The sequence below is a fragment of the Microcebus murinus genome, chromosome X (genome assembly GCF_040939455.1).
Source record: "Microcebus murinus isolate Inina chromosome X, M.murinus_Inina_mat1.0, whole genome shotgun sequence".
NCBI classification, from domain to species: domain Eukaryota; kingdom Metazoa; phylum Chordata; class Mammalia; order Primates; family Cheirogaleidae; genus Microcebus; species Microcebus murinus.
The window spans coordinates 75440418-75512506 of record NC_134136.1 but is presented as its reverse complement, the minus strand read 5'-3'; the positions used below and the strand labels follow the sequence as shown (position 1 = coordinate 75512506).

Here is a 72089-nt window from a genome sequence, read left to right as displayed (position 1 = left end):
GCCTCCAGGGCGGAAAACAGGGATGCCAGACTCTGTGCGAGCCCCCTTCTGGGGAGTGCGGAGGTACCTCATGCCTTTAATCTCACCAACTTTCTTCCCGTGATTCACGCCGGACCCTAGACTCCGCCCTCTGCTGACGTCACAACTCCCCTCGGACCAAAGCCCTCCCCTCCCTGCGACCCCGAAGACAGAAGCCACGACGCACCACATCTGGCCACCCTGCCCAGGGTCCAGGTCTCCCTGTGTACTGGAGAGTAAGGTACACACTGTCTTCCCTCTGTGTCTTCCCCTTGACCCCGGCGGGGCCTGGGCCCCCATCCCCTGTTGACCAGCGTCCTCACCCCTCAGATTCCCGAGGCTGAATTCGGGAGGTGTCTCAAGGTGAAATTTGTTCTGGGGCCTCCCGGGGTCACAGCAGGGGCAGGGGCGATTCTATGCGGCCCACCATTCTCCCTCAGCATCTCACCTTGACTCCTAACACAGCCTTGGCCCTCTCCTCTCCGCCGACGTGAAGTCCGCCCCTCAGACCAACAGCCTCGCCTCTGTCAGGCCCCCAGGCGGAAGTCGGTGGACGTCACCTCCGGGCCCCATACCCGGGGCTTCCCAGGGATGACAGCAAGGGTGGAATGGGATTGGTGGTGGGAGGCCTCAGTCTCCCTCAGGGTCCCGCCCCTGATGCCTGGCAGAGCCGGGGCCCCGCCCTCTCGGGACCTGCCAGGGCCTCGGGTCTCACGAGGCTCTGATCTATTTCTTTATAATTCCAGTTCTTCTGCTCATGACTGTTATATACATGTGACTGCTGGTAGTATCTGTTTATGCTTGCAAAAATACGTATGTCATTATTGTGTAATTTTTTAATTCATTTTCAAAAAGTGAAATTTTATTTTTTTATTTCAATAGATTTAGACGGTAAAAGTGTTTTTTGTTTGTTTTTTTTTTTTTTGATGTATGGGTGAACTGTACAGCTGTGAACTCAGGAATTTTAGTGTACCCATCAGCTGAAGTGTGTAAATTGTGCTCAATTGGTAATTTTTGATCCCTCACCCCATCCCCTTTTGAGTCTCCAAAGTCTATTATACCACTCTGCATGACAATGGTATACCCATTGCTTAGCTCCCACTTGAAAATGAGTACGTGTGTTATTTCTTTTTGCACTCTTGAGTTACTTCATTTAGGATAGTGTGTTCCAGTTCCATTCTAGTTGCTGTGCTGCAAAAGAAATTATTTCATTCTTTTATATGGCTGAGTGGCATTCCTTGGTGTGTGTGTGTGTGTGCGCATATGTATGTATATATTTCTCTCTGTGTGTGTATACACACACACACATATATATGTATATATATATGTATATATATATATATATATATATATCAATATCACATTGTCTTTATCCATGCCTCAGTTGATGGGCACTTAGGTTGATTCCATTGATTTCATACCTATACAATTGTGAATCGTGCTCTGATAAACACATGCGTGGATGTGTATTTTTGATAAAATGACTTAATTCCCCTTGGGTACATAAAACTGTTGGTTCTTTTAGGAATCTCCTTATTGTTTACCATAGAGTTTGTACTAATTTACATTTCCACCAAGAATATATAAGCAGGCCGGGCGCGGTGGCTCACGCCTGTAATCCTAGCACTCTGGGAGGCCGAGGCGGGCAGATTGCTCGAGGTCAGGAGTTCGAAACCAATCTGAGCAAGAGTGAGACCCCCCTCTCTACTATAAATTTAAAAAACGAAATTAATTGGCCAACTAATATATAGAGAAAAAATCTGCCGGGCATGGTGGCGCATGCCTGTAGTCCCAGCTACTCGGGAGGCTGAGGCAGCAGGATTGCTTGAGCCCAGGAGTTTGAGGTTGCTGTGAGCTAGGCTGACGCCAGGGCACTCACTCTAGCCTGGGCAACAGAGCGAGACACTGTCTCAAAACAACAACAACAACAACAAAAAGAATTTAAAAAAAAGAATATATAAGCATTCACTTTTCACCACATCCATGGCAACATCTGTTTTGTTTGTTTTGTTTTACTTTTTAATAATGGCCATTCTGACGGCGTAAGGTGGTATCTCATTGTGGTTCAAAGTTGCATTTCCCTGATGATTAGTGATGTTGAGCATTTTTTCATCTTTCTTGGCCACTTGTTTCTCTTCTTTGGAAGAACATCTGTTCATGTCTTTTGCCCACTTTTTAACAGGGCCATTTGTTTTTTTCTTGCTTATTTATTTGAGTTCCTTGTCAATTCTGGATATTAGTCATTTGTCAGATACATAATTTGCAAATATTTTTTCACTTTCACTTTCTATTTGCTGTATTGCTTATTTATTTGCTGTGCAGATGCTTTTTAGCTTAAGTCCCATTTATTTCTTCTTGGTTTTGTGGTATTTGCTTTTGGGATCTTAGTCACAAATTCTTTGTCTAGGCCAAGGTCCAGAAGAGTTATTCCTAAGCTTTCTTCTAGAAAGTTCTTCCTGATTAAAGCGTATGACATTGTAAATTTCCAAAAACTTACTCATTTTCTTTAGATTTTCCAGTTTGTGTGTATATGGTTGTTTGGAGTAGTCTTGGATGATCTCTTATATTTCTGTGCTATCAGTTGTGATGTCTCTTTTTTCACTTCTGATTGATCTTATTTCAGTTCTCTCTATTCTCTTCTTGGTCATTCTAGCCAGTGTTGTGTCAATTTGGTTTATCTTTTTATAGAACCAACTTTTTGTTGCATTGATCCTTTGTAGTGTTTTTTGTTGTTGTTTCCATTTTATTTAGTTCTGCTCTGATCTTTTTTATTCCTTACCTTCTCCTAGCTTTGAGTTTATTTTTTGAGTTCCCTGTGGTTTGACATTAAGTTCTTAATTTGTGATCTCTCAGTTTTGTTTTTCTTTTTTTTTTTTTTTATGTAGTCAGTTAGTGCTATGGACTTCCCTCTTAGCACATCTTTTTCTGCAAGATCCCAGCGATTTAGGTAGCTCCTGTTGCCATTATCATTCAATTCAATTGTTTGTGTTTTTAACCTCCACCTTGATTTCATCATCAACCCGAAGCTCATTCAGGAGCAGGTTGTTTAATTTCCACATATATGTGTAGTTTTGAGACTTCTTATTGAAATTGATTCCTGGTTTTTAATCCAGTGTGTTCTGACAAGAAATATGGTATAATTTTGATTTTTTAAAAATTTGCTGTGACTTGTTTCGTGGCCTAACATACATCGTCTATCTTTGAAGATGTGCCATGTACAGATGAGAAGAATATATATTCTAGAGTGCGGAGATAGAATATTCTGTAAATGTCTCTTAGGTCTATTTGTTCGAGAGTCCCATGTAAGTCCAGTGTTTCTTTGTTGATTATCTGCCTTGATGATCTGTCTAGTTTTGTTAGTGACATGTTGAAGTCCCCCGCTATGATAAACTTGCTGTTTATTTCCTTTCTTAGGTCGAGTAGTATTGCTTTTATGAATCTAACAGCTCCAGTGTTAGGTGTGTATATATTTAGGATTGTTACAACTTCTTGTTGAATTGATTCCTTTATCAATGTGTAATGACGGTCTTGGCTTTTTAAATTTTTTTTTTAATGCGGTTCACGTAAAGTCCATTTTATCTAATTTTAAAATAGCTATTCCTGCTCACTTCTGGTTTCCATTTGTGTGGAATATTTTTTCTCCTCTGTTACCTTGAATTTGTGGCTCATTTATGAGTTAAGTGGGTTTCTTGGAGACAGCAGATATTTTATTTTTAATCCATTCCACCAATCAGCATATTGTAAGTGGAACATTTGGAAGGTTTACGTTCAATGTCAATATTGATATGTTAGACACTGTCCCAGAAATCATGTTTATTTGTACCTACTTGCTTTTTATTCTCCCTTGTCTTACTGTTTTATAAGAGCTGTGAGTTTTTACTTTAGCGTGTTTTTGCACAGGTGAGTATCGACTGTTCTTTTCGCTGTGTGGAGCACTTTTAAGCATTTCTTATAGGAGGTTGTAATGGTGAAAAATTCCCTAAGTGTTTGCTAGACTGGGAGAGAGTTTATTTCTCCTTCGTTTATGAAATTTAGTTTTGCCAGATACAAAATTATTGGCTGACAGTTAGTTTGCTTCAGAAGATTAAAGATGAGACCCCAGTCTCTTCTGGCTTGTAAGATTTCTGCTGAGAAGTCTGCAGTTAGTCTGATGGAGTTTCCTTTGTAAATTAGTTGATGCTTTCATCTCACAGCTTTTAGGATTTTCTCTTTCACTTTGACTTTGGCCAGACTGATGTTGATGTGCCTGGGTTATTTCCTATTTGCAGTGAGTCTTCCAGGAGTCCATTGACCTTTTGGTATCTTGAAGTCTAAACCTTGTAGCAAGTCCAGGGACGTTTTCCTCCATTATTCCCTTAAATAGGTTTTCCATGCTTTTTGCTCTTTCTTCTTCTCTCTTGGGAATACCTATGATTTTCATGGTTGGGAGTTTTACATAATCCCATATTTCTCGATATCTTCTTTTCATTTCTCTTGATTTTCTTTCATTTTGAATAACTGCGTTAATTCAAAAGCCTTGTGTTCAAGCTTGGAAAATGCTTTCTTCTGCTTTTTCTACTCTATTGTTAAGAATTTCCACTATATTTTCAAATTCCCTAAATAAGTCTTTCATTTTCAGATATTTTGTTATTTTTTTATATCAGCATATTATGGGGTTACAAATGTTTAGGTTACATGTATTGCCTTTGCCCCACACAAATCACATCTTTAAGCATGTCCATCCCCCAGAAGGTGTGCACTGCAACCATTAGCTATGAATGTACCCCGCCCCCACCCCCGCTCACCTGCCCAACACCCAGTGAATGTTACTACTCTATGTGCACATAAGTATTGATCAATTAATACCAGTTTGATGGTGAGTAGATGTGGTGCTTGTTTTTCCATTCTTGTGATACTTCACTAAGTAGAAAGTGTTCCAGCTCTATCCAGGATAATACAAGAGGTGCTAGATCACCATTGTTTATTGTGGCTGAGTAGAACTCCATGCCATACATATACCACATTTTATTAATCCACTCATGTATTGATGGGCACTTGGGATATTTCCACATCTTTGCAATTATGAATTGTGCTGGTATAAACATTGAAGTGCAGATGTGGAAAGTAATATGGAGATATCTCAAACAACTAAAAGTAGAACTGCTATTTGACCCAGCCTTCCTATTACTGGGCATCTATGCAAAGGATAAAAAGATATTCTGGGTTTTTTTTTCTTTTTTTTTTTTTAATATCTACCTCATTAGTGAATTTTTCATTGGCATCCTGATGTTTGTTTGTTTGTTTGTTTGTTTGTGTTTGTTTTCAGCTTTCTTGTCGATCCCACTGAGCTTGCTTGCAATCCATATTTTGAATTCCACATCTGACATTTCTAAAAATTTCCTTTTGGTTAGAATCCATTCCTGCAAAGCTAGTGTGATCCTTTGGGGGAGTTTCAAAAGGGCCTGCTTTTTCATATTTCCAGAGTTCTTATGCTGGTTCCTTCTCATCTGGAATCACTTTCCTCAGCTGAAAACAAATAACTTTGTGATTCACCTTTTCTCTTCTGCTGGGAATGCTGTGTGTTGCTCAGTATAGGGAGGGACAGGTACACTACCTTTCAGCTCCTGCAGATAGGTGCCCACTATGGTGTTGCTGGCAATTTGGGTCAGCTAGACCTTAGACCCCTAGGAGAATGGTCAGGTGCCAACGGTGGTGGACTAGGTCAGGCAATCTCCAGTTCCCGGGCACCTGGATAACATTCCTGAGTCCTGGGGGACCAGATTGACACCAGGCTGAGAAACTTTTCCTCAAGCATCCCTGGGTTCAGGTGCTGGTTGTGATAGTGATGGGTGAGGTGATCTCCTGCTGCAGAAAAATGCTCGAGCAGAAGAAGGGTGGGCAGGGTGGATGCACTGTGAGCCTGTGACAGAAGGGGTGGGCCCCTATTTATGAGATTGGTAGTAGCAGGTAGCTGTGGGAGGCACAAGCTGCTGATACCTCCCTCTCTCAGTGGTGGAAGCAGTCTTTGTCCTCCAGTGCGCAAAAGTGCCCAGAGTCCCAGCTCCCACCCTGACCCAGCTGAAGCAGAGGGGGTAGAGCCAGCTCAACCCGCTGTGTCGTTGTGTGAAGGGCCCCCAGACTGGCTGTGGGCTGTGGCTAAAATGCTGCAGCAGAGGTGAACGTGTGCTTGTGCCAGAGTCTTGCCTCCAGAGATGGTAGGCTCCTCCCCAAAGAGACAGGAAGCTCAGGGGGAGGGCTGCTAGCCCCACCCTCCCTCAGTGGAGGTGGTAGCTTTTGTCTTGGGACATACTACAGCATGTGCTGCCACTTTTTAGAAGGAAAGGAGTGAGCTCCAAGCTCTGTAGAATCCTGGGTGTGATAGGCCCTCTGTCAGAGGTGAGGCAGCTGCTCACAAGTGCCCTGGCTTAATCGTCCCCTGTGGACCCCTTGCCCATAGCAGATGGACACAGCCATAGCTGTGGGGGAGGTGAGGAGGATAAGGCCCCAAATGGTGGGGAGCTGATGCCCTGGTCCCCATGGTCCTATGTGACCCTCTGGTGTGCTACACTCTCATCTCAGCTGGAAGCAGCCTGTCCTGAATGCCCATCCTCTGGGAGACCCTCAGTTTCTCCGTGACCCACTGGTCCTCCAAGGGTACTGCAGTCTGTGTGGGTGCTGGGGGGTGTTGGCTGTGGATCCAGCAGGGTAGAGACCCAGAGGCTAGATTCTTGTTGAGCCAGCTGTAAAAACACTGCCTGTCTGTGAAGAGAAGGAAATGAACCCCAGCCTGTGTGCATAAACCGGACTCGGTGAGCACAGTCCTGTTTGGGGTGGGAAGAGGGACGGACTCCAGAGGCCTTAGCCAGGGCAAGAGGCTGGATTTGGAGGCTGATGGGAAGGACAGAGTTGAGGACGGTTCAGGAATGTTGGGTTCACATTGCCTAGTGCTCTGTGCTTGTGTTGGGTTTCCATTTTTGTCCTTTTTAAAGATATTCATGACCCTCCAAAGATTTCTTGCATCCCTTCAATTTTCACAAATTTCCCCAGACTTTATTTTGAGCAATTTTGGATTTATAGGAAAACTTCCAAGCTGGCACAGAGAGTGCCCACATACCCCACACACAGTTCCCCGTTATTGATATCGAACATCAGTATGGTACGTGCATTGCGATTAAGGAGCTAATATTGAGAATTATTAACTAAGGTTCACACTTTATTCAGATTGCCTGTTTTTAATGTCTGATGGCCTTTTCTGCTGTTCCAGGATCCCATGCAGGATACGACAGTACATTCAGTTGCCACGTCTTCTTAGGCTGCTCTGGGCTGTGACCGTTTCTCAGAAGTTCCTTGTTTTGATGACCTTGATGGTTTTGAGGAGGACTGTTCAGGTATATTGTAGGATGCCCCTCAGTTGGGATCTGTCTGATGCTTTTCTCATGATTAGACTGAGGTTATTATGGGTTTGGGGGAGGAAGACCACGGAAGTGATGTGCCCCTCTCATCAGGTAATAATATCAAGGGAACCAATAATGAACTTGACTTACCACCGTCGACGCTGACCTCGATCATCTGGCTGAGGTAGTGTCCGTCAGATTTCTACACTGTAAATCCACTCTCTGAGTTCCCCTTTCCACACCGTACTTGAGGAAGGATGTCACTGTGCTCAGACCACACCGAAGGAGTGGTGAGTTGTGCCTCACCTTCTTGAGGGAGGAGTATCCACTTAAATTAGTTTGAATTCTTGTCCAAGTTAAGTTTGTCCATTCTCATTTACTCATTTATCCACTTCTCTCAGTTTGGAATCAAGGATATTTGTTTTATTCTTTTCATTATAACCCAATACTGTTTTATTTAACTTGTTGCTCTAACTGTTTCAACTTTGGCCATTGGGGCGTCCTCTCCATTAGCTCCTATGTCTCTTTGACATACCCTTGAAGTGTTTGTGTGTGTTTGTGTGTGTGTGTGTGTGTGTGTGTGTGTGTGTGTGTTCATGTGCGTCTTACTACGTCCTTACTTTCCAGTACGACAAGGTGTTCCAGGCTCATTTGCATATTTCCTGTCCTAGAATCACCCATTTGTTTTTGGATCCCTGGTTCCTTTTCTTGCAGAATGTTTTTAGAAACCAAGATCTGTGTGCCAGGGGTGCTCATGGCTACTGGGGTGTTATTGCTCCTAGACCCTGTCAGCTGATAGAAAAATAAATATATGCACTTGTACTACCCCCTGTGTGCAGCACATATTTATAAATATTTCTATGTGTAACCACGCATGTCTACATTAGGCTAAACATCTGTTCATACTGAAGACCCTCCTCATTACATGTGCCTCCTCCCCTTGCCTCTAAGTAAACTCCCACTTCAACCCTGAGAAAGCTGCCTCCCAGCATTCACTGTTCATTTTCATACTTATTCACTTCAGGTATACCTGAATAGCAGTATCAGAATTGTTAACTTGGTGGTTGTTAACTTCATGGCAGAATTGTTGGTCAGCAGCCTTATGAGCAAGCATGTGATGGCTGTGTAGTTCCCTGTGCCTTTAGTCTTACAGACTCTACTCACTTCCAAAGCTACTTAGGTCAGCACCTTTTCCCTCATCCATCCACTGAGGTTGTTTCATACTTTTGTAGTGCATTTAGATTCCTCTGGCAGACTCCGTTTCTTCCTGGCATTCCTCTGACTTCCTGCATGATTTTTTAATTAATTAATTAATTTTTTTTTTTTTTAAGACCGAATGTCACTCTGTCACCCCGGTGAGAGTGCAGTGGCATCATCACAGCTCACTGCAACCTCAACGTCCTGGGCTCTAGTGATCCTCCTGCCTCGGCCTCCCGAGTAGCTGGGAGTATAGTTGTGCAGTAGCTAAGTTTTCCATTTTTAGTAGAGATAGGTTCTCACCCTTGCTCATGCTGGTCTCGAACCTCTGAGCTCAAGCAACCCTCCTGCCTCGGCCTCCCAGAGTGCTAGGATTACAAGTGTGAGCCACTGTGCCCTGCCTCTGCATGATATTTTTAAATGTGTGTTTTAAATGTGCATGCATTAAGGTTCACCCTTTGTTCTGTAAAGGTCAGTGGGCTTTGACAAATGCACAATATCAGGTATCCACAATTACAGTGCCATTCAGAATCCTTTCACGGACCTAAAAAATTGCCTGCCCTCATCTACTCAACCCTTCTTCCCTTGCCCATGAAGCCCTGTCAATCACTGATCCTTTTATTATCTCTATACTTTAGCCTTCTGCAGAATGTCATAGAACTGGAATGGTACAGTATATAGCCTTTCAGAATGACGTCATTAATCTCAGTCTCCTTTCTTTTTTCTTGGTCAGTCCAGCTAAAGGTGGGTCGATGTCTTTGACATTTTCAAAGAACAAATTTTGGTTGCATCCATTTCCTCTACTGTATTTTGTTCTATTTCATTTATTCCTTGTCTGTTATTTCCTTCTTTGTGCTTGTTTTGCATTGGTTTGCTCTTTCTAGTTTCTAAATGATGAAAGTTAGGTTATTGATTCGAGAGCTTTCTGCTTTTTTAAGTAGGCGTGTACAGTCCCTATTTCTCAGTGCTGCCGCTGCCGCATCCCATAACTGTTGTTAGGTTGCATTTTTGTTTCTGTTCCTTTCAAAGAATTTTCTAGTTTCTCTTGTGCTCACTCCTCTGACCCGTTGGTTACTGTTATGCACTGAACTCCTAGTGCCCAGTACCTCAGGATGTGAGTGTATTTGGAGAGAGGGCCTTTAAAGAGGTAATGAAGTTTAAATGAGGTCCTTAATCCAATCTGACTGGTGTCCTCATCAACACAGGAGTTTAGGACACATAAAAAGAGACAGCACGGGTGCGTATGCACAGAGGGACGGCCACCATGAGAAGAGGCAGCAAGGGGACAGCCCCTGCAAGCCAAGGAGAGAGGCCTCAGGAGAAAGCAAGCCTACTGGCACCTCAGTCTTAAGAGTTCCCGCCTCCACAAGTGTGAGAAAATAAGTTTCTGATGTTGAAGCTACCCCATCAGTAGTATTTTCTGTGGCAGCCCTAGCAAACTAATTCAATTATTCAGGAATGTGTTGTATAATTTCTGTATTTTTGCAAATTCCCCACATTTCCTTCTGTTATTGGTTTCCAGTTTCATTCCCTTTTGGTCAGAGAGCATACGTCGTATGCGTTCAATCCTTCTGAATCCTTTAAAGTTTACTGAGAGGTGTTGTACGGTGTAACAGATGGAGAAAGAAACATACCCTGGAGAAAGTTCCATGTACGCTTGAGAAGAACATGGATTCTGTTGTTGTTGGGTGGAGTGTTGTATAGATGTCTGTTAGGCCGAGTTGTTTTATTGTGTTGTTCGAGTCTTCTATTCCTGTACTGGTCTTCTGTCTCGTTGTTCTGCCCAGTATTGAAAACGAGGTGAATCTGTCTGCTAGGGCTGCCCTAAGAAAGGACCACAGACTGGGTAGCTTAAACAACAGAAATTGACCTTCTCACAGTTCTGGAGGTGGATAGAACCAGGCGATTCAGTTTCTGATAAGGCCACCCTTCCTGTTTTGCTGACAGCTGCCTTCTCACTGTGTCTTCTCACGTGGCCTCTTGTCTGTGAGAGTGCAGGAAAAGAGAGGTATCTGGTGTGTCTCCTCTGCTTATAAGCACACCAGATGTGTGAGAATGGCCTCCCACCCTTATGACTTCATTTCACCTTCAATGACTCCCTAATGGCTCCAATTCCAAATACAGTCTCACAGGGGGTTAGGACTTTAGCATATGAATGGGGGAGGAGACAAAAATGCAGTCCACAGCAGGGGGGTATTGTAGGATTGTCTCTTTCAATTCTGTCAGTTTTTGCTTAATCCATCTAGTGTTCTGTCAGTGGTTCTCAAGAGATCCCCTTGACCTCCACCAGCTATTGGATCTGGACCAACAGGTGAGGCAGATGTAACCACCCGCCACCAGGGGACAGAGTGGGGCTCCCTGGCTGGTAGATGTAGCCCTGCTTGCACCCCGCACTCAACTCACCCACCTCTACCCACCCCATTCTTGTGGAGATTTGTGAATGGGCCCATTTGCATCACCCTTTCTCCCTGACAGCCAAGGGGTTCTTCCCCTGCCCCCTCCACAGACCCTCTGCAGCCTGTCATCTTCTGTTGGTACACACTTTCTCCGTCTGTGCTCTTCCAGGCTCCCTGGCGCAGTGATTCCACAGCTCCCTGCCCTCATCTGGCAGGCAGCTGGGACACAGCTCCTTTCCAGAATAAGGAGCAGCTGTCATTTAGTGAAGTCTCTGTGCGATGTCATGCTGAGTCCTCATGGCATTTCTGAATGTGGGTATGAAACCAGGCAGCCCCCGAGGGTAGCACGGCAGCAACTGACAGAGGGGTCCTGCACCCGGGCTGAGCTTCGGCCTCGACACTCACTGGGGGGATCTGGGAGCCATCATCACCCAGGACACACCGTGCCTTTGTCCTGAAAGTCCCAGGCTTTGATGGAGAGAGTAAGTGCTCCACATAGTGCCTATGCACGAGAGCAAGAAGGTGTGGGACACATATTGGAAAAGGACCAGTGAGAGAGGTGCATGTGAAAAGGTTGTGCCCTAACCGGCTTAAGTGCTGGCCATCCGGGGAATATTCATTTCTGCCTTCCCCAAAATGCCTGTGAGGTGCCCTGGCTCACCTCCCTTCTAAGGAGCCAAGAGTGCTGGAAATGTGAGCTGGCTAACTCAGATATGCTGGACAGAAGCCCTCCTTTCTCTGGCTAGGAGGGGCTTCTGTCAACCAGCGCACGGGCTGAACATCTCAGAGCCAACTTCTCGCACTGATCTAGGGGTGGCACACCTTCAGCTTCACCTCCTGCCTCCATCCTCTGGTTAAGTACTTACTACTGGTCGCCTCGCTTGTGGGCCTCACCCTCACTCAAGCAGGAAGGTGGAGTCACTGACATCGAACAAGGAGGGTAAGAGTGTAGGGCTTTGAACCTCAGTCAGCAAGCACACACAGGCTGCCTGGAGCACCTTGGTAGATCCCTGAGTCACAGGGCAGTTAGGAAAAGGAAAGGCTGCGCCCCCGCTCCCCAAGTGCTTTCTTCCCAAGAGGTCTGAAGAGCCTACTTTGGGGCATACTCCCTAAGGCGGGCTCAGGGGATTCAGGAGCTTGTGACTGGCTGGTTCCAAGTACCCGTTGGTTCTGCCCATTCACCTGGGGCAGGGGAGGTGGAGATTGGCACATGGCTACCGCGGGGCCTGTCCACAGGGCTTACTGCGAGCCTGGCAATGCATGTCACCCAGGTCTCCTCTCAGCCCCGTGAGTGCCTCTCCCCGCAATGACCGAACGCCAGCACCATCAGGAGGCCAGAGGTGCCGAGGAAGTTGTGGTGCTGCAGGAGAGTAGCTCAGACTAGGGTCGCTCCAGGAGGGAAGAGGCTCTGGGGTCGGCACAGGGCCCCAGTGAGGCAGCTACTGGCCCTGCCTGCCAGGGCCTGGTCTGCGGTGTGTCTCTCTGGCAATACGAGGCCTTCCCTCCGTCGGCCGTTTCTGAGGCTCTCCCCTGTCTACATGCTGTGAGCCTGAACCCAGTGCTCTGTACTTTGTCCTCAGGCCAAAGAACCTGATTGTGTTACGGGAGGGGTGTGTATGTGGAAAAGACCGAGACTGTGGCCTGTACCCAGGGCCACCTGCCAGCGGGTGGAGCTTTGAGTCATTCATTTCAAGGCCTCTCCTCGGGAAGGGTCACAGCAAGGCCAGGTTGGTTTTCTTCCACAGGGAGCTCGCCCACCAGAGTAGCAGGGAGGGTCGGTCCCAACAACCAGCTAAGCCAGGTTTGGTCCAAGGGCTTGACACTGTTCTTCTGCAAACCCGGTTTTAAATTTTAGCTGGTGAATTAAGAATGTGAGAGTTTAAGAATTTGAGACAAAGCTAAGAATTTAAAATTATGAAATGTAGCTAAGAGCAAGGAAACAGGGCGATTCTTTGTCACCTGCAATTTCGCTGCTTCATGAGAGCTGTTAAGACTTTTGAACCTTCAAATCCTGTGTCTTCAAGAGCCCAATCCCTCTCCCAAGCAAAGTGCCTATCATTGGGCCTGATTCTATGACCAGGGTTACCTGAACTGTCAGGCTTACCTGATTTCATGATCACATTTACCTGAACTTCTTGATTGTTGTTTACATTGGGGAGAGGGAGGATGGATTGTTTTCTCTCAGTTCAGTCCTGCCTGGGAAACTGAGTGCATGTGCATAGTATCCAGTGGAAGGATGAGGAAAGGTGAGAGAGGTGGGGACGCAGGTTGCGCTCTTGGGCAGGTCTGTCTCCCATGGACGGCACTGCTGCCCTTTGGGGCTGGCCCGTTCTCTGCGCTGGGGGGTGGTGTCCTGGGCATCGTAGGCTGCTTGGCAGCATACCTGGCTCCTTTCTACCTGTTAGAAACCAGGAGCAACAGCCAGGTCACGGCAGCCAAAAATATCGCTAAGTTCTTTTGAAAAGAAAATAACTCACGATCACATTTTGAAAATCTGCATCTTTCTATATAGATTTACACATAAGCAAGGGCCACAGGGGTGTACATTTTTAGGAAAGAGGTTTGTAAGCAGCAGGATCTCTGCATGATTCAAGATCAGTAGGCATATGTAAGTCCAAGAAAGAGATGAGAAAATTGTACTTCTTGAAAGTTAAGGAGCTCGCAAATGATGAATTTCAGAAAGGTGATTGGCACCCATTAGTTAATGAGCACCAGTTTATAACTGGGCAGGCCGAGACAGGGGGATCCACCTACGGACCATCGCTAGGCTCTGGATTAATCCATGTCCATGTTTTCATTCTCTCATCGACTCTCCCTACTTCTCACAGGACTCTGTCTCTCCACGTGCTGCCAAAGTAGAAATAAAGGCAAGGGATGCCACTGGGTTCTGGTGCATCGGTGTCCGGGCTCTCTCCACGACCTGATTTCGGAGGTCTGTTAGCCTCTATACCCAATTATTTCTACAGGAAGAACATGAAAGTTTATGTCCTGTGATCATTCAGACAAACCACACTTTATAGAGGCTTACAGAAACGACACCATGTGTTCTAAGTTAGACGCCCCAAGTGACCAGACAAAGTTGCTTCGTAAGTGGAAACGTGACATCCTTTAAATGTTGGGCTCCAAGAAAACAAAAAGAATGAAGGAAAAGAGGAGTAGGGTGGGGGGCGAAGGAAAGAAGAAAGAAGCAGTCACCAGACCTAGAACCTGGCATAAGGGTCCAACATAAATCCTGTAACCCAGACACCATCTAGCACCCTGTAGAGTGAAAACCCCAAACCCACAGGACTCGCTGGCAGTGTCTGTCACCTCCACAGCTAACCATTAGGGCAATTTTAGCACATTCACAAGTGAGACTTGATCTCACCTGTATGTAAGGTGAAGATCCTGCTATATAAAGGCACCACTACGACAGGGAATTGTGTCTGGATAGCCAGGAACACGGGGTCACTGTGAACACTCAGCCACCAATGCTCGGTCTTTGTACTTGCCGAGCATTTCAAGGTAATTTTTAATGAGTGGAGGCAGGATGTCTCAGGGGCTTAATAAAACCCAGACCTTGCTTGAGTATCTACTGGGTACCTGCGTTAGGCCCGGGAGGGCTGTTACACTGAAGTCTTTGTCACACACGCAAAAGACATGGGGTGGGGGTGGGGGGGAGTACCTGACTGCAAAGAAAGAAAACCGGCAGAGACCGAGAACACTGTGCAGACAGAAAACTCCTCATTTTCTGATAGGTTTCACTGACCAGCACATGTTCCCACCCAGTGCTTGCCTTTATATAACTGTGGAGGTCGGCATAGTCTGGGTACACCTGGGGCCCTTCGGCAGCTGGCACGTACTCGGAGACACAGCAGCAGTTGGGACAGCAGTGGAACAAAGTCGGGGGACGAGGGAACATGGCCACGGAGGCAGCAGGCCCAGCAGCCATGACGGGCACAGGCACCCAGGCATGGTGGGACGGCAGCAGTCCAGGAAATGGGAGCTGTGCGGAGTGCACGGGGACGATCTAGGAGGCACGGCCTGTAAGGGTTCATCCGGGTGGAAGGTACGGCAAAACAGACAAAGAGGAACTCTGCAGGCACAGTGACATCTGCCGCTGTGGTGACACGCGCCTGGACGCCCTCTGGCTGCTCTTCAGCCCTCGGGCTACTGGAGGTCGTCATTCCTCAAGGGGGTTGCTGGCGGAGCAGACTCGCTCCTGATTTGCCTAGTGGGGCCGTCAGGGTCTTGGTTCTTTGGTACCTCCTGGCTGTCCTCATTCAGACGTGTTCGATCTTCTAGGTGCTCGGTGGTTGGGGGTGCCAGAGGGGATTCTGTGGCTTCTGGCTTGCTCTCCCTCTGCCTTAATGCAGATGTAATGCCCACTCTTCTCTCCATCCTCCCAGTGAGGTGAGGGAGTCTCTTATGAAGTAGAGATTGCAGTAGCACTGTAACTGCGGTTCAAAGTTTAAAAAGAATAGGAAACTCCATGTGACAAGTTAACTGCCACTACCCACGATCTAGGCCCCGGTGCAGTAGAACTCTAGTGGCTCTGGGACACAAGGTTAAGTCCCAAAAGGAAGTTGTGGACCCGTTTTACATCTTCAACATGCATCAATTTGTGACGAGCATTTCACCCTTGGAAAATGCCTAAAAATGGCAAATTTGGAAGTGTACACGGCCAAGGGAAAGGGACTTTGAAGTTGCAGCCTGGGAGTGAAGAAGATTCTGGGCGTCTCTAATGGAGTGTCAGCTGGAAACAGAATAAACCCCTGGCTGGGAGACCAGGGCACTGGCTCTTCCACACCAGGGGCCCGAGGACCAAGGCAAGCAGGCATGTCTATGCCACCTTCGGCAGGCTCCCTTAAGTGCCCTCGGTTTAGCTCTTCTCCAGATGGCAACTAGGGGGACGCTGATATTTTAACACCAACAGATGCCCACGCCTACCTCTGTTACAGATTAAAGCACTATGGAGTCATGGGGACACATCACCTGCCAGGTGACATTCTTTTTCTCCAGAGGAGGAGGGCATGCAGATCGAGTGACTGAACAGCCCTGATACACGGCCTGGCACCATTCTCAGCCCTTTCCCCATGTGACTTCTTACTGAGTTAATGTCACCACGACCCAGAGGGGGAAGCAGGCACAGGAATGGCTCCGTACCCCACCCCAGGTCACCCAATTTTCATGAGGCAGTCCTGGGACTTTCCCCCGACCTGACCCCAGAGCCCACTGCCGTAGGCCTTCATGAGGTTTCTCATCTGCTTCCTCGCTCACGACACAGACTTGGTCTTTCTTCAGTGAAAAAGTTGGCAAGGCAGAGGGAAGTGTGAATGTCCTGACACCTTTTGCTGAAGCTGTAGAGGTTTAGCTGGCGGAGAGGCTCTCCATACCATCTGTTTCAAACCCTTTGTTGGGGCCATTCCTTTCCAGCATTTCCTTTTGAAACGGCTTTTCACTGATCCCTACACCAGTGCCACCGTCATCCCACCCAAACTGATTGCTGTGGACGACCCTCCACAGCTTTTGTTGGAAGGGGAGGGAGAGGAGAATCCGTCTCCCATTGATGGGGTGTCATAGACAGGGCACGGTCGTCTCAACAAAGGCTCTTGGGCCAGAGCTCAGAAAGCAGTTTCTTCAAGCAGCAGCCTGATGTCAGGGCACCCAGTGGACGTCCGGTCGTCCCAGGCACAGGACGGCTCTGCTGGATGGCGGTCCTTCTCTGCATACCTTGGGGGAGCCCTTGCTTCTGGAGGAAAAGGCACCGCTGGGAGCTGTGCCCCCGGCGCTACTTTCATCACATCTCGCCAGAAGTGATGCTCGTCCTTTGGTCACGTCAGCCCGGGAGTGTGGCGCAGCCAGCAGCACCCCTGGTAATAACGCAGCTCCGGGCATTGCAGAGGGGCTCAGGCTGCTTGGGGTGACGTCACAACACACCCAGCGCATGATCGAATAAAGGGCCAGGCCAGGCCAGGCCAGAAGAGTGACCTGTCAGCGTGTGAACTTTCTGGTCCACGCAGAGTCATTTCGATGGGAAAGATGACGTTGGTACACACTAGTGTTTCCGGTGACCTGCTGTACCGTAGGTGCAGATCGTGAACTGTCTCCTTGGCGACGTGTCCTAGAGGTCTTGGGGCCAGGCAGAACCACAGTACAGCACTGCCTAAAGACGTCAGGGCCCACTCTTGGGGACGCTGGCCCACACCCCACAGCATAGGATTGATGCTTTTAAGCACGGAATCAAGTCTAGCATGGACCCCGTGGTTCCGGCTGCAGCCGCACCATGCTTTTAACAGCACCCTGGGATGTCCTCCACAGAGATGTTCCTAACACACCCATACTGCTGGGCAGGAGACAGCCAATGGCAGCTGGCGGCCTTCTTCCCACCTGCCCTCAGCCTGCACTCATACGGGCCCTGCCCCCCAACCCTGGGCCTTCGTGGTCACGCCGTGACAGGGCATCTGGCCACCGGCCTTCACACACATTTTACTTTCCTTATCCGACATGCGTGTAGGTTTAGACCCCCGAGTTCCATCTCTGCCATCCTTCCTCTCGGTGTGGTGCCGGCAGGTCAAGGGAGAGGCGTCCATCCAAAGCAGCCTCTGCGTCACACACCGTCCCCACATACGGGGCCACCTGTCCACAAGCTCCCGCACTTGATTCTGGGCACCGAGCTCGATGATGTTGATGTTCCCCCACCCCCGCTAGCCTCGGCTGCCTGCGGCAGCTAGAGATTCCCTTTGCTCTGGCTGACAACAATTCCGATTTCCCGGACCACCAACAAAAGCACATGCGCACAGTGCCCGTGTAAAATGAAGAGCCAGTTTATTGAACAGCTTAAGAGAGTAAAAACAGTGGATTTAGCTACACTTTTTACACACTGAGCAGGTAAGGCTACCACTTTCCGTTCCCCCTTACCCCAAACAGAACAGGCTCCCTGGAGGCCCGTTGCAGGGCGCAGGCCTGTATGTGCGGGACTGGAATTAAGCCGACTTAGGCCGGTGAGCAGCTGCCCACGTTAACACTGCACACCCCTCTCCCGGCTGAGTATATCGACGGCCCCCTTTTACCCTCTTTTAAATGAACGACCGATTTGGTTTCAGGCAGCATGATATCACACTTGTAGCAGGTGACTCACGACTGTACCCGCGGTGCCTGGAGCTTTCACGTGTCAAAGCATCGCGCCTCGTCTAAAGCCTCCTTGTTGCTGGCAGACAGAAAGCTTGAGCCTTAACACGGACGCCATTTCTGCTCTGGGCAACATCCTCCAGTGTCCTGGCATCCAGTAGCACCTTGCAGGTTTTCGGCTAGCCAGTATTCCCAGCCCGTCAGAAAAGCGTGAACCACTTCTTGCTGGCTGTGGCTGTTCCGGCAGTAGCAGCTACCGAGTACCTGGAGGAATTCCAGGGCGGAAAGAGCAATGTCCAGTGAAGGCGTGGCACCCCGCTGGGGTGGGGCAGGCGTGCCGCCAGCTTCTACTTCTGCAGCAGAACACCTCGTCTCCAGCACAAGCTTGTAAAAAAATACTTTCACAGACTATACTGTACAGAACTAGGAGTTAACACCGTCTATTACGATGCTAAAACATCTGTATAAATACTATACACGCATGGAGTGACTCCATTAGAAAGGGCTCACCCGTGAGGCTATTAAAAACTGCTGTCAGCATGCCCAAAGGGAAACTACTCCCACGGTAGGAACAGGAAAAAGGAGGACTGCGCTGTGTCTACAGTCTACACTCGCAGTGCCTTAGAGACATCGTTACAGTTCCTACTGACTACGCCAAGACCTGGACAACTGGTAAGCTACACATGGGGGCTGGCCCTGTGGGAAAATATATTTTGGAACAACACTTTGGATCAGAACTTTTAGCACTTTGAAAACCAGCCATGTAGACAGATGTCCCTTCTGCGGGTCTGGTCATCTGGCCACCCCCTGGGTCCGACGGGGACCACCAGACGCCTTGGGCTCCCACCCAGACGGATGTAAATCGCTGCTCCCTCTCCCACTCTCCCTGGCAGCCAGGTCCGCTGACACACACCCTGGCTGGTCACCTGCCACCTCTGCGTCCCTTGGTGCTGAGTGGCTGATAGGCGTTGGATGCAAAGAAGGCGTTGGATGGACGTACCTGGAGACCCAGCTCCAGTTCCGGGGCCGGGCTGTGGGTGAAGAGGCGGCAAAGGGAGGTGGAGAGAGCGTGTGTCCCCGTCCACTTACGTGCTGTCCCCCAAGGTGGCGTTTAATCGGGCATTTCGATGTTTAATTTGGGAGGGGGCAGCACATACTTTCCAGGGCTCTGCGTGATGACCACCCTGGTCTTCTTGCGAAACACAGGAGCAATTTTAGGAGGTTCCGGAACTGGGGTTTCTTCAGTTTCTTCATTGTCTTCGTGATGGAGATCGTAGGAAATGTTTCCGTATTCTCGCAAAAATGGGAAGATTTCAAGCAGAAACTGACAGAAATCTTTGCGAATACCAAACCACCCTGAAAAATAAGAATGTTCTTTTTCAAACGCTAGGCCCAAGTGACTTTCACGTTACCTTTCTTTCCTGAACAAGAAGTCCATTTTCTCCAGAGAGTTCACTCAGAAACGAAGACTAAACAGGGCCTCAACTCAATAACGGGCCAAACAAAGTACGACCTCTGGCTCCGGGGTCCTCAAAGCGGGGTTCCCAGACCGGCAGCAGTACCATCCCCAGGGCCTTGTTCAGGATGTGATTCTCGGGCCCTAGCCCTGACCTCCTGAATCAGAAACTGTAGGTTGGGCTGGTGTAGGCTGAGGCCACCCACTTTTCCTGCCCTTAAGGGATCCTGTTGGGGGCTCAAGTTCGAGAACCACTGCCCTAGTGAGTCTCAAATACCTGTGGTGCCTAGACCACGCTGCCTTCCTCTAATCTTCCATGCCCAGGATAAGCTCTTGGATGAGAAAGAGTGTCATGCAAGAAGAGGATTTCTGTCACCCTGTGGAATCTGGGAAGGTGGCAGGCAGGTGTTGGTCCAGGCCAGGGGCCACCCTAAAGCTACTTCCCCGAGGCCTGCCCCTCCTCTCTGTGCACCACCCAGCCGTCGGCTCCGTGCTGGCTGGCTCTCCCGGGGCACAGGCAGCAGCAAGCATGGCCTGGGCTGCGGTCTAGGCACTGCTCCCACCCCACTGGCTTCCAGAAGGCCAGTGCTCTGGGGTTCCATGCGATGGAGCTCACAGCCTCGTGAGGAAGGGACCCTCCTTACAGATCGTTTCAAAACTGTGTGGCACTGCATGCAAGTAGAGAGGAAGAGAGGGCACACAAGGTGCACCTGACAACACTCACTGATGTCAGCAAGGACATGGGGGAAGGGGAGGGCAAAAAGGGACCTAGGATGATCTCGGGGCTCAGGTGGGAGATGTGGACGTTTCATCCACTCCTCACAAGCCCTGGAAGGAAGTATCTTGATCCCAATTTTGTAGAGGAGGAAAGGGGAGCTGTGAGAGGCTGCTTGTCTTGTTTGTTCCTCCCTCAAATCACGGGGAGCACTTGGAGGAAAGCCGTGGTGCAGGCCAGGGGACAGCTCTCCCTTCCCTTGGAGGGCCCTAGAACGTCCTCAGCCCTTGCTTTCCCGCATAAACTTCTAACTCAGGGTCCTCAGACTCATCCTTTCATAGTTCGGGACCCCTGCACCCCCACAGACACACACATGAAGGGCTTCTGACACGCCGAGTACGTACAGTGGTTTCCTCCCTTCTGTCCAAACGTGGTTGCCATCAGTGTGATCAAGGAGAGCCACAGAGGCACGAAGATGGGTATGCAGGAGAACGCATTGTGGCCATCCAGTTTGTGAACCGGCAGAATCTAAAGAGAGAGACACAGACAAGGTCCTTTTGACACAACGACAGAAAATGGACAACTTTGGAAGCTGCACCTCATCAGACGGCCCCTGCCCGCTGAGCTGTCAGAAGCGGGAAGGTCAGCACCTCAGGTCTCGGCCAAAGACCACCCATCCTCAGGGGCTGCCAGGAGATGAGCTTTTACCTCCCTCTCTAGGGTTAAGCAAAAGTCCCTCCACTTGAAACGTTTCCGGCCCCAGGAATTTTATGGGAATCTCCTCCAGGTGTTTGTTCAAAGGAGTCAATGGCGGCCACTCCAGAATTCTCCACACAACTCAAATCCGAAAATCCAATATCCAACTCGCCCTTTCAAAAACTAGGACCTCAAGACATACAGACGCATCCGCACTGGAAAGGTGCACTCCTCGCCGCCAGCCCCTGCCCGCCCCCCAAGAGAAAGAAAGGACATTCTCTTTGGACACACGTCCTATCCTGGAGGTGTGCTCTCACTGCAATTTCGAGGGATAGCAGGCTGCCTTTCCAGGTAGGCAGGAGGCTGTTGCAGGGAAGGGTGGGCCTTAGGGGCCGGAGAGGCTTCCCGTAGGTAGAAAGCTCACCTCAAAAGTGAGAAGAGGCACGACGATGGTCATCCAGCTCAGGGCCATTGTTATGTGAGTCCTGCGCTGCTCTGCAATCACGTCCATGGAGCGCAAGAACAGGACGGACCACACGATGTAATAGAGGACCACCAGGCACAGGAAGGACATGAGAATCCACAGGGGAACACACACGACCTGAGGCAAGGAGGGGAGGAGTCTCTTTAGAGCTTCCAGCCCAGCTTCCGGTGGAAGGCGTTGTCCACACCGTGCTGGGTCTCCCCAGCTAAGACAGCGCCAGCCTGAATAAGGGCGGTCCCTCCTCCCACGACTGCCAAGCGGACAGCGTGGGAAAGAGAAGGTACACTCTGCTTGCTATAGGGCCTGATGCTGGGGAAGCACACGTTCTGTCATCAGTCAGTCCCTCCTCCTTCCATGACAGCCTGCATCTGGCCCCCACGCCTCTGCCTTTCCCGAGGTCCCTCCCCCTTCCTCCTTCCTCCACTCACTCAGGCTCTGCCCTGCTCACTGGCATCACACCCCACCATACCCGCTTCTCAGGAAACATTTCCACAACCTGCCGGAGGTACTTTGGTGAGACACTTGGGAACGGGTCCCCAGAAAGTTCAGCTGCCAGGGCTTCTAGGGACCCCCGCTGTGTTAGTGAACTGGGCAGACTGACGCTGGGCACACAATGCTACCCCGTCCCTGCCACCATGCTCAGGCGAGTTCTGAGTATGTCACTGTCCTACCAGAAAGACCTTGTCTCACCCGCATGCAAGCCCAGAGGATAAGCCCTGGGGTGTCACCTGGCCTGGCTCCCTTGTGTCATCTCTTCTCCCTCCTGCCCTGCCTCCCAGTTCTCCCGTTTTCTTTTACTAATTATGGTACAGTAAAAGTGACTGTCTTCCTTTGCCATACAGTTCTATGAGTTCAAACACACGTGTAGATCCTCACAGCCACAGGCAGGAGGAGCTCTCCCACCCGACACCCTCGGCTGTCCTCCTTCCGTAGTCACACCCTCACTCCACCATAACCCCTGGCAACCAATGATCTGTTCTGTCACTATACTTTTGTCTTTGCTAGAACGTTACATAGATGGAATCACACAGCATGCAGCCCTTTTGAGCTGGCTCCTGGCGATCAGCCTGCTGTCTCTGAGATTCATCCACATCGTTCCCTGTGTCCACAGGTTGTTCCCTTTCATTGCTGAGTGGTATTCCACCGCATGGGAGGCTATAGTTTGTTTCCAGAACCGTCCATCAAAGGTGGTTTCCAGCTTTTGGTTATCCCAAACGAGGCTGCTACAAACACTGGAGTATGGGTTTCCAAGTGGCTGGCTGTTTTCATTTCTCTAGGGCAAACACCCAGGGGAGTGTTTACACTCTGGGTAAACACCCAGAGTGACTACTGGGTCACACGGTAAGTGCACCTTTAAATGTATCAGAAACTGCAAAACCGTTTTGCAGAATGTCTGTGCCCTTGTGCCTTCCTGCCAGGAATGTGGGAGCATCCCAGTTCCTCCGCATCATTCCCCTACCTCCCCGAACCTGGCCGTGGCAGTGTTTTTGAGTTTCACCATTCTGGTAAATGTGCCGGGGGAACCCATCCTGCCTGTCCCTGATGGGTGATGACGTTGAGCATCTCTTCCTGTGCTTACTCCCCATGTGTATATACTCTTTGTGAATTGTCTGTTAAGCCTTTTGCCGGTTTTTAAACTACGTGTTTGTTTTCTTATTTTTGAATTCTCTGTATGTTTTAGGTACTTGTTTTAGGTATTTGTCTCTGTATGTTTCAGGTACTTGACACATGCTTTGCATAGATTGTGTCCCAATCTGTGGCCTGTCTTCTCATTCATTTCATTTTAGTTTTGAGGAAGTTCAAATTTATGATTTCTTCTTTTATGGACAATATTAATGCTGCCATTTATAAGCACTCTCTGCCTAACTGCAGGCTCCAAAGATTATATCCTATGTTTTCTTCTAAGAGTTCTACATTTTACCTATCTATGATTGGAGTTGGTACATGAGTTTTAATCCTTCTGACTAGCTTGACTGTGGGTTTTGCTGAAGGCCCCCATGCATAGCCTGTCTTCTTCCTTCAACAGCACATCTGTGACAGGCCTCTCCTCTATTGGAACACACTTCATGGGTGGAGTGTAAGTGATCTCAACAGCCTCACTTGCTGTCTCTTGCTCACTGTGGTAAACGTTCTATCACACTGCTTCATCCACTGGGATCGGCACAGGGATGAGGGTGGAAACATCCCTCTGCTCACTTGCAGAAAGCATTCAAAATTCCTCATCTTTTTCTTTTTTACCTTATACTAAAAATGTGGTCTTGTGTAGACTTGTTTCCTTCATGACACAATAGAGACAGTTTTGAAACCAATTACCATTTTCCACATATAGCACCCTGAAGATGTACAATGGGTGCCTGAGCAATATTTTTGATTATGAATATTTTATTAAAGACTTGGGAAGAAGTGATAAATGCCATCTTTACTTTAATTTTGGAATCTATTTATGTTCCCTTATTTTTTTCCCTGCCCCCAAATGAATATTTTGTTTTTGTACTATAGTTTTCACTCTTTTTTAAAAAAAGGTAAACTATGTTTAATGCAGAGAATGTCGTGTATGCAAAAATATACATCAAGCAGCAGATAAGATAAAGACAAAAATACTAGCTTGACCTCACTCAACTCCCAGAGGCAATGGAACTATTCTGCCTTTGTTCTCAATTTTATTTCTATACATATAAAAGTTGAAACCATACTGTATTCTCCAGTTTATAGCTTACCACTTATTTATCTACCCTCCCTCCCTCCCTCCCTTTCCTTCCTTCCTTCCTTCCTTCCTTCCTTCCTTCCTTCCTTCCTTCCTTCCCTCCCTCCCTCCCTCCCTCCCTCCCTCCCTCCCTCCCTCCCTCCCTCCCTCCTTCCTTCCTTCCTTCCTTCCTTCCTTCCTTCCTTCCTTCCTTCCTTCCTTCCTTCCTTCCTTCCTTCCTTCCATCTACCCATCCATAGTTAATTTTAACCAAACAACCAATAACTGAAGTCACAGGTTAGAAGCATGACTTAGGGCTCCACTCATGGCTAGCATGTAAATTGGTACAGCATTTTGAAAAATAAGTTGGCAGTGCTTAAGAACTTCAAAAAGTTCACACCCTCTAGCCCAGTAATACTGTTTCTGGAGTATTTCCTAAGAAAACAATAAAAAATAAGCCAAAGACTTTTATGTATAAAAATATATACTGCAACATGTTTTAAAATCAAAATGCTGGCTATAACTGAAATATTCTATTTTAGAAATCAGAGGATGGTTTGATTGTTGCATTTGAAGAATATTTCACATCAATTAAAGTTTAAAAGTTATGTCTATAAAGATACTTTATTACATGGGAAAATGTTTATAACAAAGAACGGATTAAAACAAAGAACAAAGAACAAAACAAAACAAAAAACAAAGAACATATTAAAACAAAGAACATATATAAAAGTATACATACAGTATGATCCCAACTATTTGTATAACACAAGGAAATAAAAAACATTAATCATGTTATCTCCCAGTGGTGGGATTATGGGTGATTTTATTAGTCTATTACTTATGCTTGTCTGTCTTTTCCAAGTTTTCTGTAATGAGCACAAATTACTTTTATAATAAAAAAGAAAAGTTTATTTAAGGATCTAGAAAATTACATACAAGCCAGGGCCAGTGGATGATCTTGTCCAGTCTTAACGCAATGAATATAAACTGGAGAATGTTGACAGAACACAGGATTTCTAACTGAAAATGAAGAGAATAATCAGTTAAACAAAGTAGAAGTTGCATTTAATACTGTAGTTATTTGGTTAACAAACTAAAAGGCAATGAAAATTATAATACAGTAAAACTTGTATTATGTTGCACAGGAAACTCCTGATTTTCGGCACCAGAGGAGCACAGCAGTGCTATGCCTAGGAGAAATGTGGCCCAGGTGGCCTGGACTCCTGCCTCATCTCTCTCAGTGGCTGTCTTGCCCATTCTGCAGCTTGAGGCCTGGGCACAGATGATGACGGGTGATGATCTTGTTTCCAGACTCACTGGGAACAGAGGCAATCTGCAGTAGACTCCCCAAGCTTCCTTCCTGCCCCTAACAACAATCTCTACTCGTAACCATCCTTGTACTTCCTTCTTCCCATACCTGAGACTCACCCCTGCGTCTCACCCATTCCTTTCCGGCTCCTTGAGGATCTTGTCACATCCAGCCATCAGTTATAGATTCTTCACTCCATCTTTAACTCTGCCTATTCCATTGATGCTTCCTAGCAGCACAGAAACAAGTCAACTCCTTCCCGTTAAAAATAAAAGAAAACCCAAACCAAATAAGGCCTCTCCTCCCTTGATCCAGGACCCCACTAAGCCTCAGTTCTCTTTGCCCACGTTGTCTCATCTGCCATTCCAAACTCCCTCACTGTGTTCTGGCCTCTACCTCCACGATCTCCAGGAAACAGTTTTCATCAAAGTCACCAAAAACCAGGAGGCAGCAGAACACTTCACTCCACAGCCTACTGATACCGTGACTGTTCCTTCCCTCTTGCTCCATTCCTCCTGACCTTCCAGGATCCCACCATGCAGCCTTGGTGCTCTCCAAATGCTCTGATGATTCATTCAGTCTCCTTTCCTCTTCCTCAAATGGTGATACTCCCCAGAGCTATAAACTCAGCCTTGTCTCCCCACTAGAGAGATATACAGACAGACACAGACACACTGTCACTCGCTTCACCCTAGGGCTAGGAGAGAAGAAATTTCAGCCACATCCCTGGCTTGCATTACCTCCTAGTGGCTGATTCTCAAATCTGTCTCCAACCTAGTCTTCCTGCTGCACACCAGACCTAGCTGTGCATGTGCCACTTGGATCTCCTAGAGGCACCTAAAATGGAGCCAGGCCCAAACCGAGTTCATTATCGCCTACACCTTGAACCTTGTCCCTAGCTTTTCTGTAGCCTCCCATTAAGGCACCCACACCAGGAACCCAGGAAGCACCCATATTCTTTACTCACAATCTCATATCACTCACCAAATCCTGTCCACCGTACCACCCAAACTTCTCTTGAACCTCTGCCCACTGGCTATGCTGATGATGACTGCCTACTCAGACCACCCCCAGCCTCTCAGCAACCTCTCATTAGTCTCCCTGCCGCCAGGCTCATGGGCCTCTGCTCCCAAATGCCCTACAGTCTGTTCTTCATTCACCAGAATGGAAATCTGTGACCTGACCCAGAGCTCCCCAAAAGTTCTCAGTTCACAGGGCATTTAGTGACTCAGTAATTCTTCCATAGACCTCCGGCCAAAAGAAATACCTAACAGTTCCATTGATTTAAGTAATTAGGTCTGAACTTAGTAAGTATTTCTGTCCTAAGTAGCCATTTGAAAAAATAGTTCACATAAATTAAAAGAGAAATATTTTAATTTCATTCTTAAATAGCCATGACTAATTCCTAATACGATGCGGATACCTGTCAGGGTAGTGCACAATTTCCCAAACCTTGGAATTAGAAAAGGCTCTTCCTCTTTTGCTACCTGATGAGTGTCTTCACCTAGGTGTTCACACACTACCAGCCTTTATTTTTCGCAGCACCTGATGAAAACCCAGCTTCTTAAAGATATGACATCATTGAAAGGACTGTAGTATGATGTAACAATAAGCCCATAAACTGTTTCAAGCTAGTAGTTTGTACAGTTTCCCAACAAATTTCAGGTATCCCTGTTTTCCTCAAAATGTCCACTATCCCCTTGTATCCTGTGAGCTCACCGGGGTGCCCCAGGCACCTCGGCACATGCTTTGAGGGCTGACAGTGTGGCCCTGTTCAGCCCAGTCCCTCTGTAGAGGCTTCCTTCCTCCCTAACTCCCACAGCTTCCTCCTTTCTACCTTATGCTCCATTCATGTCTGAACTGTGTAATCCATGCAGCTGACAGGTTTCCTCCTGCCTTTGGGCTGTAGTGTGCCTGAAAAATGCCATTCCTTCCCTCCCAACATAGAGCTTAATGGCAGACTCCAGCTCTTTCTTCCTATCTCTGTGCAAGGCTACTCTCAATCCTCTTCTTGCCAATGCAGACACTTGTTTTTATGTCACAGAAGAGGGAGCTCAACTCCCAGCACGTTGTTTCTTCTCTGGATAAGAATGTGAATATATGAAAGACTACCTTTCTATAACTCATGTCCAGTGCAGTCCTAGTCACTGTACAGTTGTCCCGTGGTCTCCATGGGGGATTGGCTCCAGGACTCCCCAGATATCAAAATCAACAGGTGCTTGGGTCCCCAGTATAAAACTGGAATTGCAGGGAGGGTAAAAAGTGGCCATCAGAGGTATCCTCCCTGCATAACCCACCCCTACCTATTAGCCACACCCATGCTATGTATGGCCTTTCTGGCTTCCCCTGTTCAAGGCCAAGCCTTTCCTAGTGCTCTAGGTCCCATTCCCTCTGGGTCCTACAGGGCTTTGGTCCATCACCGTCCCTCTCTCTGGACACCTTCCCTTCAAGCCTACATGCGGGGTCAAGGATTACATGCCCAACCCACCCCCTGGCTCCTATGTTCCCTTCCAACCCAACTGCAGTCTCTTTTTTCTACTCTTTATCCACATGGCCCAAAACAAGGCTTCTATGGCCTGGAGTTCTCCCCTCAACCCATTAGGACATTAGGCTTTGGGACCTCAGCTTTTGTGCAGTAAGTGCCTGGGCTTTGGAAGTCAGGCTGACCAAAATGGAATCCTGGCCCTGCCCCTTAATGTGTGGCCATGAACAAAGTACCCTCTCTGGGAAACTACCACACCTACTTCACAGGGTTATGAATACTTAATAAGATACTCCTGCATGTTATGTGCCTCACACAATGCCTGGCACACAGTAAATGCTCAAAAAATGCTGCCTGCAATTATTTTCATTGTTAATATTAGTATTACTAGTCCTGGTATTTTATTCACCTCTGCATCCCCTATGCTTAGGCAAAAAGGGCTTGCCATACAGTAAATACTTGATAAATGTTTATTGAGTGAATAAATATTAATATATGGGCACATCAGGATAAGCTAACCAGAGAGCAGTTGAGGAGCTTGATCATGGGATCTGAGGTGGTGAGACAGTCATTTTTTGGATCAAGTTGGCTAGGCTATAGTACCCAGTTATTCAATCAAACACTAAGCTAAGTGTTGCCACGAAGGTATTGACTTTGAATAAAGGAGATTACCTTCAATAATGTGGGTGGACCCCACCCAACCAGTTGAAAGCCTTCAGAGCAAATGCTGAGGCTCCTTTGACAGAGGAAGAAATTCTGCCTCAGTACTGCATCGTCAATTCCTGCTGGATCTCCAGCCTCTCCACCTACCCTACAGATTTCAGACTTGCCAGCCCCACAATCATGTGACCCAGCTCCTTAAAATAAATCTCTTTATATCTGCATCTACCCTATGGATTCTGTTCCTCTAGAAAAGTCTGACTGATGCAGGTGGACAGGGGAAGCTATAAGTCGGGAGAAGGCTGATGGCCTGGGTGAAAAGCCAATGTTCTAAGTCAAGAAAGAGAAACGATCATTTCCATTGTCTTTTGTGGCTTTATGTCCCATGATCTATGGTCAATGATCAATGTCTTCCTAACAAAGGGCAAGAAATTGATATTTGAATAACTGACCAAAGATTTTACTTTTGAAAACATTCTTAAATATATGGAATCTCACCTCTAATGACCTGTCATGTCGAAAGCCCCATACACAAGCTGCAACAGACACCGGGGAAACAAAAAAGAGTGGCATGAAGACCAGAAGCCAGAAATGGCTTCCTCTCTCAATTCTGTCACAGACCAGAACTTCAAACATCAACAGGAGCAAGTGGATGCCTACTGCAATCAACATGGCTTTGAACTCCACACATGTTTCTCCTTCTGCTCTAAAAAGGGATAGAAGAAGAAGAAGAAATATTCTCAGTTCAGAATCCCCATTATAAGCCAGCAGTTCAGGGCAAATAACAACTTATGTTAATACTTCGAATTTTACTTGTAAATTTGTCAAAATGCAAAGGAAAATCAGGTCAAAAGCGAACTTAAACGTAATCTTTAATAGGCAATTTTTCAAACATCAAAGAACTACTATATGACAAGAAGTACACATTAAAAACAAACCAGACATTAATGCCTTAACTGTAGGACATTCTCACTAGTAATAGCCACAGTTATTACTTCCTAGACAAAGTACATAAACATTTTTGTTCATATCTTTAAATTCAACACAAGAGTTACTTCCAAGATTATTCAAGCTGATCACTTCTACTGCTAAAAACTGACAGATACCTTTTAAGTCTCATGATTCTCATCTCTCAATGAATTAAAACCCATATAAATTGTATTTCATGTCATATTATAAAAATAACTCTATATTTATGAATAAGTGTTGGATATATTACAATAAGATATAGTAACTATTGTTAGGTGCTATTTTAAAATGCAAAGAAAATGTATAAATGTCTTTTTATTTTCCTTTCTATTCCATTAGGATAAACTAACACCTGTAGGAAGACAGAAGAATAAAAGAGTCAAAATTATTCTTAAACTAAATCAATTTAATTAGCTATTTAAGTATCATGCATGAACTTAATAGATTAATAACTGAAAAATGGTAATGCCACTAATCAGAAAAAAGCTTTATAATAAATTTGAAAAGACTTGCAATGTTCTTCAAAACACAGATGAACATTTATGTTATACATTTCTTGTTGGTGATAAATACACCTGAGTTTAGGATGTAGAGAAAATGAGGTCAGAGGTTATTCCTGTAGTACCCAAAAGCATTGCATCAGTTACTGTTAACACTAGAGTGAGCATGTCGTACACTCTGTACATTCAGTGTACAGCCCCCACACCATTCCTTTCCTTACTTAAAAAAATCTAAAATCAAACCCACAAACTTCAAAACCTTCTAAATATCAATTAATGGAACCTAAATTTTTAGTAATTTACCTTTTTATTCTTTGAGGAGCAAGCATTAGATATCTGAAAATATCTCATAAAAATGAAAAGATAAAAAATAAAAATGTATAGCCACACAGGTAATCAATCTTTCAAAACAATCTAATAACTTTAAAATAGCTACCTATGAACGTCCCTCATCTGCCAGGGCTCTTTGTGTAGCCATTTTAAAGTTATTAGATATGCATGTGATATGTAATTTATAAGATCTGAATCTTTATTTTTTAGAGGTAATAACCAAGAATTTAAAAACTTCTATACTTTTCCCACATGAGCAGCTCAACGTACACTCCCTTCCATCCCCACCTGCCTACTGGGCATTCCTGCACTCTTCATCTTCCTGGTGAAGGTTTAGAACAGCCTCCTACTCTCAAGTCCTGCCTTTTTCCTTTATATAGTTTCAGTCTCTGCGAGAGAGACAGACTCTCACAGGACCCAGCAGCACCAGGCTGCACACTGCAGTGAGCCAACTCCTCGGAATTTGGACCATCTGAGGCATCCAAGAAGAGCAGTGGAGACTTGGAGAAGGTAAAGGTTACCCCTCTCCCCTTAACCCAAAGGCTCTGCTCTCCTTATCAGAATCTGGCCCTCAACTTTCCTCATTCCCTAGCCCTGGTTTCAGGGACTCAGGGCCTCCTGGCCAAGCTACCTCCCCCACACTGCTAATAGTCTTCAAACCCTGGGCCTAGGATAGTGGTGGGACAAGGGGAGCCCCAGTTCCAAAACTGAACTGCAGAAATATAGATCCCTGATGAGCAAAGCTAAAACTCTGAATGCCTTCTCCTAAAAGCAGGGTGGTTTCATGCTTCTTAGTCTAGTATGACATACCACTTTGTATTTTGGGTACATTTTGGATTATACAGGCATTTGTGTGCTGGCCGGGAACTTAACCACCCCAAATAACACTGCTTTTGTAAGAAAACACCTATCGAACACCTAATTTTCAAAAACAGAAGAGATCTAAGTTTGCCTCTACTATAGTTCTTAGAAAATACCAGATACATAGAAAAGGAAATGGTCCTTACTTTATCAAAAGTGAGAAAAGCCAAGATATTGCTCCCTCAGGATAGAGACCAATGGGTTTTATAAAGCAGTCTTACCGATATTGAGGATTTCGTGCCCAGACTCCAGTTCCAACTGAGGCTCCAACAATGACCATTAACTTCCAAAGCCATATTGGAGCAAAAACGGCCCAGTAACTCCACTGAATGATGCCATCCAAACGAAGGGCCAGCAGCACAGAGAACAGTAGCAGACAGGCATAGATGAGGAATTTACTAGGAGAAAAGTAAAATGCTTAAAGAGGATTTACTTTTACAAACATGTGATGCTCAAATGGGGAGTAATAACAGCAACATTTCTCAGCACCTAAAAAGAGTCACTAATTCAACAATCACTGATTGAAAAGGTTTATGTAGCAGGCATACAATACTGGGAATAAGAGAAACATAAAGAAGACTAAAATAAGCCCCCGGCTTCCCAGGCCTTCCTAGTAAAAGGCAGCCCACACAGAAACATATAATTATATTAATAATACAGTATGGCATTTGATGGAAGCCAGGAAGAAGAAATGCAGATTATGTCTGAGGTACTGGGAAGCAGAGAGGTGGTGACCCTGGAGATAGTTCCGGGGACACATAGAAAAGCTGCCAGGCAAGAAAGGAAATGACATGAAGAAGAATGCCAGGCAGAAGGAACTAGCCATACCAAGACATGTAGAAGGAAAAGGGCTGAAATGTTCAGGATATGGTCAAGTTCTATCACTGATTGATTATTTGATTCTATTTCTAAAAAGATAGCCATCTGCCATGTTCATATGGCTGAACACTTTAGTGCACATATTATACTTTCCATGACTGAATAAATTACAAACACACTCTCTCTCACAGGATGCCCTTGAAACATTAATTAGAAATTACATCGTTGAGGACTTCAACTTCCAGCCTTGATGTATTATTAACAGGAACAGAATTTGCCTTCCAAATTAAACAAGAATGACATACAAGACAACAGTTTTCAGACATTGACAACAGGCAGTGAAGAACAAGGAGGGAGGAAACAAAGGTGATAAACCTTAATATTGCCCCAGTTTATTGACAGGAGGCAGTTTCTATGCTACAGGAAGAAGGTAATTAAAATTCAACCCTGTCAGTAATTAAAGGTAAATCATCTAAATACCAATTTGAAGACAAAGAGTAAATATTTGCATGCTACACACCCAATAAAGGGCTGATAACTAGAATCTAAAGAGAACTCAGGAAAACCAGCAAGAAAAAATCAAACAACCCCATTAAAAAGTGGGCAAAGGACATGAACAGAAACTTTTCAAGAGCAGACAGAATAATGGCCAACAAACATATGAAAAAATGCTCAAAATCTCTAATCATCAGGGAAATGCAAATCAAAACCACAATGAGCTATCACTTAACTCCAGTGAGGATAGCTTTTACCAAAAAGTTCCCAAATAATAAATGTTGGTGTGGATGCAGAGAGATAGGAACCCTCATACACTACTGGTGGGACTACAAACTGGTACAAGCACTATGGAAAGTAATATATAGATACCTCAAAGAGATAGAAGTAGAACTACCATTTGATCCAGCAATCCCATTACTGGGCATCTACCCAAAGGAACAAAAGACATTCTTTATAAAAAAACACACCTGCACTAGAATGTTTATAGCAGTACAATTCACAAGTGCAAAGATGTGGAAACAACCCAAGTGTCCACCAATACATGAGTGGATTAATAAAATGTGGTATATATATACCATGGAGTTCTACTCAGCCACAAAAAACAATGGTTATTTAGCACCTCTTGTATTATCCTGATAGAGCTGGAACCCATTCTACTAAGTTAAGTATCACAAGAATGAAAAAACAGGCACCACATGTACTCACCATCAAATTGGTATTAATTGACCAACACTTTATGTGCACATATGGTAGTAACATTCATCCGGTGTCAGGTAGGTGGAAGGAGAGAGGAGGGGATGGGTATATTCACACCTAGTGGGTGCGGTGTGCACTGTCAGGGGGGATGGGCATGCTTGAAACTCTGACTTGGGTGGGGCAAAGGCAATATGTGTAACCTAAACATTTGTACCCCGTAATATGCTGAAATAAAAAAAATAAAGACAAAGAGTATCAGATTAGATAAATTAGCAAGACAACTACATGCTGTCTATAAGACACCTACTTTATCTATAAAGTCATAGACAGATTAAAAGCAAAAGGACAGAAAAAGTTATATTAAACCAATACTAACCAAAAGAAAGCTGGAGTTATTATATTACTATCTGTTTTAGTCTTCTATTGCTGCTGTAACAAATTACCATAAACTTAGAAGCTTAAAACAATACAAATTTATCGCACTGTTCTGTATGACAGGAGGCTAGATGGGATTGGTTGGTTTTTCTGCTCAGAGTCTCACAAGGCTGAAATCAAAATGTCCATTGGTGGGGCCCTTATCAGTGGACTCTGGGCAGAATCAGCTTCCAAATTCATTCAAGTTGTAGGCAGAATCATTTCATGTGGTTTTAGTTGTGAGGTACCTGTTTATTTGCTGGCTGTCACCTGGCAGCCACCCGTGGATACTAGAGGCCTCCCTTAGGTCCTTGCATATAGGCCCCTACATCTCAAAGCCAGCAATAGCATATCAAATCCTTCTCATGCTTGGAATTTTTCTTACTTCTCCTCCTGCCATATTTCTCCTGCTTCCAGTCAGAGAAAGTTCTCTGCTTTTAAGAGTTAATGTGATGAGCTTGAGTCCATTTGGATAAAGCCAGGATAATCTCCCTATTTTAAGGTCCATAACTGTGGTAGACAGAATTCTAAAGATGTTTTCCAAGATTCCTTTATCCTGGTTACTCAATCAAACACTAATCTAAATACTATGAAGGGACTTTGCAGATGGAATTAAGGTTAATAATTAGCTAACCTTACAGTAGGGAGATTATACTGCATTATGCAAGTGGGTCCAATGAGCCCTTAAAAGAAGAATAGGAAGGTAGATGAGTAAGTCAGAAAGATGCAATGGAAGAGGAGAGATGAGGCAGAAGGAAAGTCAGAGAGATTCCAGATATGAGAAGGACTCAGCCTGCCATTGTTGGCTTTGAAGTTGGAAGTAAGGAACCATGAGCCAAGGAATGCCTGCAGCCTCAAGAGGCTGAGAATAACTCCTGGCTGACAGTCAGCAAGGAAATAGAAACTTCAGCCCTACCACCCCAAGGAACTAAAATTTGATAATAGCCCAAATCAGCTTGGAAGCATATTAATCCCCAGAGCCTCTAGAAAGGATTACAGCTCTGCTAACATTTTGATTTCTACCTTGTGACACCCTAAGCAGAAGACCCAACTGAGCCATGTTGTACCCGGACTTCTGATCTAAAGAACTGTGAGATAATAAGTTAAGAGTAGTTTTAAGCCATTAGGATTATGGTAATTTGTCATGGTAACAATAGCAACTAATACTGTAACCTTAAATACATCTGCAAAGTCTCCTTTGCCATGTAATATAACATAGTCACAGGTTCTAGGGTTTAGGGCCTGTATATCCCTGGGGGGCCATTCTGACTACCACAATATAAGACAAAGTATATTCTTGAACGAGGAATAGTACCAGGGACAAATAGGAGCAGTTCATAATGATAAAGGTGTCAATCTGTCAAAGGGATCCAATGATCATAAATATTTATGTACCTAATAATAAAGCTTCAAAATACATCTAGAAAATATTAATCAAACCAAAGTGAGAATTAGAAAAATTCATAATTATAAATAAAAATTAACACTCTTCTCTGAGTCAATGATAGAACACATGGACAGAAAATTACTAACTAACTGACCTAACTGATATTGATAGAGTTCCTTCCAACAACCGAATATAAATTCCTTTCAAGCACATGGAACATTCACCAAGATAGACTGAATTCTGGACCATAAAACAAGGCGCAAAAAATTTAAAAGCACTGAATCATAAAGTAAATCTCTAGGCACAATGGAATTAAACTAGGAATCAATAACAGAAAGATATTTGGAAAATTCTCAATATACTTGAAAATTAAACATGGCACTTCTAAATAATCCATAGGTGGAACGAAAAAAAAAAAAAAAAACCATAAAGAAAACTGGAAAATATTTTGGACTAAGGTGAAAAAAACCTTGCCAAAATTTGTAAAATATAAGTAAATCAGTAATTAAGGGAAATTTCAACATCAAACGTTTACATTAGAAAAGATGAAGTCAACAATCTAAGATTCCCCCTTATGAAACTAGAAAGGGGAGTAAATTTTTAAAAGCACAGAAATTAATGAAATACAATAGAAAGACATTAGAGAAAAATCAATGAAACTAAAATCTGGGTCCTTGAAAAGATAAAGAAGATTGGTAAATCTATAGCCAGATTGATCAGAAGAAAAGGAGTAGACACAAACTACCAATATTGAGAATGAAATTAGGGATATCACTACAAATCCTACAAATATTAAAGGGATAAGAAGAGGATATTATGAATAACTTTATGCCAGTAAATTTCTTGAAAGAAAGACATGGAAACTGAAATACTAGTTAAAATCCTTCTCACAAAGAAAATGCCAGGCCCTGGCAAAATCTACCAAACATTTAAGGAAGAAATAGCACCAATTCTTTACAAATTCTTGCAGAAAAAGGGGAGGGGGGGACATTTCCTAATATATTTCATGAGATTAGCTTTACCCTGATACCAAAACCTGACCAAGAAAGAAAACTACAGACCAATATCACTCATGAACAGTGATGCAAAAATCCCTCCACAATTTTAGCCAACTGAATCCAGCAATGTGTAAGAATATTACATTATGACAAAGTGTGGTTTAGATGGGATTGCAAATTTGGCTTAACATTTGAAAATCAGTTAATATGCTTCACTGTATTAATAGACTGAAAAAGAAAAACCACATAATTATCTTAATAGTTACAGAAAAACATTTGACATAATTCACTGCCCATTCAAGATAAAGGCTCTCAACAATCTAGCAATAAAAGAGCTTCTATGAAAAACCTATAGTTGTAATACTTAATGGTGAAAGATTAAATGCTTTCCCCTTAAGACAGGAAACAAGGCAAGTATGTCCACTTCAATACATCCATTCAACATTATACTAGAGGTCCTAGCCACAATATAAGAAAAGGAAATAAAAGGCTTTCAGATTTTATAGAAAGGAGTAAACCTGTCATTATTCACAGATATGATTTTCTATGTAGAAAACTGTAAGAAACGTACAAAAAGCTACTAGATCTGATAAGTGAATTTAACAAAATTACAGGATAGAAGGTAAATGTATAAAAATTATTGCATTTCTATATAGTAGCAATGACAAATCGGAAATAGAAATTTTAAAACACTATCATTTACTGAAAATTTCCAAAAAGTTTTAAAAAATTCTAAAATTAAAAGTTTATGAAAAAAACCTCCATTTACAATAGCATGAAAACTATAAAATACTTAGAGATAAACATAACAACATATGTTCAAGACCTTATACACTGAAACCTACCAAACACTGCCGTTTTAGTCCATTCGGGCTGCTCTAACAAAATACCATAGATGGGGGAGGGGAACAGTGTGTGTGGGGGGTGTCAGTTATAAACAACAGAAATTTATTCCTCACAGTTCCAGAGGCTGGAAGTCTAAGATCAGGGTGCCAGCATGGTTGGGTTCTGGTGAGGGCTCTCTTCTGGGATGCACACAGCCAACTTCTCATATGCCTCACATGGTGGAAAGGAAGCAAGGTAGCTCCCTGGCCTCTTCTTATAACGGCACTAATTCCAATCATGAGAGCTTCACCCTCATGATCTAATCACTCCCCAAAGGCCCCACCTCCAAATACTATCACACTCGGGATTAGATTTCATTTATGACTTTTGAGGGTATATAAATATTAAATCCATAACAACTGCCAAGAAAAATTAAAGATCTAAAATGGAGAGATATAAAATGGAGATCAGAAAAATCAATGGTGTTAAGATTTATGTACTCCACGTATTAGTTTCCTATGGTTGCTGTAACAAAGTACCACAAACTTGGTGGCTTAAAACAACACATATGTATTCTCTGGCAGCCAAAGGTCCAGAGTGGGTCTCACTGGGCTAAGTCAAGATATCATCATGGCCCCACTCCCTCTGGAAACTGTAAGGGAGAATCCATTACTTGCTTTTTCCAGTTTCTAAAGCTATATTCCTTGGCTCATGGCCCCTTCCTCTATCATCAAAACCAGCAGCACAGCATCTTCAAATCTCTATGTTTACACCACACTGCCTTCTTCTCTTAATAGCATCTCTCTCTGCCTCCCTCTTATAAGAATACCTGTGATTGCACTTATGGGCCACTTAATCTGGGATAATATAGGATAATTTTGCCATCTCAAAATCTTCAACTTAATCATATCATTTGCCACAGAAAGTAATAGTCACGGGTTCCATGGGAGTAGATACCTTTGAGAGCCACTATTTAGCCTACAACACTCACCGAATTAACCAAATTATTCTAAAGAATATTCAACGCAATTCAATTAAAAACCCCAGCAGGCTCTTTTGTAGAAATTGGCATAATGACTCTAAGTCATATGAAAATGCAAAGGACCTAGAATGGGCAAAACAATTGTGAGAAAGAACAAAGCTGGACAACCTACGTGCTTTCAAAGCTTACTACAAAGCTAAAGTAATAAAGCCAATGTAGTATTATTGGCATAAGGATAGAAAAATAGAACATAATAGAGTTCAATCCTCTAAGAGAACATGCTCTTTATTTTTAAAAAAAAAAAAAAGAATTAAAAAATATACCCATGTATCTATGACCATTGCTTGGTCATAAAAAATAAAAATAAAACAAAACAAAACCCATGCATATGTGGTCAGTTAATTTTCCACAAAGGTGCCACAGCAATTCAATGGAGAAAGGATTGTGTTTTAAGATGTGGTGCTGGAACACCTGGATAGGTGGGGAAAATGCACCTTGACTCTTAATCTCACAGCATATACAAAAATTCATGTGACATGGATTCAGAATTGGGCTTCTTCAAAATTAAAAACTCTTACTCTGCAAAAGAAAACTACCATTAAGAAAATAAAAAGCCAAGCCACAAACTGGTAGAACATATTCTGAAAACATATTTCTAAAAAAGTACCTGTACTGTATCTAGCACAGATTATAAAAAGGACTTTTACAACTGTCTACAACTAAAAGATAAGAAAACAACCTAATTTAAACTGGCCAAAAAATACAAAGAGATGCTCCATCAGAGAAGGTATACAAAGGCAAACAAGCACATCAAAAGATACTCAGTATTTTCAGTCATTAAGAAAATGCAAATTGAAACCACAATGAGATAAAACCACACACTCACTAGAATTACTTAAGATTAAAATGATTAACCATAACAAGTATTGCCAAGATTGTGGAGCAACTAGAAACTCTTATATATACTGGTGGAAAAGCAAAATAGGAGAGCCACTTGAGAAAACATTTTGGCAGTTTCTTATAAAGTACATACTTATTCTATGACCCGGCAATCCCACACCTAGGTCTTTACCCAAGAAAAATGAAAACGTATGTACATACAAAGACTTGTATTCAAATGGTCAATGCAGCTTTATTCATAATAGCCACTGTGGTACATCCATTCAATGGAATACTAACCAGCAGTAAAAAGGAACAAACTATGGATACATACAACAACAATGATGAACCTCAAATGTATTCTGCTAATAAAATAATTCAGACTGACAACACAACATACTGTATAACTCCATTTATTTGACATTCTGAAAAGGGCAAAACTATAGACACAGAAAACAGATCAGTACAGTTATCAGTGCCTATGTTGGGGGAAAGGCTAGGTACCAAGGGGCATAAGAGAATTTTCTGCAGTGATGGGACTTTTCTATATCTTTGGGTAGTAGTTACACAAGTATATGGATTTGTCAAAGCTCACAGGACTGTATACCAAAAAGGGTAAATTTTAATGCATGTAAAATATACCTCAATAAACCTGGCATATCTATTGATCTATTTACACACACACACACAAATAGAATAACATCAACAGCTGACATTCATTGAATGTTTATGGGATGCTAGGTACTGTGCTGTTCTTTATGCATTATCTCACTTAAGCCTCACAGCAACCCTATGAAAGTAGACACTTCTATACTATTCCCATTTTACAAATGAGGAATGAAGGCTTAGATGTTAAGTAACTTGCCCAAGAGCTCACAGAGGTGGGATTCAAACTAAGATCTATTTGATTTCAAAGTCTTTTTGAGTGCACTACTATACTGACTTTACAATGAAAATTAAACATGTTTAGAAAAGCATCTGAATAAATATATACTGCACAGTTAACAGTTATGTACACTGGAGAAGATTAAGGATAATCTTTACACTCTTGCTTGTGATATCTGGATTTTCTGCAAGGTGTACATACTGCCTTTGTATTATGAAAAATAATATAAGAAATCTCGACTGGAAAAAGATGGGGGGAAGGTCATAACGAGATAGGATCTGCAAAATTAAACTCAGAAGCAAGTCTTCAAGAGAGTAAACTATAGTGGGAAGATCATCACATTTGGAGGAGCTGCTAACTGGAATACATATAGCTTCTTTTTGTCATATATTCTCATCTATATAATTAGGGTAATAATAATATGTCCCTCGTAAGGTGGTTGTGAATATAAGATAATGAATATGAAAAGTGCCTTATATACTAAATCAGTGGTTCTCAAGAATTTTAGTATCAGGACTACTTTACACTCTTAAAACGTACTGAGGACCCCAAAGAGCTTTTGTTGATATGGGTTATTCCTATTGGTATTTACTATATCATATATTAACATAGTAATTATAAGCAACAATAATAAACATATTACATATCAATATAAATAACATTTTATTTAAAAAACTATTTTCCAAAACCAACACAAATTGAGTGAGAGAAGTAGTAGCACTGTTTCTACAGTTTGGCAAAATTTTAAATGCCTGGCTTCCATAGAAGACATCTAGATTCTAATATCCACATCAGCATTCATTCTGCTGAAATATGTTATTTTGGTTCAAGTATATGAAGAAAATATGGCCTCGAAGAGATATGCATTCAGAAAAGAACTATCTTAATAGCTCTTTCAGATAATGGTGGATATTCTTCAATAGGACACCAAAATTCAACAAGTAGTAGTTTTGTAAAAGTTAACTGTAATGTAGAATCTGAAATCCCTCAATGAACTTTTTGTATTCCACTATATTAAAATCCACTGGTCTTTCTCATACTTTCAACAAATCTTTTATACCTGCATGATTGTGTGATACCATGTAGATCAACTAGAAATTATTGGTTCACTGAGTTATGAAGATCTTTCAAATATTGAAACATTTCACTATATAATGGGGAAAAAATCACATTATTTATTATCACCACCCACTTCATCAAAAATGTGTTAAGTACTGGGAGGCTGTCAAGCTTTTGGTTTTCTGATTTTTCCATGAAAGCTCAAATTTTATGATTTGCAATAAATACCACGAGTTGTTTTCCTTGAACTAGCAGGTTCACTTCCTGCATTTTTGGTAAAATGTCTGCCAAATACCCTAATGCAAATAACCACATTCTTGTTAGTTGTCTTTCCAAGTAAAAATAATATTCCATGAAAATAGCAGCTTGCAAATCAAATGTTTTTCCTTGAGTCAACCATTGCACTTCAGTATACAGCAGGCGGCCTTTATGCACACTTCCCACTTCGTCACATGGAGTATTCAACTAGATGTGTACTCAGGGGATAAGATTAAATGAGATTAATATTTTTTCTGCTTTATCAAGGACATTCTTAAGCGAATCTGGCATTTTTTTTTTTTAAACTGCAAGTGCATGGTGGCAAGGAATCCAATCTCGATTCATGCTCAGGCATCTGCTGCTTGACCCACCACTGCTTTCACACCACCAGTGCCAATGTCGACCCAACGAACATCCTAGTATTATTATGAAAATAATTCTGACCTTGCAGACCCCTGGAAAGGGTCTCAAGGCCTCCCAGGGGTTCGTGGAAAATAGTCTGATAACAAGTGCACTAAATACACATTAGTTAATATTATTGGTAATAACACTCAAAAATAAAGACAAGCTTTTACAAGCTGCTACAAAGAGAGAGAGAGCTAACACTGAAAGATGCCAAGATAAGAATGACTTCATCCCTTAGACTTTGGACAAGAAAAGGGCTTTTAGTAGGGTGGGGGGTTGGGTAGGATTAATAGAAATAGAGTTATCACCACAAATACAGTAAATTACAAGTAGAGACAACTTTTTTCCTCTCTTAAAGCAGAGAAGAACATTCCAAAATCTAAAAAAGCAGAAGCAATTTGTCTACCAAAGCCCATGGCTACAAATATAATTAGCAGAAACAATGGTCTTCAAAAACAACATATTTAAAAGAAATCAGTAAATTACAACATTAACAAATACAAGAATAATGACAGACCTAGGATTTATAGGAAAATTATATGATATGTAGAGGTAAAATTTTTTCTAAAGGAGTTTCAGATTATAAACAAAAAATAGATGGGAGGGTAAACGCTGTAAGCTAAATCCATGATCCTCTGTAAAAGATCTATTTAATAAAAGAAATAGTAGAACTAATGAAATCAGAAATACCAAAATGTTTTAAATGTTGGAAACGTGATCATTTTATGGTCTTTGGCATAATTTAAAGGGAAATTAATAATTTAATGTTTATTACATGAAAAATAGAAAAAAAACAAGATGAACTTACAAGAAGATAAATAATAGTACAAAAATATAATACATGATTGAAATACTGTGGTTAGAAAAATATATTTAGGCCATTAAATATGAAATGCCCGATTTCAAATCAAAAGTGTACTTTATTATATCTCAAACAAGCAGTAGCTGATCAAAGTATGCGCCTAAACTTACTGACACAGTTTTGCCATCTTAACGATAACTTGTTTATGCCAGCAGCGAAGAAGCATGGAGAGCGAGTGGCAATGAAATTGTGAATGGCATTTTCCACAGCTTGTGGAGAACTCAATATGTTTCCTTGCAAGAAGTGGTCCAAAACCTGGAAGAAGTGGTAGTCAATTAGTGTAAGGTCTGGTAAATACACTGGATGACAGAGTTTCCAAGTCCAGCTTCTGTAGTTTGAGCAGCACTGTTTGCGTGACATGTGGTCGAGCGTTGTCTTGCAAGAGGATTGGCCTGTCTCTATTGACCAATCTTGGCTGCTTAATCGCAAGCATCCTCATCATTTCATCCAATTGGTGTAGTGGACATCGGTTGTAATCAACTGACCAGGTTTCATGAAGCTGTAGTGAATAATAGCAGTGCTAGACCACCAGACACCATTAGCTTTTTTTTGATGGATAGTACGTTTGGGACTGTTTTCGGCACTTCATCTTTATCCAACCATTGTGCCAAATGTTTGCGACTGTCAAAAATGATCTGTTTTTCTAGTTGCTATGGCCTTGTAGTAAAGCTTGAAGTCTGGTAGACTGATGCCTCCCAATTTGTTCTTTTTGCTTAAGATTGCTTTGGCTATACAAGGTCTTCTCTGGTTCCACACAAAGCATAGAATTATTTTTTCTAGATCTGTAAAGAATGATGATGGATGGTACTCTGATGGGGATTGCACTCATTCTGTAGATCACTTTAAGTAGTATGGACATTTTAACAATATTGATTCTGCCAATCAATGAGCATGGTAGATTTTTTCCATCTGTTTACATCTTCTACAATTTATTTTCTCAGTGTTTCCTAGTTCTCCCTGTATTATGTCTCCCACCTCCTTCATTAAATATATCCCTAAGATATTTAATTTCCTTTGAAGCTATTGTGAAAGGTGCTGCATCTTTGATTTGATTTTCAGTATGACTGTTATTGGTGTATATGAATGCCACTGATTTGTGTGCATTAATTTTGTACTGTGAGACTTACTGAATTCATTTATCAATTCCAGGAGTCTCTTGGTTGAATCCTTGGGGTTTTCTATAATATCATATCATCAGCAAAGAGTGAGAGTTTGAACTCTTCTGCCCCCATTTGGATGCCCTTAATTCCCCTCTCTTGTCTGACTGCTCTGGCAAGGACTTCCAGCACTATGTTGAATAGAAGTGGAGGTGGTCATTTTTCATCACACGTAACAAGACAGTGCAGAAAGGGTTCACCTTTATGTTGTGACAGCAAAGAAAGGCAAGCTTCCAGACAATTTCACTTCTGACGCTCATTTAATTCATGCAGAACCCATCTATCCAGCTTCTTTACCTTGCCCATTTGTTTTAAATGGTCCAATATTATTGGAATAGTAATGGCAAACCTTGCTGCTGATTCACGTGTAGGTTGAGATGGATTGGCTTCCTCTACAGCTTGAATGATCAAAAATAACACAAATTTTTGAGTTATCTATGGTTTCACAAAAATTGCTCTAAAAAAACTGTGAAAGATAATCACAAGCCAAAACATGCATTTGACAGGACAAGGATGCACCTTCACAATAAAAATAAAACAAGAAGTGTCAAAGTGAAATGTCAGAGATATGAACTGTCAAATTTAGTACTAAAGGAAATTGGACATTTCATACTTAAGAACCTAATAAATGGGTTGAATGTCCTTGTATTAATTTCCTATTGCTGCCATATAAAATTGCCACAAACCTAGTGGCTTAAAAACCACAAACTTATTATGGGTCTCATGGGCTAAACGCAAGGTGTCAGCAGGGCTGTGTTCCTTCTGGAGGCTCTAGGAGACAATGTTTCATTGCCTTTTCCAGCTTCTAGAGACTGCCACAATCCTTAGCTCATGGCCCCTTCCTCCATCTTTAAAGTCAGCCATGGAAAGTCCAGTCCTCCTCATACTGAATCACTCTGACTTCTTCTGTCTCCCTCTTTTACACTTAATAACCCTGTGATTACATTTAGGTCCAGCCAGAGAATCCAGAATAATATCCCTATTTTAAGGTCAGCTGATTAGCAAATTTCATTCCATCTGCTACCTTACTTTCCCCTTTTTGGCATGTAACGGAACATATTCCCAGGTTCCTCAGATTAGGATGAGGACATTAACATTACCTGGGGGGTGGGGGTGGTCACTATTCTGCCTATCACAGCTCTAAAAAAGAAATTTACTAGATTAAAAAATAAAATCTAAATCTGTTGCATTCAACAGTCACACTTGGAAACAATGTTAAAAGCCAAACCAACTACAAGAAAGGAGATGACAGGTTTATCATGCCTGGGTGAGGACAAGAGAAGCAGTTTACTATCACAGTAATTTGATATATTAGATTTCAAAGCAAAAAGCATTAAAATGCTAAAAGGACTTAGAAAGAAAAATTAAATAATGAAAACCTAACAACATGGCCACAGAATATGGAAATAACCTGACAATTTTTCTTTTAAGAATCAAGAAAATATTTTCATTGTGTGCTTCTCCATGATACTATTAGATAATAATAGACAAAATAGACAAAGATCCTAGGGAAACTATGGAAATGAACACTAGAGTAGATGAAAGATAACATGATCATATTAAGAGAATTAATTAGAAACTGACGAGGAAATATACTTTCTTGTGTGTGTGTATGTGTGTGTGTGTGTATGCATATACATTGATTTTTTTTCCCACAGAGAATAAAAGGATCATAGGGCATCAATATACAACAAACTCATATCTAACTTAAAAATTTTAAAAATGTTTGCGTGCCTGAAATGTGTGGGGTATATAAAGAGGAGAAACAATTTCTTTCCTCAAGATGTTCAAAGACTAATAGGAATAGAGCGGGATGATGTAACAACAAGAAACTATATATCATGGTAAACTGGGGGACTTGGGGAGGTGGGGAAACAGGAGAAAGGGTACTGGAGGAAATAAGGGAGATGTTTGCTGGAGGAAGATGGTAGGGGAATTTGAATAGCAAGGTAAAGTCCTTGGAATTTATTAACAGGCAACAGGGAGCCACTAAAGATTTTCTCAGCAAAAGAGTGACAGAAGGTACATATGAGTGTGTCAAGTAGATTATAATCGGTAGAGACTAGAGGCAGAAAGTCTACACATTCATAATAAACTGAAAAAAAGTAGGCTGAAATTTGCCCAACCATATGGATCCTTTCCCATACTGACTTGTTAAGCAGTTTAGCAGAGTTGAAGATATTATTTGCATAAACTTTATTTGAGCCTCATGTTCCTCATGAGCAAAATGCAGATAATACTACCTCTACCAGACAGAGCTGAGATAAGGAATAAAGAACCTATTAGAAAACACTTATTGCAGGGCTTGGCACTAAGCAGGTAATACTAGATAAATGCTAATTTCCTTCCTTAAATAATGACTAAATCAAGGACGAAGCAGAATGCTATTACAGAATATTTAAAGTATCTACTAAAATACAACTGAAACAAAAACACCTGGGTTGCTGCCCACAAAACTCAGAGAAAACTTATTCACTCCAAAAGTTTAAATTAGCGTGGAAAAGACTGAAAAACAGATGCAAAGGAAAACTAGTGAACTGAGTTTCTCTAAGAAATTTAGGGGAAAAAACAAGACAAAATATGAAAATAATAAAACTAAAAGTAGAAATATAGATACCAAAACAGAACTGATAAGTAACACCAACAGCTGGTTCTTTGAAAAAAATGAAACTACAAAGTTGATCAAACAAAATAAATTAATTAGAAATTTTAAAAGATTCAATTTATACATATTCTTAATCGAGGACAGAAGGAATAGTATGTCAAGTATACCAATACATTTGGGAGCAAAGTCCAAAAGTTGACAGCGTATCAAATTGGAAATATCAAGCCTGACTGGCAAGAGAATGATGCAACAATAACACAGTGATTAAGAAAATTTATTGTTTAAAAAAAGTCACGGTCATAGCCTGAAGTATTTTGAGTTACTTTTCAAGAAACATTAAGACCAGAGTCCAAGTATAAAAATATACTTGTTTAATTCTCCACAAACCAGCACATGAAAGTTCCACTGGATTTTCTAGCATTAACCACTACTTCTTCAACTTCACTTTTGCATTTACACTTAAAATGGATTTATGACACTCTCATCTCAATCCATAATGTTAGTGCAGGATTGATCATAAGTAGTGTCACATGGGCCAAACCACAAAGCTAGTGTCCTCTCTGAAACTTATATGGAGCTTTCTGCTCTGGCTCAAATTCCCTCTTTCCACTTTGTGTGTGGGGAGTGGAAGGTGGGGGAGAAAGGGAAGAAGGAAGGGAGAGAGAAAATATACAAAGCAAAGGAATGACTACTAGTGCAAAAGTTCTAGTATCAGTTTTCTGCATATCGAAAAAATACAGCTGGACGCTTTAGACTCATCAGTTTTCTCCAGTGGAAGCTGCTGGTTCAACTGGAGCACGTACATGTGCACAAACATGCACACACAAGCATGCATGCACACACACATACACACATACGCACACACACTGGGAATGGCACCAACTGACAAACTGCTGGCTGACACTCTCACAAACTGTTAAGGGGATTGCACACTGAGTAGAACCTTATTAACCAAATTTAAAGTCTTTCAGTGCAGATTTTAACTAGTTTTATTAAGATGAAAAATGTTTCAGAGCATCTAATCAGTAGATATAAGAAAGCACAAAATCCAAATAAACACAAATCACTTTTAAGGAAGATTAAAAAGAGCCCAACCCAGTGGGAAGATCTGCATTTAAGTTCCTCATCTGCCATTTATCGGCTGTGTGGTCTTGAGTGAGTTACCCTAAGTCTGTCTCCTCATCCGATTTCTCATGTATTGATTCATTAAGATAAGATTATGTGAAAGCACTGTGTAAATGATACATTATAGCTATTTTAGCTCTAGTAGTATTATGAAAGAGAAAAGTTCTGCCACGTTGTTGTAACAATCTCATTTAGCAATCATTTTTTCTCACTATTAGGTCAGCGCTGACAGTATGAATCACCAATTATAAAGGACATAATAATATATCCAGAGTTCAATTCAGGCTTTTGTCTTAAATGCTAGTCATCCTGCATAGGCATGACCTATCATCCAAGGCAATTAGAAACCCCAAGCTCAGTATTAGAAACTCCTGGAGTCCTAGAAAACGATCTCCAATTCCTACAATCCACCATCTCTCCACTACAACAAAGGTTTTCCAGTGGTACATATCTATTTGTACTCAATATCTATTCATTCAGCAAATTTATTCAGTATCTCCAAATCCTGGCCCTCAGAGAACTCACAGCCAAGAAAAATGTGTGTGTAATTACTAAGTAATGGGAATGATATTTTTAAAACTAGAAATTATATATTCAAATGAGACTTGTCTCCTTTAACTAGTCCCCTTGACAGGCAATGCACGAATTCCAATGACACTTCATTGCTCAAACCATCTTTGGAGCTTTCCTCTTGGAAGCACCTTGAGAACCTGTAGTCCGTTCTTTTGAATATCCTAAATGGTGCCAAATCTTCATTGAGAGTGGATTCGATTTTTAGAAAAGGCCAAAAGTCAGAGCCAAGTATAGTGAATAAGATGTGTGATCAAACTAGGTGGAACTAGTTTGGTTCAAAATGATTTATGAATATAAAACAATGAGATGGGTTTTCTTATATGATTTGTAAACTGACTTTAAAGGGAATTCCAGATGGGTAACAAGAAGTATGAGCAATGGAACTGGTAATATATATTCTTTTTCCCCCAAATAACTTCTTTGAGTAACAATACTCATTTTGGTGTATAAGCTCCCACATAAGTTTTGCTTTGTTAATTACTTACAACTCATAAACAGAAGACTCCTTAGCATATTGGATCTCCTGTGTCATGGGGGAAAGAAGCTTTCACTAAGCAAGAGAGGTAGCAAGGCGCATAGGAAAGAGCACAGACTTCAGAAGGAGACGTACCTGGATTAGAATCCTAATTTGGCCCCTTTCTGCTTGTACAACTTTAGGGAAGTCGCAAGCCCTCTACAACTCTAAAATAGGGTTAATATCTAACTTGTAGACTTGTTGTAACAATTAGCAGTAATGTACGCAAAGCACCTACGTTGTATCTGGCACATAGTAGGTACTCAATAAGTCACAGTTATTATTAATAACCTCAGTAAAATCAGTACACTATTCTGACTGTAGGTGGCTTGATATGACAGAACAACAGATAAAGTCACTTGGGCAGTGAGTAATTCATTGACAGTACCGACAATACACTCATACTGATGGATTATTGCCTTTTTGAAAACAATAATCTTTGAAAAATATTTGTAGGAACAAACACTATATATTTTTAAATCACATGTGGTCAACTGCAGTGCTCCTACCACAATGACCTCTTCACCACGGTCTGAACATACCAGGCCCTTCCATGCTATTCTAAGATGCCTTTCCTGTCTTCTAGTCTGACAAAAAGCTTACAATTATCCTTCAAAATCTACCTCAAAAGTCACTTCCACTATGGAATCTTCCCTGCTTGCCGTAGACAGAATTAGTGACTCTGTCCTTTGTATTCCCAAAGTATTTGGCTCCTGTCTCTGAAATGCCTCATACTGTGTTGAATTTTAATTTATATTTCCATTTGTGCTTCTTCCACTAGGCTTGAGCACTGAGAGAAGAACTATATTCCATTTATTTTTGTAGTTAGAGCACCCAGCACATATCTTAGCACATGGTAGGAACCCAGGAGATATTTGATGAGTGAATGTTTTAAATGCACTTTGCAAACTACTGTTAAAGGCCAGGTAGCTGCCTTTAGTGAACTATTACCAGTAATCATTCATTTTTCTTGACTTCAAACAAGACACACAAAAACTTACATAGACTCCAGAATGGCTTTATAAGAGGCAACATATATGTTTCTAAACACTATTGATCTCATCGGTACCCCAAGCCCACATGACAGAACCCCCATAGCAATGTTTCTCAGCCTTTCTTCCAGTCCAGCACACGTGAGGGATGTACCATACTCCCATCAGGAGCTCACTGTGGATAACTCAGAAAGCTCAGCAGAGTTCTCACAGCCTTCCAGCGCTGCCTAGCTAGCAGGGGAGAAGGGCATTCTCTGAGCCAGCAAAACTCCATCAAGGTAACAGAAAATCTCAAGGCTCTGTGGTGTGGGCAGGGTGCCTGCCTAATGCCACCTACTCCCAGATCCCAACCTCCCAGGAATGCCTTGGAATCAGTATGTATAGGGCTCCTTCACTGTTAGGAAGCCTCAGGCATTCAAGGAAGGACTAATTGGTGGGTCCAGTACATCTGTTTCAGCATGCCTTAACCTGTGTAACTAAAGAGCAATTATGAAAAGAAGTTCACGATCAACCAGTTCTGTGCCAGATGGAAATAGGCAGAGGGTCAGCTGGCAACCCTGCACATCTGAGTGTTGACACTTGTGAATCATTCTCTGTCACTGCAGTTTCCAGAGCCTTGCCAAGACAACAGTGGGTTCAGACTCACCAAGATCCAAAAAGCTGGAAAGGTGATAGAGCCATGACCCATGCTTTGGGACCCATCAAACCATGGCAATGCCTATTTCTGTGACACAGACATAAACTGCAAAGTAAAGGCAGCCATATTCTGCCTCAGTGCCATGGTCTTTCCCATGTCTCCAGTGGAATGGCTACACTCTGGAGGTGGGAAGAGGGTGAGAGGAGAGAGAACCAGGCGGCAGACTATCATGGAAGCAGCGATTGAAAACAGCAGCTCTAGATTTCCCTTTCAGTTCTGGAGAGTTATTTACTCATTCACTCCACAAATATTTATTGAACCAGATATTATTTCAGGGATGTAGGCTACAATAATGACAGAGTCATGACTTTGACCCCATGGAGCTAAAAGTTTAGTAGAGGAGACAGGTATTAATCAAATAGGCACACAAATACAAGGGTAAAAATAAGTGCTATGGTGAAGGAGTGCAGTGAACTACAGAGAATGTACCAACAAGGAGCAGCAGATCTGGCTGGGAAAGTCGGGAAACCTTCCCTCAGCAAGTACCAAGTGGGCTGACAGCTCAAGGATAAGCAAGAGTTAACTAGGTCAGGAGGAGAGAAGAGGAGAGGGAAATACTCTTGGCAAAGATAACAGTGTGTGCCAAGGTCCTGGGGTAGGAGTGTGGTGTTGAATTGGCTCAGAATTAGAAACAGATAATAAGGCAGTAGCCCTAAGGTTTGAGGCCCCAGCATGAGGTATCTTCCTGCCTAGACCCTTCAGTTTGCTCTCTAGCTATCTGAAAGGCTCTCCTCAGCATGGAACAAGACTAAAGCATATGTCAAAAACTAGGTGTGCCCAGGAGACAGGAAACACCACCCACTAAAAAAAGAAAAAAAAAAAAAAGTTTACCAATAATACCAGGCCAATATAATACCGCTCACTTCCACTGACAACACTGCATCAGAAAAAATGGCACAGTATAAAAACCTGTAAACTTTTCTGGCAGAGATGCATTTTAATCTAAATTAAGGTATCGATAAGTATGTTGATGGTTATGATAAATCTATTTAAGTACCTAGTATCTTATTGTAATTTTCATATACTAATATTTTAGGGAAAAAATAAGTTAAAGGAAAAATGGTTAAGGATGTTATCACTGCAGCACTATTTAATTTTAGCAGCTGTTAGCCTGTTGGACCACTTGAGGCAGTTTCTTGTGGCTTCTGAATTATCTGTCACCTTGCAAACAAGTCATAGAGTTTTCTATTTGTAAAGCACTTTGCAATGGATCATTAATTCAGCCTCCCAATCCAGCTGATAGATTATACTCATTCAACAGATAAAACAGACAGATAAGTGAGTTTCCCAAGGGCACAAAACAATTCAGCTTTTACTTATCTTTCTTATCGCCCTCTCCAAACAAGGAAGACACACAAGGCATGTCCAGCTCCAGTACCAATTCTGCTAACCCTGCACACCAATCCTAGCCCGTAGCAGCAGAGGAAGGCCTTGTAGTTAGTTCTGTCACCTACTGTAAATCAGCTCCTCTACACCTTCAAGGCCAACAACAATGACTGAACTGTGATAGGGGCATTGGCACTTCAGATCAGAATATGAACTGAAAGGGGAATAAGAGCACCTAGGAAGTCACAGCAGCTTACAGCTTAAAATGTCACCATCCCTAAGGAGACTAACTACACCACCAACACACTCTCCCCCAAGACTTCCTTTCATTCCCAACAAGCAGCCAAGAGAGTGGTCTCCATTGGGCTCCCACAGTACAGTACTGGACAGTAATGTAAGTTATCTGAAATTTACATGCCCTTCATCACCCTCAAGTTGAGACCACCCAGCATCTGAAGCACCTAGCACAGGATTTAGCATACGAATGGTTTACTGAGTGCTCAGCTTCTCACTAGCAAATAAGGAAAGTAGACACTCCTTTTATAGAGTAATGCACTTAAGAGATCAGTTAGGTCAACACTTTATTTTACAGAAGGTCCAAAGAAGGGCAGAGAATCACCCAGTTAGTTATTACATATGGCCTGGTCTCCAATCCAAGTCTTTTGGCTCAGATTAGTTCCACATTTTATACGTGCCTACTCTGTGCCAGACACTGTGGGTGGGAGGTGCTGGGGACAGTGAGATGAGCAGGAGATGGTGTCAGCTTCTGGGAGCTCACAGACGGGGGAGGGAACAGTTACAGAACAGTTGGGCAAGTGCAAGGACAGACGCCTGATTCCTTATCCAGTGTTTTTGTTTTCTCCACACTGTCCACTGGGTGTTCCCCATCTGGAAAAGGACAGCAGTATTTACTTCCTGCAAATAAACTTATAGTGAAGACTGAGGAGGAAATGCAGATGGAAAATGATCAGGTTTATCCTCCAAAGGTATTATGTAAGGTACTGCCATACCGTGTCACTGATTCCAAGGATTCAACAATGTTTCGGATATCAGTTCAACAAAGAGGCTAACAAGAGAGGGATGGGCATAAGTCCAAGGAAAACCTCAAGGGCTGAGAGGAAGTGGAGGAAACAGCTGGGATGGGGGGGAGGGTGTTGGGTCAAGTGAGATGGCCCTTGCGCAGAGGATGCAGGGCAGGCAGAGAGGTGGGAGAAGATGGAACAGAGAGGGGCCACTTGGGATACTAATGAGGGAAAGCAAGCGGAGAGGAATGGGGTTCCCTTGGGGCAGGACAGGGCTGGCGGCCGGGCACCTCAGGCCGTGGCCCGGCGCTTTCATTTGGCGCGGCGGGACCTGGGGCTGAAGGCACTGGGCTCGGGAAGAGGAAGCAGGCTAGCGCCGAGACCGACTGTGTTCCCAGAGAGCCGCTCTCATCCGCAGGGAGGGTCGGGCAGGCGCCCAGCTCCCCCAGCTGCAGCATCACGACCGCCCCGCGTCCCCGGAGCCCAGCACCAGCCCGTGCCCGAGCCGGAGGCGCGGACTCCCAGGGGCGCCGCTGCCGCCGCCGCCGCCGCCTCACCTCGGGTTGAAGTCCTGGAAGAGGCTCCTCAGGTTCATGGCGGAGAACTTCACCGCTGCGTCCTCCCCCCTCCCCCCGCGCCGCGCAGCCTGCGTGTTACAGGGAGTTCATGGCGCCAGAGCCAGAAGTGTCCCCGCCGCCGCCAACCCTGCCTGGAGAAACCTGAGCCACCGCCCACCGCTCCTCCTCCCGGGCTTCCGTACCGCGGTCGCGCATGCGCCCGGAACCCCGCCCTTGGTACCCACGCGGAGGCTGGAGGAGACGGCGGGGAGACTGAGGCTAGAAGAGCCAGGGTTCAGGAGAAGGGAGCGGAGAGCCGTCTGGGGAAGCTGACTGGATGAAGGCCTGAAGGGAGGGAACGCTCCGCCCAGGAGTCCAGCAGTGAGGTGTTTGCAGACACTTGTCTCCTTGGCCCTCTCTGCCTTCTGGATATTTCCCCCATGACAATGAGGACTGAGCCTCGCTGGGGGGGGGGGGGGGCGGGGGGGCGGGGGGCCAAGAGGCAACGAATGAGATATTGCATTTTAGCGATCTCACCCAAAGAGTCACCTGTCAGATTTGCCAGTTGACTCCAAAGTTTGCTTCTCAACATCCCTCCCAAGCCCCAAGCCAGCACTTCTGGATATGCTGACCATTCTAAACTCAGATTACCCTGTGCCAAAGTTGTCTCCCCTCAAAACTCCTTCACCTCCTGGGTTCTCCTTCTCTGTTATCAGCAGGTCTAGTCACAGGGGATGTCCAAACTGGAGATGTGGAAGTCATCCTCACTTTTCTAACCTACTTCAGAGACTCCTTGGCTCCTGCCTGGGCTTTGTGGGCACCTCACACCTGGCCTCTTCCTCCACTCCAGGCCATTCTATTTATAAGTGCCAAGTTTACCTTCCTTGGGCAAGTCAACATTTTTAAGCCTCAGTTTTTCTCCTCTGCAAAACGGAGATGGTAAAACCTATTGTCCAATTGTGTTGGGAAGATTCAGTAAGATAAGCGTGCATAACACACTGCCGGGAACATGCTAGGTGCTCAAAGAATGCTGTTACTATTTGGTACGCTTTCAGGTGCTGACCTCCTCAAGGATTCTATTTGCTTTGGGAATCCAAATGAAAGGCAAGCTCATGGCAGGTGACCTCGTTTACCGTCTTCACATCAACCGATTTAAGAATTTTTCATGAGCACAGCAATGCCTTAAACATTAGTCTAGTATTATGGATGATAGTCATACTTTGTTGCAATAGTAGAGTTTCACAAATGACAATTTTATACTCATTAGCCCCAAGGGCAGCTTGAGAGGATCACAATTGTGATAGTCATACTTTGCCATGATGTGTCACCTTTCTTTTGAGAACCTAAAAACATTTCACAAGTGGTAATTAGGCTTCCCAACACCCATTGGGGAACTGATACTATTATATGATCTGGTTTTAAGGATGAGTAACCTGAATCACGTTTTCATCTACTGATGCACTAGACCCTGTCCCAGATACTTCAGTCCAGCCTTTCTGCCCTTCCTCCTGGTGAAGTCCAGTGTGTAGCCCTGATGAGGTTGCCAATGAACATTCAAATACAGAAGAGGAACTAAGGCACAAAGAAGCTTGTATAACGGGCTCCACCCATCTAGTAAGGGTGGAGGAGAAGAGATGTAACCCAAGGTCTAGCTGAACCCACAGCCCATACTCTGCTAGAAGGAGGTACTTGCCAGTGGCCAGGTTGGCCAGCAAGTGGCCTTGCTCTGAACAGGAATCAAGAGGGAGATGGCTTGTCAGTTCAGACACTTGAATAACAAGCACCATTGCCCTTTCAAGAGCTTTGTAGACAGAGACAAGACAGGCTGCTCAGAGTCCAGAGTCTTGAGGGCAGATGCTATTTTGTTTGGTAAGGTCCAGGGGAGTCCAGGAGCTGAACCAAGTTCAATTTTAGAAGTTCCCCCAGAGATGACCAGGCTATGGGGAATAGCCTTGCCTAGGTATCAGGACACTAATAAACAAACCAGTTATCAATGTATTTTTTTGCTGTAGCAAGCCAAATTGCCACGGGGAGCGTATAAACCCGTCTGTGAGGACATATGGGAAAAATTGGACTACTCCAAGGCCTCACATCCCCAGTCTTCAAGAGGTAGATTACTGGACTATCTCAACTATGCTAGAGGCCCAGTCTGGTACTCTACTGCTGCTCTCATGGAATCAAAAGCCAGAAATTCCAGATAGCCACCTGGTCCTCTGTCCAGCAAGTACAAAGGACCCTACTGACCACCTTGGACCCCTTGCTCATTGTCTCACCCTGGATGGAGGTCCAAAGCTTCACTGAACTGTGTAGACAAATGACTGACCCTGACATTGAGGAAAGACCCTGAGCCATATGCAGAAACACACTCCCATCCTTTCCTTTAGCAAAGTTTGATTTTGACTTTGTTTATTTTTCCCTTGCCACCAAATTTTAGGGCTTTTTTTTACTTTAGACTCCCAACATTGTTAGTTTTTTTTTTTTTTTTTTTTTTTGGCTGGTCAAATGAAGCAGTGGAAATAGAGAAGAAATTCCCAACGTTCTTCACCCAAAGGCAAGAAATGGCTCTGTATTGAAAAGCGTGACTCCCAAATAAACCAGAAAGCATATTCATGTGGCTGTGGAGCGGGCACATGTAGCAGTGTTCCAGAAGCATCAGTGTATATCTGACCATGGTTTTAAAGACTACATTGGATTTGTGCCACCCTTGTGATAAGTTAGTGGCTTGTTCAATATTCACATTGGCTTCAATGTAATGGCACAGATTGCAGACTTTCAAAGAGCAGGGTCCCGGTGTAGAGAATCACAGTGCATTTAGACACTTTGATGGGCGGACCTGGGACAGGAGAAGGAAGTGGCTGTGGCTCAATTCTCCATACCATCGGGGCTTCTTCCCTGGGCTGTAGCAGTAGAGTGGAGAGAGTGTGGAATTAGTAAATTTGCATTAAACACCAGTGTTCTGGTGGAGGGAGGGCCGCTGGGATCCAATCCTGGGCTTACTAAAGAGCTCCTGAGGGATCATATAAACAATTTTTTTAACCAGGAAACATGGAGGTGCCAGCCCCCAGGGCTGATCCTCTCTCAGTCTGAAATTCCCCACCCTAAGTTCCCTGAAGTCCACACCCTGAATGACACCAATTAGAGAATTGATGGAGACCCTAGGAATTAGTCCACATACAAAATGCAATCTCCCCTTTGCCATCAGGGCCTTAGTTTCTGGCAACTTTAGCTTAACTTGGATAAAAATGTGGGCTTTCTAGTCCTGAGATCTTCCTGGGAGGTGGTTGGGTCTGGAGTCTGGATAGGGGGTTGGTAGAATGCAGAGCTGGATTTGGAGGCTTGGGGAATGGGAGGGGAGCGGGGGATAATAGAAGTGACCATGGAGGTAGTACCTATGGGTCTGCTTGTATTTAACGCTGTCCCCAATCTTATTCCAGAGTCACCTCTTCAGGGCGGCTTCCCTTGGGACTTGCAAAGTGCAGTTGCTGAGAGTCAAGAGGGAGGGAGAACATTCCCCAGGCCCCAGTGGCCCTCCTGTCACCCAGAGTAGCCCTGGGAGGGGGTGGGTTATCATCCTTCATGGAGTAAGCTTAACACTGAAGGAAGCAGAGGTCATTTCCTGTTGGAAGGCACAATCAAGAGGCTGTTCCTAGGCCTACAGAGCCACCATGGTATCCCTGTGCTTCCCCTCTGGACCTCTTCTGACACCAGGGGTTCCAGAAAGGCTTCCCAAGTAGAGAGGGAGGCTCCTGGGCCCCTTCCTCCAGTGAGCTGTGCCTGCAAAGCCTAAGCCAAGTGTGTGTGGTCAGGTGCATGGGGCAGACAGGAAGGACCATGCTTGCCAGAGGTCACCAACCAGCTGCCCACACAGTTGTCTTTTCTCTTTGTCCCTGTCCTGTTCTCATTCCTGAGTCTCCACTCACTGCTTGTCTCTCCTCCTTTGTGTTTCCACATTGGCTTTCGGGCACATTTCTCTGGGGTCCTCTGATCTAGCTAAGCAGATGACCTCCCTCTGCCCACCCTTCCCCTGGTGCATCTTTTCGGCTGTGGCAGCCCGTACCCATCACTCCTTCAGTTTCCTTCATCCATCACTTGTCTTCTGGAGTGTCTGCTTTGTGCCAGGCACACAGAAGGCACTGGGAGCACACAGATATGAATAATCAAAACATAGTGTTGTGCATGACAAGCTTACGTGATGTGGGAACCCCCGAGCTGAATCTGAAAGGGTAAATAAGATTTCAGGCTTGGAAGAGAGGAAAGGAGATTCCAGGCAGAGGGAATAATACTTGGAAAGGTACAGAAGGCAGTGAGTGGAGGCAGATAAACCTTTTGGGAGAACAATGTTGTCCACAGCCACACTCAGCTTCCCTTCCCTCTATGGGGCAGAGGATGAGGCCTTTTGCCTAGACTGAGCAGCACTTTGCACAATGGCAGCCACATGGCCAGTGTCTGTTGGCAGAGCCCCAGACTCCAGCTGTGGGCCTGAACAGCTCCCATACAGCTCTGAGGAAGTTCTCTGTAGGCTTTTGGAAGAACCCTCCTCTCAGACAGGCCCTATAGTCTGGGTTCTGAGAGCTTGTCACAAAATTGTTTTCCCTAGACTGATTCCTGGACTAAGATAAGACTCAACCAAGGCTGTGCTAGATTCTATTTGCAAACACAAGCACACAGAGCCATTTGTGGCACAGGTAGATTGCTTTGTTACAGTCATCATTCTATACTGGGATCCTGCCATTTACTACAATGACTTTTTTCTCCAGCCCCATCACCCACTCCTCTCTGCCTTGCCCTGGCCTACATGTAGTCATGCATGAGCTCTCCTGGGTCTCTGTGCTTTGGGGACTCAGCTCAGGAATCCCATGATGCTTCCTGCTACCTCCCTGTGCCCCTGGAGCCTTGGTATACAGTAGGTTCTCAGGGAGTGCTTGTGAAATGAATACTGATGTTGGACAGTCACAAGGGCCCTACAAACAAGCAGTTCTCCCTCCTCCCCTGCCTCAAAGTGGGTATCCCACATCTGCTGGAACAATGACTTTTTTCTTCCTAAGTTTCTAATAGTTGCAGGCATTATCTCTGGACACATACACTCCCATTTTCCTACCAGACTTCTTCAAGTGATTAACATGCTGAGATTTTTTGAGTCTTATTATAGAACAACTTATACCATGCTTGCATAGTTCTAAGATGTGAGATGAACCATCTCTTTCATAACAGATTTTCAAGGGAAAAAGAAAACTGCATAAATCAATGTACATGTGAATAGTAAGATACATATCGATTCAGAAATATTAAAATATGAGAGTGAGGGAAGGTGCATCTTAGATGTTCAGCAATAATAGCTTCTTCTTATTGACTATCTACTTTGGGCCATCTTGTATAATCATTGTTATGGGTTGAATTGTATCCTCCAAAAAGATATGTTGAAATCATAATCTCTGGCACTTGTGAAGATGACTTTATTTAGTAACAGGGACTTCACAGATGTAATCAAGTTAAAATGAGGTCACTACAATGGGCCCTTAATCCAACATGACTGATGTCCTTATAAGAAAAGGGAAAATTGGACACAGACGTAGAGGGAAGACAGCCATTAAAAATAAAGGCAGATTGAAACAGAGGTTTGGTATGTTTAAAAAAAATAAAAAATAAAAAAAAATAAAGGCAGAGATTGTAGTGATGCTGTCACAAGCCAAGAAACACCTATGGCTACTGCAATAGGCAAGGAAATATCTTCCCCTAGAGCTTTCAGAGAAAGCACAGCCCTGCCAACACTTTCTTGTTGTTGTTTCAAACCTTGAAAATGATTTTCTGAGTAACAATACTTTTCAAATAATCATGTGGAGGACTGCCCTGCAAGTCCAAGTTGTGGCGGGAGGATTTGGGTGTCGTTCTAGCACTCCCCAGAAATGTGAACCTGGGAGGCTGGGAGCAGGCACGGCGCAGGACCCGGTCCTTCCTTGGTATTCAGGTTGTTCACCCAGAGGACTCTCTCTTGCAGAGCTGTGTGATGTAGGCTTGGCTGCAGGGAGGGTGGGCCTGGAGGATGTCTGGAAAGCCTCCCCCAGGGACAACTCCCACCAATGTATTGACCCTGGCACCGCTTCAGCATCCCTGACTGTTGCTCCAGCTGGGGCTAGAAGAAACTATAACATGTCTGTACAGTTCCAAGATGTGAGAAGAACCATCCACAATAACAGATTTTCATGGGAAAAAGAAAAACTGTACAAATCAATGCACACATGTAGATGATAAGACAAATATTGGTTCAGAAACATTAAAACAAATAAATGGAGACATTTAAAACAAAGGTACATTGGTAGGAATGCTCGATATTGCCAAGATATCAGTTCTTCCAAACTTGATCTACAGATTCAACAAAATCAAAATAAAAATCCTAGCAATTTACTGTGTAGATATCAACAAATTGTTTCTAAAGTTTATATGCAAAGGCAAAAGACCCAGAATAGTCAACACAGTACTGAAGAAGAACGAAGCCAGTGGACTGACACTACATGACTTCAAGTCTTACTATGAAGCTGCAGTTATCAAGGCCATGTAGTACTTACAGAAAATAGACAGAACAGTGGAACAAAAGAGAGAACCTAGAAGTGGACCACACAAATAGAGTCAACTGATCTTTGACATAAGGGCAAAGGCAAAGGAAATTCAATGGACAAAAGATAGTCTTTTCAACAAATGGTGCTAGAACAACTGGACATTCACAGGGGGAAAAAGAATCTAGACACATAAAATTAGCAAATTTATACAAAATTAACAAAATTACACAAAATCAATCACCTTTCTCAAAAATTAACTCAAGGATGGATTATAGACCTAAGCATAAAAATCAAAGCTATAAAATTCCTCGAAGATTACATAGGCAATCTAGGTGACCTTGGGTTTGGTGATGACTTTTTTTTGTTTTGTTTTGTTTTTGAGACAGAGTCTCACTTTGTTGTCCAGGCTAGAGTGAGTGCCGTGGCGTCAGCCTAGCTCACAGCAACCTCAAACTCCTGGGCTCGAGTGATCCTTCTGCCTCAGCCTCCCGAGTAGCTGGGACTACAGGCATGTGCCACTATGCCCGGCTAATTTTTTATATATATATATCAGTTGGCCAATTAATTTCTTTCTGTTTATAGTAGAGACGGGGTCTCGCTCTTGCTCAGGCTGGTTTTGAACTCCTGACCTTGAGCAATCCGCCCGCCTCGGCCTCCCAAGAGCTAGGATTACAGGCGTGAGCCACAGCGCCCGGCCTGGTGATGACTTTTTAGATACGACACCAAAAGTGTGATCTACAAAAGAAAAAAAAAAAACAAACTGGTAAGTCATATTTCATTCAAGTAATATTAAAGAAAAAAAGCCTTATGATTGGTGAAAGGCAATGTTAAGAGAACAAAAAAGACAAACAATAGACTGGAAGAAAATCCTAGCAAAACACATACCTGATAAAGGACTATTGTCCAAAATATACAGAAAACTTATAATTCAACAGTAAGAAAATAAACAACCCAATTTTAAAAAGGAGCAAAAGATGTGAACACACACCTCACCAAAGAAAATATACAGATGGCACCAAGAGTATGAAAACATGTTCAACATCCCATGTCATTAGGGAATTGCAAAGGAAAACAACAGCGAGATACCAATACTTAACTGCAAGAATGGCCGAAATTCAAAACATTGACAGTATGAAATGCTGGTGAGACCTGGGCCAGTCTTGACGTTTCTACAGCCCTAAGCCCCTCATCTCTTTTTGTGTCCTGGCTGTAGTCACTGTGGAGGATGGCAAACCACAAGCTGTATCAACCTCTTTTAACTTTACATAGGTGAACTTTTGAAATTAAGGTTTATATGATTTGGGCAATATGTTGTCTTAAGAACTTTTGTACTTTATCTCTTTAGATTTTTTCAGCTATTTTCTTAAAAGTGTATTTTTTCTATAAACATCTTCTGCTGCTACATTAGAAACTTTTATAGCAAAAAATTTCAGTTGGCTTATTTCATTTTTTTAAGGTTTAAATAAGGGAGTTTTCTTTTTTAGCTACACTCTGGGTCAACAGTGTAAATGTATCATGAGTTTTTACTTTGAATTTCTGTGTGAGCCTTACTCCATTATGTTGTATGTTACAGTTATGGCTTGATTAAAATTGAGAACCATGCACAGCCACTACACCTATTTTTTGTCATTAGAATATTGGCTGTATGAGCCATGTCTTCCTAGACTTAGTGTAAATTATGGAGGGCTTTATTTATGCTCATTTATATTTACATGTCATTGAAGGCAACGTCTGTTTGGAAGTCATAGACACCAATTGCTCTTCAGAGACTGCAGAGTCCCTCAGATGGTGCCTCTGACAAGTGGTACTCAGGGAGCACCTCCTCTGTCGGGTTCCCCAGCCTGGGTAATTGCTCTGGGTGAGGGCTGTGTTTGCTTGTAGGGTGTGCACAGAGGCTGCCGTGTGCCAGGCACATGAGTGTTTGGAAAGGGCACATGTCTGTGTGCTGTTGGATTAGAAATGCCTGTGCTGCTCTGTTAAATTGGTGCTGGGACAAAAGTTGAAGGTTAAATTTAAGTCTAGAATGAAAGAAATCTAAATCCATGTAATTTATGGACCCTTGATCTTGAGGGTCATTGACTGCGCTGGCACAGAAAGTGAGTTGGTGGTCCCTGCACCTGTCAGACCCTCATTCCTAGTCACAGGTCAGACTCCTTCCCCACCCCCACCCCACATTTCCTGTTTCTCATGCTTTTTCTAACTTCCTCAACCCTTAGCCAAAAAGGTTTGTTGTTTTCTTTTGTGCATATGACCAATCTTTAATATCAGTGATGTAAACTTCACTTTATTAAAAAATTATCCAACAAAAACAAAAAAAATGCTAGTGAGGATGTAGAGCAATAGTGAGTCTCATTCACTGCTGGTGGGAATGCAAAATGATACAGCCACTTTGGAAGACCATTTAGTGGTTTCTTAAGTAACTAAACATTCTCTTACAATAAGATCCAGCCATCATCCTCCTTGGTATTTACCCAAATAATCTGAAAAATTACATCCACATAAAAACCTACACACAGATACTTTGATAGCTTTATTCATAGTTGCCAAAACTTGGAAGCAACCAAGATTTCCTTCAGTAGGTGAACAGATAAACTGTGTGATACATCCAGGTGATGTACTTTTCGGCAATAAAAAGAAATGTGCCATCAAACCATGAAAAGACATGCAGGGACCTTAAGTGCATACAGCTCAGTGAAAGAAACCTGTCTGAAAAGGTTACATAATTTATGATTCTAATTATATGACATTCTGGAGAAGGTAAAACCATGGAGACATTAAAAAGATTAGTAGTTGCCTGGAGTTCAGGGAAACGATAGGAGGGAAGACTAGGTGGAGCACAGGAGGTTTTTAGGGCAGTGGAATTATTTGGTATGATACTATGATGATGGACACATGTCATTATATATTTGTCAAAACCCACAGAACATACAACACAAACAGTGGACCCTAATGTAAACTAATGGACTTGAGTTAATGATAAGGTATCAATATTGGCTCAACAACTGTAACAAATGCCCCGCATTAAAGCAAGATGTTCATAAGGAGAAACTGTGCATCTGTGTAGGATACATATGGGAACTCACTGTATTTTCACCTCAATATTTCTAGATAACCTAAAACTGCCTTAAAAGACAAACTCTCTTATTTTTTCTAAATGTGGGGGAAGGTGAATTTTAGATGCATATCAATAATAGCTACTTCTCATTGATTACTCAATTTACGCTAGGCATATTACAAACAGGAGACATCATGTATAATCTCGCAGCAACACTCTGAAGTTGTACCATCATTACTCTCGTTTTACAGATGAGAACAGTGAAGCAGAAAGAGGTTATTGACTTGTCTTATAAGTGGCAGAGCTCGTATTCAAATTGAGTTTCATTCAAATCTCTGTCCCCACTCTGGCCTGAGCTGTCTCCCTCATTAACAAGTGAGGGCCAGCTGTCCTTGGTGTTTCCTACTGCCTCAACCTCATGATCCACAGATGAGTGCCTTCAAGGGACAGCTAGAAATCAGACCCCTCCCAGTTGGCCTTTCCTCAGCCCCAACTGGTCACAAGCTCTTCTGAAATGGAAATGAGGGTCCTGGAGGAGAGGTGGGGTTTAGGACATAGGATGTGAAGATGAAGAAGTTCTGCATTGGGAGATCCACATGGGCTGTGATTCACAGACCTCCCACTGAACTGTGGCCCCATTAATAGGACACTGGGGTCCAGAGAGGCACACAGATGGGGTGAGGACATTAAAGATTTGAGTGGGGGGCCGGGCGCTGTGGCTCACGCCTGTAATCCTAGCTCTTGGGAGGCCGAGGCGGGCGGATTGCTCAAGGTCAGGAGTTCAAAACCAGCCTGAGAAAGAGCGAGACCCCGTCTCTACTATAAATAGAAAGAAATTAATTGGCCAACTGATATATATTTAAAAAATTAGCCGGGCATGGTGGCGCATGCCTGTAGTCCCAGCTACTCGGGAGGCTGAGGCAGAAGGATCACTCAAGCCCAGGAGTTTGAGGTTGCTGTGAGCTAGGCTGACGCCACGGCACTCACTCTAGCCTGTACAACAAAGTGAGACTCTGTCTCAAAAAAAAAAAAAGATTTGAGTGGGAATAAGAAGGGACCACAGTCACTACTTTCCTCTCCCTATCTTTCACTCCCTCTGTGTTCCAAAAGGAGATTTCAGATAGGCTATAAAGAAGTCTGTAACATGGCAAAATGCAATCTATTAAACACAAATAAGACACCGGTGGCCCATGGATAAAACCAGTGAGATAGGTGCATGGTGGAGCTTGTAGTAGGTTTAAGACCTTGAAGACATACCAGAAAGCCCAGTCTCCAGGAAGACCTGCTTTGACCTCCAAGGCACCCTTGCAGCTCGGGGCCCAAGTGTGATTGTCCAGGTGATGCTACAACTGGCCTTTGGACCTGGGTACTGGAGGTTCAGTCCTGCAGAGGCTGTGTTGATGTTCAGGTGTGGGCCCTGCACTCTCATATACCTACCTGGCCTGGTCCCCTGTATTCCCAGCTAGCTGGGTGGCCCAATTCATCTCCTGTGAGCCAGGTCCCTGAGCAGGCTGACCATCAGGCACACAGTGGGGCGAGCGGGACCTAGCAGAGTACCCACGGGACATGAGCACTCCCATTGCATCCATGTGGGTGTCAGTAGCTGCAGGACTTGTTTGGACTGACCCTCAGTCTGGATGCTGGGCAACCTTAACTGTGCCCCCTGATGCTGTCTTGTGGATTTCCCTTGGCTCCACACACCCTGCGCCCTGCCACCAGTCCCTGCTATCCTGATGCCAAGCCCCAGCTCAGGGACTTAGAAATGAGAGGAGACCTGGGAGCCCTTACTGGCTCAGGAAGGGCCACAGGACACCTGCCAGGGGTAACTGCCACAGGGGAGGGCTGGCAAGAGCCAGGCAGGAAGTCAGCCCCTTGCCAAGGAGGCTGGAGTTCAGAGCAGGGCTTCAGCCATGATTGCTGGAACAGGGAGGCTTCTCAGGGTGTTGGGGAAATATGATTGAGGAATTAATGAGATGTGGCTCGTAAGATCATTATTTCATTGTATAACCCTATATTACTATGTTAAAGACAGAAACAGGAGTTTGCAGGGTTTTACCCTGAAGGAATGTGTGGACTCAATGGTTCACTTATTAGAGGCTGCTATCATGAGAGAGCTCTCAAATCTCTGGTGGGGAAGTTTCCCAGGAAGGCTTCCCGGTATCTCAAAATCTGTGAGCTTCCCTGTGTCTTGAAAGACAAGGCAAGGCAAATATGGTCCACAGAATGGGAGCCGGAGACAATGAGTGCACTTTTGCCAGAGATGCGCCCCAATGGTTATAAACAACCTGTTCTATAGAGATGGGCTTCCTGCTCTCTCCTGTCTGTCTACCTTTAAGTGCACCATAACTAATCAAAGAAATATTGAGTCTCTATACCTCTTGTTTTACCTCTGTTAATTGACAACTACCTCTTCGAACTTAGAAGCTAGCCCCTGAAAGACTTTGTACCTGTTTGTTCACCTAGATAGATTAGAAGCCCCTTGAGAGGACTTTTAACCCTAACCCACTACCCATATCCCCTAGCATCTGCATTCCCTGATATGCAAATATGTTACCCTGACAACTGGTAATTGATGTCTGTGATTATAAAAACCTGCATGAATCTAACCATATGGCTGGCAGTTATGGAGATATGCCAGTCCCCTAGGTACTACCTGCTGTGTTATAGCTGATCTATATATATATATATATATATACATATATATATATGTATATATATATATATATATATAACTATGAAGTATACCATAGTCTCTGTGTATTCTTTTATTTCTCTCTGTTGCCTATCAATTTCCTTATCCTCTGTGGTGACCCCTATCTTAGGGACTTGGATCCGTGTGGAGAAGTAGCTAATCTCCTCGGGGGCTTGCCTCAAATACCACTCTTTCCCGCATCAGGGGAGCAGGAACCTCCTGAGAGGCCTCACACCAGCCCCGCCGGGGGCAGGCTGAGGCCATCCAGACAACCGCGGGACCTTCCCACGGCTGGGCATGGGGAGGCTCTTGTCTGCTCTGCGCTGCCCTGGTCAGGATTGGCTGATACCTGAGTGGTGTGTGCCCACCCAGAAGGCTGCTGTGAAGGCTGCTGGGGCCTGGGGCCTGGAAATGCCTCCAGGGGAGGCCGTGGAGGGTGTGTATTCTACTTCCTAGCTTCTGCAGGCCTGCAGGCCTTAGCCACCTCGGGGTGAGCAATCTCCCACACCCATCAGCTCGCTCCAAGAGGGTCATGCAGTGTCCCTGTTTCCAGCGGTGTCCTTTCTTCCATCCTGGCGTGCCCCACAGGTTCTGCCCCTGCCCCTGGCCTTTCCTGGGAGCACCCGGCTGATGATGTGGCCCAGGGCTCCAGCTCAGATTGATGCATTGGGTGCTCCTCCTCACGTCTCTCCTGCGCAGCTGATCCTCACCACAGCCTACGTCCCTCAGGACCCCAAAGCCCTCTCCCATCCCCCTCCTTTCCAAATCCTAACATGGGTGTGGGGGGACTCTGGGGCCTGGGGAGTGTCCTGATGCCCACCATCTGCTACAGCCTTTAGTCTGCTCAGACTTCCTGTCTGGAGACACCATGGCCCTAGCTGGCACTGTGGGTGGCTGACAGGACACTCCTGCCCCGCCCCTCTGGATGGACCTCAGAAAGGAAAACCTGATAACCACGCACTTAAGGTGATCACTTCAATAAAAGATTGGGCATCACATAAATAAGCATTTTAGTAATAATTCACCATCATAGCGATTTGTCACTCATGCATGCAACAAGGATTATTATTTACCAACCACTAGGACACTCACCAAAAGGCTTCATGAACTCCGACCAGCTCTACCGGAATCACAACTATCTTGAAAGGCCATTCTTAACTGAAGAATTTCAAGGAACCCTATTTGCATGTTGACATCAACGCCAGGTCCTTTCTTGGGCTGAGTATTAGTATAGAAACAGGAAGGAGAAAGCTCCAAACTGGGTGGACTGAGGCCACATATGGGAGAGTGTGGGCAAGTGTGGACACAGCAGCAACAGAGGAAACCCCCAATCTTAATTGAGATCTTGGTTGTTTGGGCACTGCCTCCCACTGGTACTGGGGAGAACAGCACAACTTTCAAGGCATTGATGAGTGTATCTCAGGAATCCCTGCAGTCAGCATCCCGTGGGGTGGCTCCAGCCCAGGGCCTTAAAGGCAGGGAATCTAGTTTCTCACCTCTGCAGGAGCAAATGTGCCTTACTTAGCCTCCTAGATGTCAAAACAGGGTGGTCTGTGTTCTTTTTTCTTATATATAAAAGAAAACATAAAACCACACTTTATTGAAATAGGTACCTTTCAGTAGCTCTGATTAGAACAAATCAGCTTAGAGATACCATTACTCAGAGAAACAATATGTAAAAAAATCGCACAGAAAGAAGAATTCAACTTGAACAGGACTGAATTACTAGAATGGTTTTGTTACAAAATAATACCAAATACAACAAAGAGCCATACATGAAAAAACCATGTGCCCTCAAGCCTGGGGATAAGGAATCTAGTTCCCAAATTCTTGGAACACAGCCTGATTCCCTGGGCAGAGAGACTGGCTGGAGCACGAGGATCTCACTGCTGATTCCTCCTAATGAGTTCAGGGCACAGGCTAAATACATGGAATGAGGCCCCCAGACAAATCATACAGCCCCCCCATCCTCATGAACCCCATAAGACAGAAGCGCTCTTTGCAGAGTCTACAGACATGGCAGGGACCATGGATAGCTCAGAGATGGTTACTCTGCAGCCAGTCACAGAAAACCCCTAGAATCTAAGCCCTACAATTCCCTTATCCAAATTCCCACTAACTAGGGAGGTAGAGGAGCAAGACATGGATGCTCTCTAAACCAATTTTTGGTCTTCAGTAAACAGGGATAAACACAAAGTACTGTGTCTGCCATGAGTCACCTTGGATGGAAATACTGGGCACAGCGAACGAAAGATCCCAAAACTCATTTAGCACCCCTGACAGGAAGAGGAGGAGGGAATGATATGGGAGGGGACACGTGTATCCTGCTCCACTCTGCTGATCTGCATAGTCCCCCAGGCCAATTCCTGGACCTACCCTCTCATGGCTCAGAGTCCTCACTTCTCTGAGCCTAAACACCCCAGCCACAAACATACACGAAGCAGAAATGACAGATGCAGAGGTTCTCTGAAGAGGGTGGCTAGGCAGTCTTCCTGAGAACACGGGGTTCTTTCACACCGCTTCTGTTACAGATAGGGCAGGCCAAAGAGGGTGAGTTACAGGAGGTAGAAGGCAGCAGCTCAGAGAGCAGGGAGAATTCAGCTGGAAGAAAGACTAGAAGTTTCCATTGCATGATGCAGCAGGCAGTGGCTGGGGTCACCTGGGTTGAGGGGCTGAACAGCAAAGCTTTATCTAACTGATGTGTGAACAGTGTGTCTCCCCCTTCCTGAATTCCCCAAGAGGAACACCACTCCCTGCTTTGGAACTTCACACACAAACCAACAATAATCCCGAAGGGAAGAGGTCTCTTAGGGTCCCAGAAGTGCTCATTCAAAGTCCATCCTATCAAATTTCACTTCTCACTTGTGGGACTGTATGCTGCTACAGATTTGGGCAAGACGACTGGAAAGCTTCTTAATGTTTCCCAAGGCCTCTGGATCCAGCTGGGCAATATTGAACCTCTGCAAGTCACTGGCCAATAATCGCATGCTCTCTCCACCGCCCACCGGCACAGTGAGGAAGATCCCTCTGCTGTCAGCAAGAGGGCTGCCATTCCCTGAGATATTGTAAATCCGCTCTCCTGCTGCTAGAGTATGCAGGCCAGGCGTCTTGAACACCCTCGAATCAAACTTGGGTGTCAGGCCTGGAGTGGGCTTTATCATGGACATCTTGAATCGGCCCACAGCTGGGGTAAACAGTGTTACCACGGCTTGACCTTTTCCTTTTGCCTTTTCCTTGTACGGACTGGGTTCTCTTCTTGGATGGAGGACACCTTTTAACCCTTGCAGTTTGAGGATTCTTATGTTTATTTTCTTCTTCTTTCTTCTTCTTCTTCTTCCACTATCATTTCATTCACTTGTATTACTTTGCGTGTTTTGGCAGATTTCGAAGGTGTCTGAATAGCTTCTGCTGTTAGCTTGTTTATTTCGGTGATATCCAGGTCAGCTGTTGCTGCCTCTTCCAGGGCCTGTTTGTTTCCTCCAAGGGCGAAGTAGTTGAGCCAGTTCATCTCAGGCAGCGCCTTCGGGAGCCACAGGATCTCGATGTTGTAGAGGTTATCCACCTCCTTGAGGAGGTTCTGCCTGTCTGACTCAATTTGCTTGATTCGTATTTCCACTTCTCGGTCGAAGTCCTTAAGAAAGGAGGCGAGCTTCCGGCGCCATAAGGAGTTGGTCTTGGCTGCCCGACTGCTGTCCTTCCTAGGAGCCATGGGGCTTCGGGGGTGGGGTGGGCTGTGGTCCCAAAACAAGAGCTGAGGAAAAAACTGGTCTTTGTTCTGTGTTGTCATGGCTTGAGAATAAATCCATGGCTTCTGCAGCACCTTTGATAGAAATGTCTGTAACAAATAATGCTTATGCTCATATTTCAGTGGCAAAGGGTCATGACCCTTCCTAACTACAAGTGGACTATTTTCCCTGTCTCCAGGAAGGAGAGGAGGACAGTAAGTGGATGAGCACTTGGAGTCTTTCATATAAACTGTGGCATGGTAGGTGCTTGACACAAAGCAACTACAGTTGGCCCTTGAACAACATGCAGGTTGGGGGCACTGACTCCCTGTGCAGTCAAAAATACACGTATATTTTGACAGAATATAGCTCCATGAAGAAAATAAAAAAAAAAAAATACACGTATAACTTTTGACTCCCCCAAAACTTAACTAATAGCCTACTATTGACCAGGAAGCCTCACCAGTAACATAAACAGTTAATTAATACATATTTTGTATGTTATATGTGTTATGTACTATATTCTTATAATAAAGTGAACTAGAAAAAAAGAAAGTGTTATTAATAAACTCATAAGGAAGAGAAAATATATTTACTATTCATTAAATTCATTAGGTGGAGGTGGATCATCATAAAGATCTTCATCCTCATCATCCTCACACTGAGCCAGCTGAGAAGAAGGAGGTGGAGGAGGGGTTGTTCTTGCTGTCTCAGGAGTGGCAGAGGCAGAAGTGGTGGATGAGGTAGAAGGGAAGGCAGGAGAGGCAGGCACGCTTGATGTAAGTTTACAGAAACACGTTGTAATTTCCGTCTGACATTTTTGCTTTTATATTTCTCTAAAAATAATTCCATATAGTACCAATTTTTCTTCCACTGTTTGCTTTAGTTTCAGTACCCATATCATAGAAGGGACTATTTTTTTAAAAAGAAGTCAAAAGCAGTTTTTAATAATAGGAAGCCTTCTTCCAGATTGTCTAAAGTCAATTTGTATTCTGGTACTACATCTTCTACATCTTCTTCCTCATTATCTGGAACCAGTCCATAAGCACTCATCTCCCACATGTCATCTTCTGTGAATTTCTCTGGCGTGGGGTCTATTAGCTCTTGAATTTATCCAAGATTATTATCTTAAAACCCTTCACCCACCACTTTCTTTTTCTTTTCTTTTCTTTTCTTTTCTTTTCTTCTTTCCTTTCCTTTCCTTTCCTTTCCTTTCCTTTCCTTTCCTTTCCTTTCCTTTCCTTTCCTTTTCCTTTCCTTCCTTTCTCTCTCTTTCTTTCTTTCTTCCTTCCTTTCTTTCTTTCTTTCTTTCTTTCTTTCTTTCTTTCTTTCTTTCTTTCTTTCTTTCTTTCTTTCTTTCTTTGCTATATCCATAGCAAAAATGATCTCATGATTTCCTTATTTGGCTCTGCCATAAATCCTGTGAGGTCTTGCTCAACATCTGGACCCATTTTTCTCCAGCAGGAATTTGTTGTTTCAGGCGTGATAGCTTTCACAGCCTTTTCTAAAGCAATGGTGGTATCTTCAATGGTGTAATCCTTCCAAACTTTTGTGATATTCTCTCTATCGGGGTTTCTTCCACGGCATTCACAGTCTTTTTCATAGAGCACCATGTTTAATGAGCCTTAAAGGTCCTTATGACCCTTTATCTAACGCTGAATTAGATATGTTATGTTTGGGGGCAAGTCGACCACTTTGATGCCTTTGGTGTTGAACTCATGGGTTTCTGGGTAGTCAGGGACATTGTCCAATATCAAAGTGGCTATAAAAGGCAGTCCTTTACTGGCAAGGCACTTCTTGACTTCAGTGAAAAAGCATCAATGGAACCAATCCATTCTTATTGTCCAGGCCTTGTTGTACAACCAAAAGATGCAGCTAATATTTATCTTTTCCTTTCAGGACCTGGGGATTAGCAGCTTTATAGACAAAAGCAGTCCTGATTATAAAACCATCTGCATTTGTACAAAACAGTAGAGTTAGCCTATCTCTTCCTGCCTTAAATCCTGGTGCTTCTGTCTCTTCCTTATAAATAAATGTCCTTTGTGGAATTTTTTTCCAGAATAGGGCAGTTTTGTCTTCACTAAAAACCGGTTCAGGCACTGAGTGGGAAGATGGTGGACTAAAAACGTCCCACAAGCATGCCACTCTCAAGGAGAGGATTGTAAGTTGCAGGCAGATGCCTACCCATGAATAGCTTTCCTTGGAAGGAACATCATGAAATCCCAGAGATGTGATGTGGGACATTTGGAGTGAAGGTGAAGGTGACCGGGTAATTCCCTTGACAAGATCAAAAGGATCGGGGGGGGGGGGGGGGGAAAGAAGCAATATGGCAAAAGAGAAACACTGCCACACAGAGTGTCTCTGCAGAAAAGACAGATTCTAGGAGAAATTAGAAGAAAGAAGCAAGCAGACGAGTATACATCGGACGAGGGTCAGAAGGAGGGGTACCTGAGACCATGGGAGACTCCACGGGAGGAGGTTGCAGAGGAGAACTGGAAGCAGAGACCTCCCCAGTAGCCTGGAGACCAACGGCAAGGGTAGGTGGAGCAGTTAACTCTCACCTCCCTTGCATCTCAGACTTCTGGTGGACTCCAGCGCCCAGAGGTCAGACCTGCAGATCAGATCCCAGTTCACCCAGGTCTCGCATAGCCCGGGGCACAGAAGGGATATTTGTGAACAGCCTACCGAGGTGGGTGTGCCTTCAGGGGCAGATCAGCGTCCTTGAGGGCAACCCTCCTCCCAAAGGGGGGCCATGTGCCCAGCCCAGGCGGTGACCCTGCAGAGGGAACCTCCCGGCCGACATCACAGCCAGAGTAGGCCCAGTGGCATGAGGTCTGGCCTGCTGGCAGAGGTCCAAGAGTAGCCGTGGAGTTGGGAAGGGTGGAAAGGAGCAAGGCCCACTCCAGACTGTGGGTCTCAGACGGCCCCACCCCCACACGCATACTTTCTGACTGAACGGGGCCATTCCAGCCCCTCCCTGGCAGCTTTTCCCGGAAGCAGAGAACAGAACTTTGACCCCTGCTGACAGCATTTGTGGTGCCTGAGGGCTGGCTTACCCAACCCAGCTCCACCCAGACTCACTCCCAGACCAGCCCTCACTGAGGTGGAAAATAAGGACACCCCTGGAAGTCCCAGGGCCCCACTGACCACCTGAGGCACAGTGCCTATCCAGAGGAACAAGAAATGAATACAAGACCCAAAAACAACAGTGTAGCCTGTTCCTCACAGCAAGCAACACCTATGGACATGGAGGAAATTCTGCATACCCATTTCAAGGCACCTACT

The 72089-nt window shown here is 44.0% G+C and overlaps 1 protein-coding gene and 1 pseudogene across 1 annotated transcript; both read right to left on the bottom strand.

Annotated features, from left to right (window-relative positions):
* Positions 1-17766: 17766 nt before the first annotated feature.
* On the bottom strand, positions 17767-52970 carry LOC142865960 (transmembrane protein 185A-like). The gene is made up of 7 exons (XM_075999665.1): positions 52779-52970; positions 31464-31640; positions 29081-29288; positions 25068-25151; positions 21386-21562; positions 20670-20793; positions 17767-19450 (listed from the first exon to the last, which is right to left on the bottom strand). The coding sequence occupies exons 1-7, from the start codon at positions 52814-52816 to the stop codon at positions 19206-19208; spliced, it is 1053 nt and encodes a 350-aa protein (XP_075855780.1). The 5' UTR covers positions 52817-52970; the 3' UTR covers positions 17767-19205.
* Positions 52971-67371: 14401 nt separating this feature from the next.
* Positions 67372-68788, bottom strand: LOC142865842 (borealin pseudogene; annotated as a pseudogene).
* Between the last annotated feature and the right edge of the window lie 3301 nt (positions 68789-72089).

Coding starts and splice junctions, on each gene's coding strand:
- LOC142865960 (XM_075999665.1), bottom strand. CDS start 52,816: ATGAACCTGAGGAGCCTCTTCCAGGACTTCAACCCGAG. Junction 25,152..29,080: donor GACATGACAGGTCATTAGAG/GTGAGATTCCAT, acceptor CTTCATTTTCAG/TTAGAAATCCTGTGTTCTGT. Junction 20,794..21,385: donor TGCCTCTTCTCACTTTTGAG/GTGAGCTTTCTA, acceptor CTCTCTCTTTAG/ATTCTGCCGGTTCACAAACT.